This window comes from Muntiacus reevesi, chromosome 2 (genome assembly GCF_963930625.1).
Source record: "Muntiacus reevesi chromosome 2, mMunRee1.1, whole genome shotgun sequence".
Lineage (NCBI taxonomy): Eukaryota > Metazoa > Chordata > Mammalia > Artiodactyla > Cervidae > Muntiacus > Muntiacus reevesi.
In genome coordinates, this window is record NC_089250.1 from 205,643,339 (window position 1) to 205,713,880 (window position 70,542).

Here is a 70,542-nt window from a genome sequence, read left to right on the forward strand (position 1 = left end):
TTGATTAGGTCGTTTATTTTTCTGGAATTGAGTTGCAGGAGTTGCTTGTATATTTTTGAGATTAATTCTTTGTCTGTTGCACTCAGATTTCTATATAAACACCCAATATTCATTCCATCAGTCTTATGTATTTTCTTCCAGAACCAACACCTTTAACTTTTGCTTATCTGATTTTAAGGTAGCACTGTGATAGGGCATGTTTGGCTATGGAACAGAGTTATGTAAATAGGTTATTTTTCATAATTTTCTAGGCTATTTTTGTGTGTTTTCTCTTCGAGGTGAATTTTATTTATTTAAATTTGTATTTTAAAAAGGAATTTATTTATTTGGCTGCATTGGGTCTTAGTGTTGGCGCTCGGGATCTTTGTTGTGTCATGTGGATCTTTCATTGTGGCACATGGACTCTAGTTGTGGTGAGCAGGCTTAGTGCTTGTGGCTCATTGGCTTTGTTGCCTGGAGGCATGTGGGTCTGAGTTCCCCAACCAGTGATTGTACCGGAGTCTCCTACATTGCCAAGCATCTTCTGCATTGCCAAGCGAATCCTTAATCACTGGACCACCAGGGAAGTCCCTAGGTGAATTTTAGAATTAGCTCATTAAATCGATAATAATCCCGTTGGATGAGGTTACAGTGAATTGCTGAGTAATCTGATGGAGAACTGATGTCTTTATAATGTTAAGCCTTATCACCCAGGAATATGGCATCGCTCTCTATTCTTCTGTGTCCTTCAGAAAAGACTAACAGTTAAAAAAATACACATATAGTTTCACCTATTTTGCCTTAGATTTATGTTTAGGTGTTTTATAGCTTTTTGGTGTTTTTCCTATTACCTTTTCTAACTAGATAATTAATCAGTCTTAGATGAATAAGAAATAGATAAGACTGTTATATATTGATCTTGCTGGATGAGGTTAAGTTCAAGTTATCACTGAATGGTCCTGGGTTTTCATACTTCTTGCACATGATGACTTTTTTGCTCATTGACTCTTCTTCCTCTTAAGTAGGAAATAAGAGTTTTGACTGGATGTTCCTCCTGCCAATCATTTTTGCTCTTGGAGAGGCAAGAAGAGTTTTTTCTCTTTGAAATGGTTTCCACAGAGTTGGGCTGTGGGTTCTGCATACCTCAATTTACTCAGACTCACAGAGAAAATAGTTGCATAGGGTTGATATATAATACAGCAATCTTGCATTATATTCACTTGGATAGAAAATAGATGAGCAGTAAAAGAAAAATTTGCCAAATATAGGAAATGCAAATTTCCTTCTAAAAGCTTATTTTAAGCTCTTTTCAATAAGTGGAACTGGAAGGACATCTCTGGTGATCCAGTGGTTAGGAATCCACCTTCCAATACAAGAGATGCAAATTCGATGAATTGCTGGTTAGGGAACTAAGATTCCCCCATGCTGTAGGGCAGCTAAGCCTGCAGGCAGCAACTATTGAGGCATCAAGCCACAGTGAAGACCCAGCCAAAAAAGAAAAAAAAAAGGAACTGGAAAATTATTTGTTCATATGGACAAAAATGAAATTGGCTTTCCTATTTCACACTGTGTGCAAAAAATTCAGCTCTACACAAAGTAAGAAATTAAGTCACAGAAGTAAAAGAAGTATTTCAGAAGAATATATAAATGAAAAAAAGGGAACTGGGAAACTACTTGCTCATATGGACAAAAATGAAATTAGGTTTCCTATTTCACACCGCACACAAAAAATTCAGCTCTATATAAAGTAAAAGATTAAATGACAGAAGTAAAAGAAGTATTTGAGAAGAATATATAGATGAAAAAAAGGAAACAAAATTATTACCATGGACAAAACTGAAACTGGATTTCCTGTTTCACACCGCACACAAAAAATTCAACTCTACACAAAGTAAGAAATTAAATAGCAAAAGAAGTATGTGAGAAGAATATATAGATGAAAAAAGTTTTTCTAACTCTGGAGATTTCTTAAGCAAGTCACAGAAAAGGCTAATAATAAATTTGGTTGCATCAAACTAAGAATTTCTTCACAAGAGAAATGAGAATTATAATTAATAATAACATCTAACTCATAATTTGAATGTGAGTATCAGAAGAGATTATGTCTGTGAAAGTGACCTATGAATCACCAGGCAAATGGTTGTTTTTATTCTATCCCAACAAGGTGCCTTCTTTTCTGTTTGGATGGATTTGATGTTAGGAACATCCATTCACTCAAATTATTTCAAGTTTTGAAGCTTTTGTAATTAGAATTCCATGATAGGTGTCATCAGTGGACAGGTTCTTAACATTCACCTTGGTTCCTAATAGTTGTACGCAACCTGCTCCTGGGAAGCTTGCAAAGGGCCTGAAGGGTTGTTGGTGAAGGGTTGATGGCTCAGACAGTAAAGAATCTGCCTGCAATGAGGGAGACCCAGGTTTGATCCCTGGGTGGGAAAGAACCCCTGGAGAAGGGAATGGCAACCCGTTCCAGTATTCTTGTCTGGAAAACCCCATGGACAGAGGAGCCTGGTGGGCTACAGTCCATGGGTTCGCAAAGAGTTGGACACAACTGGTGCAACTACACTGTGGTACTTGCCACGGTGCTAAGAGCTGAAACACACTGAAGTGAAGCACAGGTCTTTGAATAGACTCTAGAGCTCCTAAGTAGTTACATCAGCAAGATTCTGCTGGCACAATTGCTATCTCAATGGGGAGGAAGGATTCTTGGTTCTTCCTACTCTGCCCTCTTCCCAGAATTCTCTCTCTGATCAAATCAATTTCCTAGGGGGAAGATCTCATATGAACAAGAGTGGTTAGCAAAACACACAAGAATCTCTGCTCTCTGGAGCTTTTACATTCTAGCTGGGGAGTCAGACAGTAGGTAAACTAAATGAATATATAATTTAATATAATGATGAATGTTAATGAAAAAACATCTGAGTATCTGTAGCAGATGCTGCAATTGTTCCATTCACATCCCATCAGCGCTTATCATTCTCATGCAAGCTGTCCAGGTTTCTAGCTGCCAGCATTTGTCTGCCTACAGACTCTCTATGACTCCTGGAACCTTCTCTGTCTTGGGGCAGGGCAGGTTGAATGCACTAGAGAATTAAGGCTTTCCCAGAGAACAGTCCTCCACTAATAGCTGATGTGGGTTGTGGATAAGAATATCCACATTTTTTTAAAATTGTTTTTTTGACTACATTCCAGGGCATGTGGGATCTTAGTTACCCAACCAGGCAGGGAGCCCTAACCCCCTGCATTGACAGTAAAAAGTCTTAACCTCTGGACCACCAGAAAAGTCCTGCAATCACCCCCTTCTCTCAAGTGGATAACTCTCAAGAGGCATGTTCTACTCTGGATTTCAGATTTCCTCAGTATATTAAACTCTGATTGTTCACAGAGGGAACTTGTTTCATCTCACTACTTTTATGAGTTCTTTCCCATCCCCATTTCTTCACCAGTGTTTCCTAGATAACCTCTCCGATAAATTACTTGCACTCGAATCCTTGTCTCAGGGTCTATTTACAGCGGAACCCAAGCTAAGATTTTGTGAAGAGTAGGACTAGGGGATGGGTGGAAGGGAATGGATAAAAGCCTATGTCACTAGATGCCCACCTGTGATCACCTTGTCATGTGCACGTCTAGATGGGTCATTAAGAAAGGCTCTGGGAGTTGGACAATCTTTCTGTGATTTTTCCATTGGCCTTTAAAGTGGTCCCTTGGCCACTGTTCTGAGAAAGGAGGGTCTGTGATGGCCAAGCAATCTCCTGTGGTAATCAGAGTATGAAAGCCTTTCACCAAAAATAAACCCAACTTATTTATTAAACTATGTCCCCACACCCTTGCTGGTATCTTCTCATCCTGAGCTGATGGCCATATTTGTTTTTCCTCAGCTCCTTTTCCTGCTAAAAAGTACAGGCATGGTGTCATTTAAGTTATTTATTGGTGTTTTTCTTTTCTTTCTGATTTTAAACATCATTCTTTTTTTGGTATGAAAGTTTTAAGTACAAAAATATATAGAGAAGAAAATGAAAATCACCTTGTGGCAGATTAAAGGTTGATCACAATTTCTTTAACATATTGAGAGATGAGATCTGTGCTCCCTCTCTTGGAGGTTGAGGTCTGTGACTGCCTGACCAATAGAATATGGTGGAAGTGACTCTGTGACAGTTTCCAGATTAACGCCTTAAGAGACTGGAAACTTTCCATTTTTATCTCTTGGAATATTTACCCTTGAAGTCTAACCACTCTGCTGTGAGTAGCCCGAGCCGCACAGAGAAGCCACAAGGAGGTCCTATAGCTGACAGCCCCAAGCCAGCTCCATGCCTACAGCCAGCACCAACTTCCAGCCATGGGAATGATCTATTTTGAAAGTCCAGCCCGGCTGAGCATTCAAGGACTCCAGCCCCAGTCACAATCTGACTGCAGCTATCTGAGTTTCCCTAGTGGGAAATGCTGGGGCTAGATAATCCACAGCATCATGATACAATGAGAGGATGCTGTTTCATACTTGTGGTTGCCAATGGGGAGGGAGTGGAGGGAAGGAAATGGACTGGGAGCTTTGGGATTAGCAGATGCAAGCTATTCTATGTATGTAAAACTGAGTCACTTTGCTGTCCACCAGAAGCAAATACAACATTGTAAATCAACTATGTTTCAATTAAACGAATTTTAAAAAGAGAAGTTGCTGTTTTAAGTTCCTAAAATTTGGAGTAGTTTGCTGTGTGGCAATAGAGAAGAACAGACTCATTGTCCTGTGATCAGGCAACAAATGTTGTTAATGTTTTGGTTTTCCTACACACATGTATCTAAAAATTTTTTTAAATAATTTAATTAATTAATTTTTGGCTGTGCTGGGTCTTTGTTGCTGTGTATGCGCTCTCTCTGGGCTTCCCTGGTAGCTCAGTTGGTAAAGAATCCGCCTTCTATGTGGGAGACCTGGGTTTGATCCCTGGGTTGGGAAGATCCCCTGGGGAAGGAAAAGGCTCCCCACTCCAGGATTCTGGCCTGGAGAATTCCATGGACTGTATAGTCCATGGGGTCACAAAAAGTTGGACACGACTGAGCAACTTTCACTTCAGGGGATTTCTCTAGTTGCAGCGCACAGGCTTCTCATTGCAGTGGCTTCTTTTGTTGCAGAGCACAGGTTCTAGGGCATGCAGGCTTCATTAGTTGCAACTTCTAGACTCTAGAGCCCAGGCTCAGTAGTCATGATGCACGGGCTTAGCTGCTCCATGTCATGTGGGATCTTCCTGCGTCAGTGATCGAACCCGTATCTCTTGCCTGGGCAGATGGGTTCTTTGCCGCTGAGCTACCAGGGAAGCTCCCACACTCGTATCTTTAAACAGGTAATTTGAAAACAAAATGTTCAGAATTTTAATGGAATTTTTTTCACAGAGTAGGCTTCTGTGATGGCTCAGATGGTAAAGAGTCTGCCTGCAATGCAGGAGACCCGGGTTCAATTCCTGGGTCAGGAAGACCTCCTGGAGAAGGGAATGGCCACTCATTCCAGTATTCTTGTCTGGAGAATTCCATGGACAGAGGAGCCTGGTGGGCTACAGTCCATGGGGTCGCAAAGAGTTGGACACAGCTGAGTGACTAACACACATTTCTTTGCTCTGGTTATTAAAGCAGAACTAGGGCAAGAGAGAATATATTTGAGAGAGATTGAAAAATGATTGGCTTGGGGGCCACATTAGCGGACAGACACAAGGTATGGTTTGGGGTTCTATATATTTCATGAAAATTATGCTCCTGTGTCCCTAAAAACAGTTTGTGCAGACATCTTTGACTGTACTTCTCAGCTATTTCTTAGGATAAACTTAAAAAAAATAAAACAAATTTATTTATTTGGCTGTGGTGGGTCTTACTTGCAGCACATGTTTCCTTAGTTGAAGCATGTGTGATTTAGTCCCCTGACCAGGGATCAAACCTGGGCCCTCTGCATCATTGGATGTGCTGAGTCTTAGCCCCTGGACCAGCATGAAAGTCCCAAGATAAATTCTTGGAAGTGAAAATTCCTGGGCAAAAGCGTTTGAGACTTTTTTTTTAAAGCAAAATAATATTCAAAAATCACCAGATGTCCCTGTACCTGAGTTGTCCTTATTGATGTGTCTTCTGGTCACACCAGAAGACAGCTCCTTGGGCGGGAGGGAGGGACATTTTGCAAACTGTGCTTCAGGGAGACACGTTCTGGGAGGCAGGTCCTCAGTCTATTCTTTGTTTTTCATAATGTGTTGGCCAACTCTAGAAGCAGGTGGGCAAACAAAGATAACTTTGGGATATTGACCTTGATGGTTTGGGCCAGGGAGCGGGGTAGGGAGGCAGCCCAAGCTGTGTGCACACAGCCTGGAGAGGAAGGTCAGGCAGGACTGTGTGCTCACTGAGCCTCCGCCCTCTTCCTTTGAGTCTGACGGACTTCTGCCTCCTACTTCTCTTTTTCTGTCCTTCTTGGCTTTGGTGGCTTCCTTGAAGTGGCTCAGCGGTGCCTGCAGCCTTACGGTTCCTGCTGCCTCCAGCTATGAGTCACAGGATCCTTCTATTAACAGGTATGCCTGGAGCTGGGGGTTCTCGGGGAAGGAGGAGGGCAGTTTTTGAGTTTGTGAGTGGAGAGAAAGGGTCCAGAATACTTAGGAGTGAGACTGGGGCGAGCCAAAGGGTATTGGAGGAAGGCAGAGGGATTCACGAAGTAGAGCTGGACTGAAATGGGATGATCACAGCAGCTTGGATAAATGACTCGGTTCATAGAGTATGCCCTGGATTTGGTTGGTCCTGTCTTCACGGATGAGGAAACTGAGGTGTAGAGAGGTGAAAAGACATATTGAAGGGTGCACAGTAGATCTTGGCTTCTCTTCTCAGAGTGATTTTTTCTTGGATTCCGCCTGTTTGTCTCCTCTTTTCCAAGGACCCAAGTGTAAATGTTTGTCAAATGACTGACTGACTGAAATGATTCAAGTTCGTTTCCTTTTTGTCTGTGTTTTGTGGCGTTTGAGTCAAAGAGGGGAAAGAAATGCTTGTGAGTTGCACAGCGAGGAACTTACCTAATGGGGTCTTTAGGAACTTACTGTTGGGCAAATCAGTGGAGTGGGAACCTAGGGTGGGGCTCAGAGAGGGGTTGAATGTACCTATTGATGGAAATAATCAATAAACAAGAAAAGAGGTTTTTTGTTCATTTGTTTTTTGAGTCAAACTGAGGACTATAGCCCAGGAGACAGCCTCCTGAGAACTTGGAGGAACTGCTCCAGAGAAGCAGGGTTTTGGGCATAGTTTTATATTTTGTCAGAAGAAAATACATCAAACAAGTCAGGGAGGCATTCTTTCGAGGTTTCAAGAGACATGAAAGCCAAACAGATCATCAGGTACACAGAAAATTGGTGTGGCCTTGGCATCTGGGAAGGAAGTCTTATCATCAAAGCAGGAACAGCATTGGCGCCCCAGGAAAGGAGGCATTTCATCTTTGTTTTTTTATTTTAAAATTTTTATTTAGTTTTGGCTGCGCCGGGTCTTCACTGCTGCATGCAGACTTTCTCTAGCTGTGGCAAGTCGGACACCACTGAAGTGACATAGCATGCACAGAAGCCAGAATGACTTCCCATAGCTCAATATATCAAAATTTCTTCCGTTATACCCGATATTGGTGTTCCAAGGCCAGGAGTCAGCAAACTGTACTCTGGGGGCATAATGTGAGGACTCCACCATGTGTTTTTGTACATGGGTCCCAGATGAATATTTGGAGCCATGAGATCCAGAAGAATATTTATAAATGATCCATGACAAGGAATACTAACTTTAAATCCCAATGAAGCAAAGTGTTAGTTCTCTTGCAAAATTCCATCTGTCTCATCAGCAAAATTGTATTAAAAGAACTTTTACTCAATTATTATATTTTTAATTTCCTTCATGAGAAATGTATTTTTTTCTTTTCTTGAAGGTGAAAGTGTAGTTGCTAAGTTGTGTCCAATTCTTTGTGATCCCATGGACTGTAACCCGCCAGGCTCCTCTGTCCAATGAGTTTTCCAAGCAAGAATACTGGAGTGGGTTGCCATTCCCTTCTCCAGGGGATCTTCCTGACCCAGGGATAGAACCTGGGTCTCCCACATTGTGGACAAATTCTTTACTGTCTGAACCACCAGGGAAGCCCTTTCTTTTCTTATATAAATACATACATAATTAGGTTCCATTTGCTTCTTGGTCCACAAAGCCTAAAATATTTACTATTGAACCCTTTATAGAAGGCTTCCCAAGTGGTGCTAGTGGTAAAGAACTTGCTTGCCAATACAAGAGATATGAGAGACATGGATTCGGTCCATGCTTCAGGAAGATCCCTTGAATAAGGGTATGGCAACCCATTCCAATATTCTTGCCTGGAGAATCCCATGGACAGAGGAGTCTGGTGAGCTATAGTCCATGGGGTTGCAAAGAAGTGGACACGACTGAAGGGACTTAGCATGTACCCCTCTATGGAAAGAGTGTGGTGACCTCTGCTCCAGGTCGGGACCTGGCGGGGACCCATCTCCATGTAGGGTTAGGGTGAATCCTGACAGGAATAGGCTTGGGGCAAGAGAGCAGGCTGCTTTCTTTCTTTTTTAAATCTTTCTTATTTTTAAATTTAATTTAATTTTTTGGCCAAGCTCTGTGGCATGTGGGATCTTAGTTCTTCAACTGGGGATGGAACCTGTGCCCCCTGTATTGGAAGCTCAGAGTCTTAGCCACTGGACCACTAGGAAAGTCCCAGGCTGCTTTCTTAACTGTTTCCATAACACTTCCTGACTTCCACCCCCTTGTTCTCCCTGCAGCCTTGGCCTTATGTCATGGGTTCAACCTGGACACAGAAAAAGCAGTCATCTTCCAAAACAACGCAAGGGGCTTCGGGCAGAGCGTGGTCCAGATTCAGGGATCCCGGTAAGGGCTGCAGGGGCACTCCCTGCCCACACTCTTCCCTTTCAAGATTTAACATACCTAGCTAGGACATGGAAGCAACCTAGATGTCCATCGACTGATGAATGGATAAAGAAGATGTGGTAAATGTATACAATGGAATATTACCTAGAGCCTATTATACAGAGTGAAGTGAGAGGAACAAATATCTTATATGAACACATACATATATGGAATCTAGAGAGACAGTTACTGATGAACCTATTTGCAGGGCAGCAAAGGAGAGGCAGACGTACAGAACAGACATGGACACAGCGAGGGAAGGATAGAGTGGGACAATTTAAGAGAGTAACGCTGAAACATATGCATTACCATATGTAAAATAGATAGTGGGAATTCGATGTATGACTCAGGGAACTCAAACCGGGGATCTGTGACAACCTAGAGTGATGGGATATGCTGGGACTCCGCAGGGAGGTTTAAGAGGGAGGGGACATATGTATACCCATGACTGATTCATGTTGATGTATGGCAGAAACCAACAAAATAATATAAAGTAATTACCCTCTAATTAAAAAAAAAAACAACATACCTGAAAAAATTAGAAATTTCCTTGATTTCTTATTTTTCTTAATTTATCAGTGTAATAAATTCAAAACATACAAAAGAGTGTGATAGAAAACCTCTTCCTCTCTCTCATCCCCCAGTTGCCTCCCCAGCAGGGTCCCTGGTAAGTGGTTTCTCGTGTGTTCTTTCAGAGGTGTTCTACACTGCATAGACCACATTTTTTCTAACACCCATCCTGCACACAATTTATAGCACATGTTGTACTCGAACCACAGCCTGCTGCCTATTTTTGTAAATACATTTTATTGACAATCGGTCACCCCACTCCCTACTTGCCATTTATTATTGTTACTATTATTGTGATTATTACTTTCTAATACTTGAATTTTTTATTGGAGTATAGCTGTTTTACAATGTTGTGCTGGTTTCAGATGTACAGCAAAGTGGTTGGTTATACCTGTACATATATTCATTATTTTTGAGATTCTTTCCCCATACAGGTTATTACAGAAAATTGAGTAGAGTTCATTGTACTATATACCATAGGTCCTTGTTTTGGTTATCTAATTTATATACAGCAGTGTATATATGTTAATAGTAAATTCCTAATTTATCTCTCCCATTTACATTTCCCCTTCGGTAACATAAGTTTGTTTTTGAAATCAGTGAGTCTGTGTCTGTTTTGTAAGTTCATTTTTATACCTTTTACTTTTTTTTTTTTTTTTTTTTACTGGATTCCACATATGAATGATATTGTATTTTTTTTTCTGAACTTACTTCACTTAGTAAGACAATCTCTAGTCATTTATTATTTATGGCAGCTCTGGAGCACAGTAGCAGAATAGGGAGGCTGGGACACAGACTCTATAGCCTGCAAAGCCTAAAATATTTACTTTTACAAAAATAATACTTATGGAAATAACGCCTTTTTTTGAGAAAAAGTTTGCCAACTTCTGCTCTAAACTGTCTTCTGCAATTTTTTAAAAATTAGCAGAGCTTGCTGATTTTACTAAATAAGTATATAAAGAGCTTCCTTGTTCTTTTCTATGCTGACATCATATTCTATTTTTATTATTATCTATTATTTGGAAATACTGTAATTTACTTTTTTGTTACATTTAAATCTCTTCTGAGCAGACATTGGATTGTTTCCCAACTTTTGCTTTATAAACAATGCTGACATTTTGTACATGAGCAAGTGTATTTTGAAGTAAATTCTTAAAACTAGGATCGCTGGATCCAAGGGTATATGTGCATATGTAATTTTAATAGATTTTTCCAGATTACCTTCTATGATGGTGGCAACACTTTGCACTCAAACCAGAAATTTGTGCAAACACTTACTTGCCCACCAATTAGCCAACCCAAAGTGTTAGCAAACTTAACGATCTTTGTAAATCAAATAGGGAAGAAATGGTATCTCAATTTAGTTTTAAATTGCATTTCTCTGATTCATGTCAATGTATGGCAGAAACCACTACAATATTGTAGAGTAATTAGCCTCCAACTAATAAAAATAAATGGAAAGAAAATAAATTTCATTTCTTCTTTTAAGAGAGATTTATTTCTTTTTCTGTGAGCACTTTTTTTCCTCCTTATCTGTGGCCCATCTTTCTCTCTTTTTTTTTTTTGCCTTCTTGATCTGTGGGAAATCTGACTACTGAGGAAATAGTCTGGGTGTTGATCTCCCTCCCCCAGTTTATCATTTATTTTTTGACTTTGTTTTTGGTAGTAGATCACATACAGAAATTTATTTTAAATGACTGTTGGGGGGACTTCCCTGGTAGTCCAGTGGTTAGGATTCTGTGCTTCTGTGGCAGAGGGCACAGGTTTGACCCCTGGTTGGCGACTAGGATCTCAAATGCCTTGTGGCATGATCAAAAAAAATAAAACTAAAAAACTTGTGGGGTTGACTGTGTTCATTTAAAAATGACTTCTGGATATATTATGTCCTCCTTAGAAGGACTCTTCTCACTCCAAGATTAAACATTTTCCTATTTTAAAAAATTAAAAAAAAAATTTGGCTGTGCCATATTGCAGGCATGATCTTAGTTCCCTGACCAGGAATTGAACCCATGCCTTCTACAGTGGAAGTGCAGAAGTCTTAATCACTGGACCACCAGGGAAGTTCCTTGACCAGGAATTGAACCCATGCCCTCTACAATGGAAGTGCAGAATTTTAACCACTGGACTGCCAGAGAAGTTCCCAGACATTTTCCTGTTTGGGAACTGTACGTGGACTAACTCGTTTAATCATGATAATAACTTTGAGGTAGGTACTACTGTTCTCTGTATTTGAGAGATGAGAACATTGAAGAATAATAAGGTAATTAATTCAGTCCTTCAAGGTCACACAGGAAGTAAGGGTGGGACTAAATTTTGATTTCAGACAGTAACACTCCAAGGCCTCTATTCCTTTCCACTCTGCAATATTGGATCCTTGCCTGACAGGAAGAGGGAAATGCTTTCAAGTTAGGAAAGTAGACTGTCTACCTTCACGATCTAGAAATTCTTGAACTTACTGAAGTGACCCTTGGGACCATAAATTCAAACGACTGGATTACAAGAATATTCACAATAAACAAACAATGGTTAAAAAATAAATTCCTCATTTTTTCTTTGCTGAGTCTTCTTCCTCTTGCGGGGAGGAGGGGAATCCCTGCGAGGGCGGCCCCCCCACTTTTCCTCTGAGTGGTCTCCTCCCCCGTTGTCATCGTGGTGACCTGTTTCCCCTTGCCCCCCAGGCTGGTGGTTGGAGCCCCCCAGGAGGTAAAGGCTGCTAATCAAACAGGCAACCTCTACCAGTGTGACTACAGCTTGGGCAGGTGTGAGGCCATTTCCCTGCAGGGTGAGTCATCGCGCCCCTGGCCGGGACCCAGGGCTAGGATTCCACCCCTGCACACAGCTGGACCTGTCAGGCTTTTGTCCTGGGGTCTGTGGTGGGGTGCTCGGGGGGCAGCTCCTCGGCCTCTGAACTGTATGCAATCACTCTCAGGCACCCCCCTCCTTGTCCCTTTCTATGACCTATGTGCCTCTTTGGATCTGTCAGACCTCCGAATCTCCCAGGTTGAGGTGACCCCGGCCCAGCTCTTGATGTTTAGTCGCTGAGTCATGTCCAACTCTTGGAGACCCCATGGACTGTAGCCCGCCAGGCTCCTCTGTCCATGGAATTTCCCATTCAGGCATACTGGAGCATGTTGCCATTTTGTCCTCCAGGCGATCTTCCTGACCCAGGAATCGAACCCCAGTCTCCTGCATTGGCAGGCAGACTCTTTACCGCTGGGCCGCCAGGGAAGCCCATCTAGCTCTTACAGAGTCCCTTTCTTCCCCCAAGGCTGACCATGTGTTTATCTGTCCTCTCAGTTCCCCCGGAGGCTGTGAACATGTCCCTGGGCTTGTCTCTTGCTTTTGCTGCCAACCCTTTCCGGCTGCTGGTGAGTTGCCTGGGGTCATGGGAGCATTCCGAGGGAAGGAGTTGGGGGCCCAAGGCAGCTGGGCCTGGGGTCTTGATGGGTGGAGGTGTTGGGTTGAAAGGACAGGGAACAGAGACAGCGCCTTCCACTGTTTCCCTGCCCCCTAGGCCTGTGGCCCCACAGTGCACCAAATTTGCAAGGAAAATGCCTATGCAAATGGCCTCTGCTTCTTGTTTGGATCCAATCTACGCCAGCAACCCAGGACGATCCCCGAGGCTCTCAGAGGTGGGTACAGAGGAGCAGGGTGAGACTGGAGGGCCCTGGGCAGGACTGGGCTGAGGGACTCGTAGTCTGGGGGGTTATTTACAGATCTTGGTGCAGAAGGGTGAGCAAACTGGGTTCCGGTGTCTTCAGTTTTCACTCTTAAACATTGCAGGCTTTTCTTCTTTCTTTTTTAAGAAAATTATTTATTTTTGGTTGGGCTGGGTCTTCATTGCTAGTCGGGGGATTTTTTCTAACTGAAGTGAGTGAGGGCTAGTCTCTAGTTGTGGGGCTCAGGCTTCTCATTCTAGGGGCTTCTCTTGTTTCGGAGTATGGGCTCTAGCACACGTGGGCTTAGTAGTTGTGGTGTATGGGCTCACTTGCCCCACGGCATGTGGATACTTCCTGCCCCAGGGATCGAACCCATGTCCCACTGGGAGGTCGGATTCTTAACCACTGGACCACCAGGGAAGTCTGCAAATTATTTCTTTTTCTTCTATGAGGTAGCTGTGATAACTCTACTTTCCCTGCCTTGAGCAGAATGAACTAATTTTAAGTTTCCCACACCACTTTGTCACATGTTTTTGTTTAGCTAGGCACATGGTTGTCGTCTTGTCTGCCTTTCATTCTCATTGCTCAGCAGACAGCTGATTTAAAAAAAAAAATGAGCCCGAGTCTCTTGTACTTAGCTTCTTTTCCTTTTCCCCCAGGGTGCCCTCAGCAAGACAGTGACATTGCCTTTTTGATTGATGGCTCTGGTAGCATCTCTGCAGCAGACTTTGATCGGATGAAGAAATTTGTCTCAACTGTGATGAGTCAATTCCAAAAATCCAAAACCTTGGTAAGTGCAAATGGGTAGGTTAGGAAACCGCCTGCCTAAGGCGGGTCGTGTCCTACTTCCTGTCCAGATGGTGCCAAATTGCCAGTTGATCAGCATTTTCTTTCATGATTTGCTGTCTTGCTCTGACTGGATGCAGCTTCAGCCTTCTTCCAGCCCTCTGTAAAGCAGGCACAATAATTGATAGAGGTTGGCGTGGGACATGAAACCCATTTGTCATCTCTGGCTAAGTTCTAGTCTGAGAAGTGGGAGCTGATGGCCAATCGGGGTCCTCCTGGTGAGGCAGAAGGGCTGGGATGGGGCAGAATTTGGAGGAATTTGGAGCCTGGACTATTTCAGGATTTATGGAGAGCTTTCTGGGAGATAGCTAAGTGGGAGGAGTGGTGCCTTCTCCAGTCTAATACCAGGTGCCTGTTCCCAGTTCTCTCTGATGCAGTACTCGAATGACTTCCGGACTCACTTCAGCTTCAGTGATTTCAAGAGAAGCTCTGACCCGGATTTGCTGGTGAGGCAAATAAGACAGCTGCAGGGGCGGACACACACAGCCACCGGGATCCGCAAAGTGGTGTAAGCTCTTCCCTCTTTGCTTAGGATGAAAGGAGGAATTTTTCTTTTTTTTTTTTGGCTGAGCTTTGCAGGATAAAGGGGTATTGTTCAGAAAGGGCTGGGGTAGAGGGTATTTCCAGTGGATGGGGCGGTTTGACTTAGGTGTGGAGGAGGGACTGTGCCTGGCATGTTCATGACATACAAATTGTGAGTAAAAGTGAGAGTAAGGGCTTCCCTGGCGGCTCAGCGGTAAAGAACCCGCCTGCAGTGCAGGAGACGTGGGTTCCATCCCTGGGTCGGGAGATCCTCTGGAGAAGGAAATGGCAACCCACTGCAATGTTCTTGCCTGGGAAATCCCTGGACAGAGGAACCTGGTGCGCTCTGGTCCATGGGGTTGCAAAGAGCTAAACATGACTGAACAACTACGCAACAACAAGGCAGGGATTAGGGGGAGAGAGGGCAAGGCTGGAGGGAGTGTAGAAAGACCAGATGAGGCCAGGTTAGCAAGGCAACTGAAAAGCCAATGGATCCATTAAAGTTTTCAGCAGTGGGGAGATGTGCCCATATCTTGTTTTAGAAAGTTCCCTCTGATCTGTGTGTGTGTGTGTGTGTGTGTGTGTGTGTGTTTAGAGGCAAGGGTAGAGGTTGAGACAAAAGTGCAGGAAGATGAACTGGAGAGTCATCAGGAGAGGTGTGATGAAGGCATAAATAAGCTATCAACTTTTTAATTTAGAAGGAATAGTACTCAATTTAAAAAATCAGCCTATGCCAAAGAATATAAAAGCAATGAAGGCTTCTTTTCCTTCCACTTTCCTGTTCTTCTGCTGCCCTTCCAGATCTTGGGGCACCTACAGCTCAGCGTTTGTCCCAGGGGAGCATAAGTGCCTTCTAGACAGAGTCCAGTTGCATCCGTAACTGCTGATGTTCCTTACCTGGTATTAAGTGCATCTCTGTCTGCTTGAATTTGACTTTTCTCTCCTTCACCCTGTATAGAAGAGAACTGTTTCACAGCAGCCGTGGAGCCCGGGATCATGCCCTTAAGATCATGGTTGTCATCACAGATGGGGAAAAATATCTCGATCCTTTGGAGTATAGGGATGTCATCCCTGAAGCTGATAGAAAAGGGATCATTCGCTATGTCATTGGGGTAGGAAATGTGGCTCTCTGACTTGATACTTGTGTAGGTTTCTACTCAAACACACCCTCCTTTGAACTTGCAAACATCAATGAAGTCAAAATGGGGCCAGGGTCATCTCTGCTAGCACAGATGCACCTGTCTAGCGAACTATTGTTGCAATGTGCTGTATAACAAATGATCCCAATATTCAGTGGCTTAAAACGGTAAGTGAGTCTGTGGGTCAGGCTGGGCAGTTTTTCTGGTCCCAGCTGGACTCACTCACCTGTCTGTAATCAGCTGCAGGCTGGTTGGTGGCTCTGCTGATCTTGACTGGGCTCTCTCCATGTCTGAGGGTTGCCATGTTTGTCTCCTGGGGCTGGGGTAGCTTGATGCTTGTGTTCCATGTGTCTCTTCCTCCAGTGGGCTAGCCTGGGCATGTTCTCACGGTGAAAGCAGAGGAACAAAAGAGCAAGTAGAAATGTTGCAAGCATTTTTTCAAGCCTCTGTTTGTATCACATGTAATAACATCCGAGAGCTAAAGCAATACATGTGGCAGAGCCCAGAGACAATGAATGGAGCAGAATACTCTACCAGGAGGAGGAGGGCACAGCAAAGCTTTGGGGAAAGGGCTTGGATACAGGAAGGGGTAAAGGGTTGGGAGCACCAGTGTCATCAAACTACTACAGTATCTTGTATGACATAGAAAGATGTATCATCTGGGGTCCCTGGCTTGGCAAGTGGGAAACAACTTCATGTGAAGGAGAAAGCTCCCTGTCTTCTAAAGAGAGGTCAGTTCCATGTCAGGAGGCATGGCACAGCAAATGGACCACAGGCTGAATTTCAGCCGCAATTTCCCCCTTGACAGAATGTAGAGTATACAACCCGCTCCACTGTACCTGGCAGCCCCGTCCCGGGGGCCTTCTGGTACATTCCTTCCTTGGACAGATATTTTCAGATTCTTTTCCTGTAGAATGTTCTTTGCTGGAGGAGAGTGCTACTTCCAGAAATTGTCTGATTTGACCTCTGTTTTTTGCTAACAGGTGGGAGATGCTTTTACGAATGAGAACTCTCAAACGGAGCTCCATACTATTGCATCTAAGCCATCTGCTGACCACGTGTTCCAGGTGAATAACTTCGAAGCTCTGAAGACCATTCAGAACCAGCTTCAGGAAAAGATCTTTGCAATTGAGGGTAAGCTAAGGTTTTGTAGTCCTGGAGCAGCTCCAAGGCAGCCCCTTACCCCCAAATATGTATTTCCCTCTAGAAACAAGGACCGCCTAGCCCTTGGCATTCTGACCCTCATAATCAACTCTCTTCTTCCTCCTGTTCTCAACAACTCCGGCCTCTTGCTCCATTTCTTTGAAATAGAAAGATCTAGTTTTGCAAGTCTTGGCTAAATTAGAGGTAGGGGAGACAAATCCCATATGGTATTTTCCCCAAATTTGGATGTGGTGCCAACATTTGTCTGTTTCGTTCACTGCTGTATCTTCAGTACTTAGAATAATGCCTGGTACATGAAGCATGTTCAGTAAATGTTTGTTGAAGGAAAGAATTTAAAAATTGGGGGAATGTTCATATACAGCCTGAATTTATGATTTCTCTTGAAAATTTGGAAGATTAGACACCTTGAGGACCATATACCCACTGGACAAAAAATAATTGGAACCAAATAGCCACCATCCCTTTAAAAGGGGCATATGCGGCCTTCCCTGGTGGTCTAGTGGTTAAGACTCCATGTTCCCAATCCTGGGAGCCAGGGTTTGATCCCTGGTCAGGGAACTGGATCCTGCACCCATATCTAAGACCCAGTGCAGCCGAATAAATAAAAATAAATATTAAAAAGGGGCCACATGCTGACAACGGTCCATATAGTCAAAGCTGTGGTTTTTCTAGTAGTCGTGTGAGAGTTGGATCATAAAGGAGGCTGAGCACCAAAGAATTGATGCTTTTGAATTGTGGTGCTGGAAAAGACTCTTGAGAGTCCCTTGGACAGCAAGGAGATCAAACCAATCAATCCTAAAGGGAATCAACTCTGAAAATTCATTGGAAGGACTGATACTGAAGCTGAAACTCTAATACTTTGACCACCTGATGTGAAGAGCTGACTCAGTGGAAAGACCCTGATGCTGGGGAAGATTGAGGGCAGGAGAAAGGAGTGACAGAGGATAAGATGGTTAGAGGGCATCACAGACTCAATGGGCATGAGTTTGAGCAAACTCCAGGAGATAGTGAAGGACAGGGAAACCTGGTGTGGTGCAATTTATGGGGGTGCAAAGAGTTGGACACAACTTAGTGACTGAACAACAGCAATAGGCTAGATAAGCAACAAAGATATAAATTATAGCCATTATCTTGTAATAACCTATAAAGGAGTATAATCTGCGAAAATACTGAATCACTATGCTCTTCACCCGAAACTGACATTAATATTGTAGATTAACTATAACTTAAATGAAAAACAAAAGAAAAGCATAACAGAGGAAATGTAAAAATAGGGGAATGGGTTGTATGGCTCTGAGGCTCCTTTTGTCTGGTTGCGATAGCATTTGAGTTTCCAGCTCCTGTTCTTGGTTCTTCTGCTTTCTTTAACGTAGAGTGCTCTTTTCACAGGTACACAGACAGGAAGTACCAGTTCCTTTGAATACGAGATGTCTCAGGAAGGTTTCAGCGCTGCCTTCACCTCCGTAAGTGGCCTTTTGTTTAATTGGAGTTGAGGGGTGAGACAAAGTGGGAGAAGAGGTGCAAGGGTTTGGGGTACCTGTTCTCTGTGCTGGGTACCTGTTGGGAGGTACATCTTTTTTTCTTTTTTTAAAATTGAAGTATGGTTAATTTACAGTGTTGTATTAATTTCTGGTGTACAGCAAAGTGATTCAGTTCTGTCTCTCTCTCTATATATATGTATATATATATTTATATTCTTTTTCATATTCTTTTCATTATAGGCTATAATAAGATATTGAATACAGTTTCCTGTGCTATACAGTAGGACCTTGTTTATCTGTTTTATATGTAGTGTGTATACCTATAAATCCCAGTTTCCTAATTTATCCCTTCTCCCACTTTCCTCTTTGGTAATCATAAATTTGTTTTCTATGTCTGTGAATCTGTTTCTGCTTTGGAAACAAGTTCAGTAGTATCATTTAGAAGCTGATTTATTTATGTTTGATTGTGCTGGGTCTTCAATGCTGCACACGGGCTTTCTCTAGCTGTGGCAAGTGGGGGCCACTCTAAGAGCAGGGGCTACTCTCTAGTTGCAGTGCACAGGCTTCTCATTGCAGTGGCTTCTCTTGTTGCAGATCATGGGCTCTACGTGCATGGGCGTCAGTACTTGAAGTGCATGGGCTTAGTTGCTCTATAGTATGTGGGACTTTCCCAGACCAGGGATTGAACTTGTGTCCCCTACATTGGCAGGAGGATTCTTAACCACTGAACCACCAGGGAAGTCCCAGATACCTTTTCAAGTTAGTATTTTCATTTCTTTTGGATATTTACCCAGAAGTATGATTGCTGGGATCATACTAATTTTAATTTAAAAATTTTGAAGAACCTCTTTATTCTTTTCCATAGTGGCTATACCAATTACTTTTCCACTAACTGTGTATAAGGTTTCCTTTTTCTTCACATCCTCAGCAACACTTATTTCTTCTGTTTATGATGACAGCCACCAACAGGTGTGAAGTGATAGCTCATTGTGATTTTGGTTTGCATTTCCTTGATGATTAGTGATGTTGAGCTTTTTTTTTCATGTATGTCTTGGCCATCTGTATGTCTTCTTTGGAAAAATGTCTTTTCAGATCTTCTGCCCATTTAAAATTCAGGTTTTAAAACAAACTTTTGAGTTGTATGAGTTCTTTATATATTTTGGGTACTAACCCAAATATGGATATATGATATATTATTTGAAAATATTTTCTCCTGCTCTATAAGTTACCTTTTAATTTTGTTGTTGGTTTCTTTTGCTATGCAGAAGTTTTTTAGTTAATGTAGTCTCACTGCTTATATTTTTGGTGTTAAATTCAAACAATCATCGCCAAGACTGATGTCAAGGAGATTACTACCTATGTTTTCTTCTTGGAGTTTTATGGTTTCTGACCTTATGTTCAAGTCTTTTATCCATTTTGAATTGATCTTTATGAATAGTGTAAAACAGTGGTCCAGTTTCATTCTTTTGCATGTGACTGTCTAATTTTCCCAAAACCATCTATTAAAGAGACTATCCTTTCCCCACTGTATATTATTCTGTCCTTTGTTGTAAATTCACTAAGTCGTGTCCAACTCTTTTGTGACCCCATGGACTTTAGCTTACCAGGCTTCTCTGTCCATGGGGTTTCCCAGATAAGAATACTGGAGTGGATTACCATTTCTTTCCCTAGAGGATCTTCCCAACTCAGGGATTGAACCCATGCCTCCTGCCTTGTAGGCAGACTCTTTACCATTGAGCTATCAGGGAAGCCCACAATACATAAGAAGAACATATGTATGGGTTTATATACATTCATATATAAACGGCTCTCTATTCTGTTCCATTGACTTATGCGTCTATTTTTATGACAATATCATCCTGTTTTGATTACTATAGCTTTGCAATATAGTTTGAATCCAGGAAGTGTGATGCCTCTAACTTGTTCTTTTTCTCAAAATGCTTTGGTTATTTGGGATCATTTGTGATCCCATACAAATTTTAGGATTGTTTGTTCTATTTCTGTGAAAAATGCCATTGGGATTTTGATGGCACTGAAGCTCTAGATTTCTTAATCTTATTCTACCTTTTTTCCCAGGATGGTCCCTTGCTAGGTGCTGTGGGGAGCTTTGATTGGGCTGGTGGAGCCTTTCTGCATACATCAAAGGATAAAATCACTTTCATCAATACAACCAGGATAGATTCAGACATGAATGATGCTTACTTGGGTAAGTAGAGAGGGCAGAGTTACTCTAAGAAGGGGTCAGGATGTGGCATTATTCAACCAGTGTAGATGTCCTTGGATCTTTCACAGGCTCTTGGGATATATTTAAAGACAGAAATATCACAACTTCATTTTAATTATGCTAATGAGGAGGAATGGGCTTCCCTGGTGACTCAGAGGTAAAGAATCTGTCTGCCAATGCAGGAGACTCAGATTCAATCCATGGGTTGGGAAGATCCCCTGGAGAAGGAAATGGCAACCCACTCCAGTATTCTTGCTTAGAGAATCCAATGGACAGAGGAGCCTGGTGGGCTACAGTTCATGGAGTCAAAAACAGTTGGATATGACTTAGTGACTAAACAATAACACCACTACCAACAACAACAAATGAAGAGGAATAGAGTGCCGGGTTCAATTACCCCAACCTCACAACCATGGGGCAGCCCCATTGCCCCTACTCATGGGACAGTCCTGTTGGTGGGGGCAGAGTCTCTGAGGGAAAGCACTTTCTCCTCTTAATTCATCATCTTCAGGTTATGCTGCCGAAGTCACCTTGCGGAACCGGGTGCAAAGCCTGTTTCTGGGAGCGCCTCGATATCAGCACACTGGCCTGGTGGTGATATTCAGACAGAATGCAGGTGTTTGGGAGAAAAACGCTGAAATCAAAGGAAGCCAGGTGAGTGGCGAGTGTGTAGGGCATGGATGTACCAACAGAAGTACCCTGGGAACTGAGGGCTTCCAGGATGGGCATCACCAGGTGCCAATGGGGCAGAGTTTTTTTTTTTTTATTAAACTTTTTTTTTTGTATTGGAGTGTAGCTGATTATCAATGTTGTGATAGTTTCAGGTGGACAGCAAAGGGACTCAGTCATATATATAAGGTGTGGCAGAGTTTTGTAAAGCAGATTTCAGAGGGCTTTAAGCTAGAGAGCAGTGGGACCAACTCTGGGACAAACTTGCATTTGAAAATATTGTGTCCTCACTTTTCTGGTAATAGTAAATACCAACACTTGACCTGTCCAAAGCTCTCTACAAGTCTATCTGTACACAAAACTGGCATTTGACCAGTCCATAACCAGGATGGCTATGACGGTAAAGAATCTGCCTGCAATGCAGGAGACCTGAGTTAGATCCTTGGAGTCACAAAGAGTGGGACATGACTGAGTGATTAGCACTTTCACTTTTTCTAACAAGTAAACTGTATTAGTTATTAAAATATTGAAATAATTCTACATCTGTCAATAAATAACTGCTTCGTTGAGACGTCCTCCCCCCCTCTCTCCCCACCCCCACCATGCACTCTGGTCCCTTCACCCAGTACTCTTTGAACTTTGCCATAATCTAGCAAATATGACGTCAGACACAACCTGACTCAGAAGACTTCTAGGACCCACTTCAGCTAAGCCTGTGGTTGCTGCCTGAGCAGTCCTAGGAGTTCAATATTTTGAATATCACCCCTGCAAAAACTGTTTTTAAGAAAGTGTAAGCAACTTGAATTCATCAATCTATAAAAAGAATAATACATCATGACCAAGTGTGGTTTATCCCAGGAACATAGGGCTTGTTCAACAATGTTGCAGAAATGGGCCAACTGATTCTAAAGTTCATATGAAAATGCAACAGACCCGCAGTAGCCAAAATAATCTTGAGAAAGAAGAGTTAAGTTGGAGGAGTCACAGTTTCCAATTTGGAGCTTACTTTAAAGTTACAGTAATCAAGACAGGATGCTACAGCTAAGGACAGACTTATAAATCAATGGAATAGAACTGAGAGTCCAGAAATAAGCCCATATAACTATGGCCAGTTGATTTTCAACAAAGGTATCAAGTTCATTCACTAAGGAAAAAAAGATTTTCATCAAAAATATTGGGTTAACTGGATATCCACATGCAAATGGATAAATTTGGATCCTTACCTCACAAAATACAAAAATTAATTTAAAATGGATCAAAAACCTAAATGTAAAAATAAAAACTATAAACCTCTTAGAGGGATTCTTAGGTGAGTTTCTGTAACCTTAGATTTGGCAATGAGTTTTTGAACATTCCACCATAAACACAAGCAAATATAAAATAGGTAAGTTGGACTTCATTAAATTTAAAACCATTGAGCCTCAAATTACACTATAAAGAAAATGAAAAGAATGGGAGAAACTATTGACAATTCATATATCTGATAAAGATCTGGTATTTAGAATATATAAAGAACGTTTACAATTCAACAATAAAAAGACAACCTCATTTAAAAATGGGCGAAGAATTCAGATAGATATTTCTTCAGATAAGATATACAAATGGCCAATAAGAACATGAAAAGATGTTTGACATTACTAGTCATTAGGGGAATGTAAGTCAAAACCACAATAGAGATAGCACTAGAAAGGCTATTTCAAAGAAAAAAAAAAAGAAAAATAACATATGTTGGTGAGAATGTCGAGAAATTGGAACCTTCATACTTTGCTGCTGGGAATGTAAAATAATACAGCTCTTACGGAACACAGTTTGGCAGTTTAAGTTAACTATAGATTTACTATTGTTGTTGTTTAGTTGTTTAGTTGCTCAGTCATACCTGACTCTTTTGTGACCCCCCATGGACTGTAGCCTGCCAGGTTCCTCTGTCCATGGTATTCTCCAGGCAAGAATACTGGAGTGGGTTGCCATTTACTTCTCCAGGGGATCTTCCCGACCCAGGGATTGAACCTGTGTCTCGTGAATCTCCTGCACTGGCAGGTGGGTTCTTTACTGTTAGCACCACCTGAGAAGCCCAGACCATGAAATACTTAAGTATAAATCTAATAAAATGTGTACAATATCTTTATACTTGAAATGTACAAAACACTAATGAGAGAAATCAAAAGCCTAAATAAATGGAAAGACATACTGTGTTCATGGATTGGAAGACTCAATATTGCTAAGATGTTACTTCTCAAGTTGATCTATAGATGCAACACAATGCCAATCAAAATTCTAATTTATTTGTAGAATTAATGAGCTGGTTCTAAGATTTATATGAAAAAACCAAAGAAAGTAAATATTCAAAACAGGTTTGAAAAAGATCTTAGGTGAATACTATTAGGTATTTAGTGGAAGATTCATAGACTACCTGAATTTTCAGACTTCCTATGGAAGTTGCAGTAAGCAGAACAGTGTGGCAGGAATATCAGAGAAACAGAACAGGCCTCAAGTAAACTGACACATGTATAGTCAATTGCTTGTCAATAAAGACACAAAGACAATTCAATGGAGAGTTCAATGGTGCTGAAACAATTGAACACCCATAGTACGAAAACAAAACAAAACATTCTACACATATCTTGTCAACTGATCCATGTTAAGATTAATTCAAAATAGATTATAGAGCTAAATGTAAAATCTAAAACTATTATACTTGTGAAAGAAAACTTTAGGAGAAAATTTTTGTGACCTTGCATTAGTCGAAGAATTCTTAGATAGAACACTGAAAACATGGCCCATAAAGAAAAAAAAAAGATAAGAAAAGTTTTGCTCTGTTTATTAAGAGAATGAACAGATAAGCTACAGATTGGAAGAAAATATTTGCAAATTTCCCTTCCTTTTTAAAAATGACATATTTGAAATAAAATAAAATTACATATCTGACAAAAGACTTATATCCAGAATACATAAAGGATTCTCAAAACTCAACAACAAGAAGTTAAATAATTCAATTCAAAAATAAGCAGAATATTTGAACAGACACTTAACCAAAGAAGATATGTGAATGGCAAATAGGCACTTGTAAGAATGTCAATATCATTAAATCATCACAGAAATGCAAATTAAAACCATAGTGAGGTACAATTGCACACCTATTAGTATGATTAACACACAAAAGAAATAAACTTGCAATATCAAGTACTGGCAAGGATGTGTGGCAACTAAAACACCCATACATTGCTGTCAGAATGGAAAAATGGCATTGGAAAAATGACTACTTTGGAAAAGTTCATCAGTATCTTATAAAGTTCAATGTGCAGTTGCCATAACACTCTTAGGTATTTATCCAGGAGAAATAAAAATAGACATTCACATGAAAACCTATGTATGAATGTTTCTAGTGGCTTTGTTCATAAAAGCCCCAAATTGGAATCAACCTGAATATCCCTCAACTGGGTAGTGGATAAGCAAACTGTGGTATGTCTGTACATTGGAATACTGGTCAGAAATAAATCAGAACAAATTAATGATACATGCAACAACATGGATGAATCCCAAATGCTGACTTAGTTGAAAGAAGCCAGATCTGAAAAGCTACCTACTGTATAATTCCCTTTATATAACATTCTGGAAAAGGCAAAACTATAGGGACAGAAAACAGATCAGTGGTTACCAGGGGCTGATGACTGAGGAAAGAGGTTGATTACAGCAAAAGGGAATATTTTGGGGGTGAGGAAACTGTCCTGAATGAATCTTGACCATCATGGTAATTACATGACTTTATGTGTTTGTCCAAACTCATAAAACTGTAGTAAAAAGGTTGAATTTTATTATGTGGAAATTATACCCAATAAACTTGACCTAAAAGCAAAAAAAAAAAAAAAAATCCTATTGACTTTATGATGAAGCTTAAATGCCTTTTTTGAACTATGGGGGAGGAGGCGGGGGCGGGGTGGGGTGGGGGACGTGGGGCTTCCCCAATGGCTCAGCAGGAAAGAAGCCTCCTGCAGTGCAAGAACCTCAGGAGACATGGGTTTGATCCCTGAGTGGACAAGATCGCTTGGAGTAGGGCATGGCAACCCACTCCAATCCAGGCAAGAATCTATTAAGATCTCCTGGGGAGTCCAGGCAAGTCTCCTCTGCATGGAGAGAGGAGCGTGGCAAGCTGCAATCCATAGGGTCGCAAAGAGTCTGGCACAATTGAAGCAACTTAGCATGCATATGCACAGACTTATCAGGAGGCTTCCCTCAGAGGCGTGTGGGGCAGAAATCAGACAGTGGTGAGTCACTGTCTTGGTGCCATCTGCACTTTTCCTTCCTAGAACTTGCCCCACAAATGAGAAATTTCCATATACATCTCCCTTTTATCTGGTACTGTTATCCCTTCCTGAATCGAAAGCCTTGAAGGCACCGTCCCTACTACCCAGCCTCACACTCAGCAAAGAGCAACCCTTTGTTTGTTGAATGAATGAATGAATGACTAAAGGGGTGATTTCTATGGATGGAGTTTACCCATTTACAGAGAACATATCTTGATATTTTTTGAATATATTTTAAAACTGTTTTAAAAGGTAAACATTATTTCTCAATATCATGCAAAAAAAATTCCTGTAGCAATAGTTATTTTTCATCCAAGCCAGATGATTCCTTATTAGCCAGACTGCCAACTTTGATATATCCCCTAAAGACTTTCAACATATTGAAAGGATATCCTGTATGGCCTTCTAGGCTTTTCTCTCCGTATTTTTTTTTAATTAAAAAAATATTTATTTTATTTTTGGCTGCTCCGGGGCTTAGTTGCAGTACGTGGGATATTTCATAGGAGCCAACTTGAGGACTCTTTGTCGCAGATGCAGGCTTCTCTCTAGCGGTGGTGTGTTGCCTCAGTAGTTATGGTACTCGGGCTTAGTTGTCCCACAACATGTGGAACCTTGGTTCCCCAACCGGGGATGGAACCTGCTTTCGCTGCATTGGAAGGTGGATTCTTAACCACTGGACTACCAGGGAAGCCCCTGTCTGTATTTTCAAATCCAACTTCTTTGCTACCTTAATCATCTCCCTGGAACATGACTTAGGGTGAATCCTCACCACCGCCCATCAACTCTATAACAGGCTCTTCAGCTGGCAGTACATTCAAACAAGGATTGATCACGAAACAGGGAGAGGATCTCATCCACTCCAAAGGGCTTGCCTCAGCAGGCGTGATTTTACGTCCCAGGGAGAAAACCCCCATGCCCTGTTTTAGGTGGGAAGAGGTATGTGATCTTGGCCTTATCTCTTTCAGATTGGCTCCTACTTTGGGGCCTCCCTCCGCTCCGTGGATGTCAACAGAGATGGCAGCTCTGACCTGGTCCTCATCGGGGCCCCCCATTTCTATGAACAGATGCGAGGGGGCCAGGTGTCTGTGTGTCCCTTTCCCCGGGGGGTGAGTAGTGATGAGACCCGGGCTGGGTGAGGTCTGGGGGTGGGATGGAGGGGTCGCCTGGGGTGGACCTGACACTATTTTTGTTCTGCAGAGAGCTAAGTGGCAGTGTGATGCTGTTCTGCGAGGGGAGCCCGGCCACCCCTGGAGCCGCTTTGGGGCAGCCCTGACAGCACTGGGGGATGTGAATGGGGACAGGCTGGCGGATGTGGCCATTGGGGCCCCAGGAGAGCAGGAGAACCAGGGTGCTGTCTACCTGTTCCACGGAACCTCAGAACTGGGCATCAGCCCCTCCCACAGCCAGGTGAGGCCGGGTCATCTATTCCTTTCTAAATTGACATTCCCGCAGCTGCCAGGCCAGTTCTCCCAGAAACCCTTTTCAGAACCTTCAAAAATAATACACATTTCACAGAAAAGATTCATTCTGACAAGTAGAGGAGGTACACAGGGCCAGCATCACTGCTGCCCCTTTCCAGGAGGGAAGATGAAGGCTCAGAGGTAATGAATGGTGAGCCGGAAGTGTTAGGATGTAGACGTTCCTCTGCTCTGAATCTCAGTCTTCATAGGATGACCAGTAGACCTGGTTTGCCCCACATCTATCCTGGTTTGGGGCTTCCCTGTTGGCTCAAATGGTAAAGAATCTGTCTGCAATGCAGGAGACCTGGGTTCGAGCCTTGACTTGGGAAGATCCCCTGGAGGAGGAAATGGCAACCCACTCCAGTATTCTTGCTTGGAGAATTCCATGGATGGAGGAGCCTGGTGGGCTGCAGTCCGTGGGGTTGCACAGAGTCAGACACGACTGAGCAGCTAGCAGTAACTAACTAGCCTCTTGATTTTAGCGGTGAGAGTCTCACAACACAGGAAGACCTGTGTAGTCACTCAGGGCGCCTCTCTCAAACGGGCGCTGTGCTTAGATTAGTGCTCTGCTGCGGTCATCTTGAAATTCTTAACAACTTTTGAATAAGGAGTCCTCCATTGTTTTCCCCCCATGGGGTCCTGCAAATTGTGCAGCTGATCCTGATGGCTGGTCACTTGAAAGGTTGATTGCCACAACTGGTTTCCTCCTGAAGAAGCGCCCTCTTTCCTGCCAGATGAAGCTCACCGTCTAGAGGGACCCCCACAGTCTGGCTTTCTCCCTTACAGCCCACTGAGTCCATCCAGTCTTCTGGTCTCTGACTTTTTTCCAGCATTTTTCCCCCCAAATTTTTCTTATGTCCTTTCTCTGTTTCTTCATCACTCCTGCCAAATCCCTCACAAGGTTCAACCCCACTAACATCACCTGAAGTTTTTAAAAAATGGGTGCCTGGGCCCTGCCAGTAGGGGTTCTGATTTAAATGGTCTGAGGTCAGGGCTCCAGGGGCTTCCCAGGTGGCGCCAGCAGTAAAGAACCCATCTGCCAATGCAGGAGACAAGGGTTTGATCCCTGGATCGGGAAGACCTCTTGCAGGAGGGCATGGCAACCCACTCCAGTATTCTTGCTTGGAGTATCCCATGGACAGAAGAGCCTGGTGGGGCAGCAAAAAGTCAGACATGACTGAAGCACATATGGACAGAGCCCCAGGCATCAGTAAAATTTTTCCATTTTATTAAGAAAAATTTTAATGTACAGTGAACATCCATGTATTTATAAGCTAGAATCTATTAATATTTTACTAGATTTACTTTTTCACATCTCCATCCTTATATTCATCCTTTTCTGCCTGTTCATCAGTTCATCACATTTTAAAATTCAAAGTAATTTGCAACACCAGTCCGACTTCACCCCTGAATACCTCACCATGTATATCTTTAACTAGAATTTAATACTTGCTTACCATTAATTTTAAGATAAAATGTATAGACAGAAAATGTACAGATCTTTGGCCAGTCAATGAATTTTGAAAAACATAACCCCAAATCCTGGGAATTCTCTGGTGGTCCAGTGCTTATGACTCAGTGCTTTCACTGCCATGGCCTGGGTTCAATCCGTGATCGGGGAACTAAGGCCCTGAAAGCTGTGTGGTGTGACCAGACAACCAAAAACCAAACAAACAACCCCCAATAATTCTACAAAGATACATACCTGTAAAATTCCATGGACAGAGGAGCCTGGCAGGCTACGGTCCATGGGGTTGCAGGGTCGGACCCAACTGAGCAATTTCACTTACTGTACTGAACATCATTATCACTTTAGAAAGTTCCCACCTGTCCCCTCCCAGTCAACTTCTGACCCCACTCCATCCTAGAGGAAGCTACTGTTCCAATTATTTTCCACCATAGGTCAGTTTTGCCCATTCTAGTGTGTGGACTATTATGCTATGTCAGCCCTAGTATTTTTCACACACTCCTTTAAAAAAAATAATTTTACTTATTTATTTATGGCTGCACTGAATCTCCGTTGCTTCTCCAGTTTTTCTCTAGTTGTGAATCCACAATTTTGTGAATATTATAGTTAAGCTTTTATCTCATTGGCATCTGTTGTTTCTTTGTGTAAATGAGATTTGAAGGCTCTGGTTTTACTTTATTTTTATTACAACACTTTACATGCTTGTATAAGTTAAAAGATCTAAAGTAAACAGCAAAAGCCCTAGCTCCTTCTGCCCTTTCATCTTTACCAGAACTTGCCCTGGAAAGGAAAACAAGGGTAAGGGGAGGGTCCACACATTCACCCACCCTCACTCACACCCCCGTGCACCCATCCCCACCCATACCCACACCCACTCACACCCACAATCACACCCACCCACACCTCCCCAGACACCCACATCCACTCACACCCATACACACACTCCCACTCCACTCACATTCTCCTCTCCCACACCACAGACTTTGGAATTAAAAATAAATACAAAAAGGGTCATGCAAGCTTGTTGTTCTACTGTTTGTAATTTTTAGTTGTTCTTTTTCCATGACTGGAACTGGGGATGGTCAGTATTTCAACAAGCAAATGTCTTGTGGATCTCCCAACTACCATATTATATAATTTCAAAACAAAGCTTCCTCCCAATAGGATAAAATAATTTTTTCTCAGAAAAATTTGCAGTGTAATGTATGTTCAGTAAACACACAAATCTTAAGTGTTGAATTTTCACATCTGTGAACCCGAGTAAGCACCACCCAGATGAAGATATAGCACATTTCCAGCGTCCTGCACTTCCTCATTCTTCTTTCCAGTTGACAAATTCACTTAAAAAATGGCAGTAAAATATACATGACCTAAAACTCACCACCTTAACCATTTTTAAGAGTACACACTTCAGCAGCATTAAGTACATGACAAAGTCACTTTTAAAATTTCTTAATATATTTGGCTGTTATCCTTTCAGTTAGACTTTATTTTTGGGGGGGCTCCAAAATCACAGCAGATGGTGGTTGCTGCCATGAAATTAAAAGATGCTTGCTCCTTGGAAGAAAAGCTATGACCAAGCTAGACAGCATATTAAAAAGCAGAGACATTACTTTGCCAACAAAGGTCTGTATAGTCAAAGCTATGATCTTTCCAGTAGTCATACATGGATGTGAGAGTTGGACTATAAAGAAGGCTGAGCACCGAAGAATTGATGCTTTTGAACTGTGGTGTTGGAGAAGACTCTTGAGAGTCCCTTGGACTGCAGGGAGATTCAACCAGTCCATCCTAAAGGAAATCAGTCTTGAATATTCATTGGAAGGACTGATGCTGAAGCTGAAACTCCAATACTTTGGCCACCTGATGTGAAGAACTGACTCATTGGAAAAGACCATGATGTTGGGAAGATTGAAGGCAGGAGGAGAAGGGGACGACAGAGGATGAGATGGTTGGATGGCATTACTAACGCTATGGACATGAGTTTGAATAAGCTCCAGGAGTTGGTGACGGATGGGAAAGCCTGTCGTGCTGCAGTCCATGGTTTTGCAAAGAGTCAGACACGACTGAGTGACTGAACTGAACTGATCCTTTCAGTGTTAATCTTCCACATAGATTGAAGAGTCAAAATTGTTCCTAACAGCTTATTATGAAAGGTAACAATTTTCATACCCACACTGTGATTTCCTCTTTGTTTTTCGTCCTCATGAGGAAACCATTTTCAGCTCTTTCAATGATTCTCCATACTTCCCAAGGACACAATTATATTGCTGCTGCTTGATTTTTGTTTTTGCGTTGACTTACTACTATGGAAGGTGAGGACTGAGCTCTCTTTGAGGCCTCTCTTTTCAGGTATTCACATGCTTTCCATTCCACTCCCCCACATTAAATTTATATGATAAGTTTGGTTAGGTCAATACAGAGTGTTTGCATTTTCTTGACCACGTAAGACAGATCCAACTGAGTCAAGAGATTCAGCTGAGTCAAATAGTATACTGTCTCTTCTTTCCTGTGAAGCTTCTTGTTTTCTCTGAAAAACCCAGCAATTATGGAATTTTTTGATATCATCTCAAGGTTGCAGTTTAAAGTTGAATAGTTACCCTAATTTTTAAAGAAATTGTGGGAGGTGTGACTTGAGTGGAGCCCAGACAATCTCTCCTTGGGTCACCCTGGGAGACTGAGTTACTCTCTTCTCTGTTCTTTCCCATCTCTTTCTCTCCTCCTCTTTTCTATCCTCAGCGGATCACAGGCTCACAGATCTCCCCCAAGCTTCAGTATTTTGGGCAGTCACTGAGCGGGGGCCAGGACCTCACAATGGATGGACTGGTAGACTTGGCTGTCGGGGCTCAGGGGCATGTGCTGCTGCTCAGGTGAGATCATACCGGGTATCTTCTTTTTAAGGAGTGAGTTTGCTGTACGATGGCTCCTGATGGCCCTCTGGTGTCCCCCCAGGTCACAGCCTGTGCTGAAAGTTGAGGCGACGATGGAGTTCACACCCAAGGAAGTGAAGAGGAATGTGTATGAGTGTCGTGACTTAGTGATAAAAGACCGGATTGCTGGGCAGGTCAAAGTCTGTCTCCAGGTTCGCAAGAGTACATGGGATCGGCTGGGAGAAGGTGAGGCTGGGTGGGTGAATTTCAAGAGGTTAAATGACTGGGACATTGATGGGCTCTGATAGCCTTCTTCAAGCTTGGATGGAGTAAGCAGATGGTTCCCCTGCTAGGGCTTGGGTGGGGAGGCCCAGAAAGCACCCCCAAAGAAGTAAGTCTCTGGCAATTTACAATTTCAGTTCTCTATAGAATGAAGGGCCCCACCCTGTGAACTAACCAGAAATATTCTTTTAACTGAGAGATGGGCAGAGGAGCTTGGCAATCTATAGTTCATGGGGTTGCAAAGAGTTGGACACAACTTAGCAACTAAACGGCAACAATAATTTGGTCAAAGGGGAGATTGAGTTGATGAAGCTAAACACAAACTCACAAAGCATTCAGACATGTATTTTATCACAACTAACTTGACTTTCTCCCTTGTCTCTATTCTGAGTGGCATTGTGCTTGGGGTGAGGAAGAGTAATGGTGGTTCTAGAGAGTAACAAGGGGAGAAGATAAAAATGGTTTTCTAGCAGTAATCTTACTGAACTGAGGAGATAGCAGTCAGGGTTTGGGGCAAACAACATGGCTAGAAATTGAGAGTGAAGTCTTGGAGAGTAGAGAATAACAGAGATTTACAGAGAATTACAGAGATTTCCCCAAAATCTACATGGAAATTCCATACAAGTCATTGGCTGACTTCTAAGTCATGCATGTCCAGGTCAATACTTCCAGAAACTCAGTGGAAGATAGCAACTGGAGAGCTAATGAGTTAAAAAGAAATCCAGCTGCTGAGGAAGCAGAGATTTGAGTGGGGCCTTGAGAAACCCCTCAATCCTTCTATTGGGAAAATGTCCATTGAGACCAGCAAGCAAGAGAAGCAACAGATAATAGATACAGGCCCACAGATGATTCAGAATTATCAAATCAGAATTTAAAATACAACTAAAATTAATATCTTCAAGAAAAAAGAAGAAAGGATGGAGAACTTCATAAAAAAAATCTGATTTCCTGAAAGAGTTAAATGGAAACACTAGCACTGAAAAACACACGGAATGGAATTGAGAATTCAATACATTTAATAGCAGATTAGAAGCAGAACAAACAGATATACATTACTGTATATAAAATAGGTAAACAAGGATTTACTGTATAGCACAGATAATCATATTCAATCAATATCTTGTTTAACCTGTAATGGAAAAGAAGCTGAAAAATATATATATGTATAACTGAATCACTTTGCTGTATACTTGAAACTAAAACAACACTATTAATCAGCTATACTTCAATATAAAACAGAATTTAAAAAAGAAATGGTGGTAAAGACTTCTAAAACTGGTGAAAGACATCAAGATTCTCTACCAAGTCAGAGCAAGATAAATATAAAAGGAACCATAAATTGGTACATTACACCAATGCCCACAACACTAGACACTGTATCATCCCAAGGTACAAACTGCTGAAGAACAAAGACAAAGAGAAAAAGTGAAAAGCAATATACTTAAAAAATATACTTAATTTTCTAGCTTTAACAGAATAGCTATTATTTACTGAGCACTTATTATGTGGCAGGCACTATGCTCAAGGCTTCATAGGCACAATTTTATTTTCACTGTTGGGAAGTTACAATTATTATCTTTATTTAAAAATAAGGAGGAACTTCCCTGGTGGTCCAGTGGCTAGGGCACTGTGCCTCCAATGCAGGGGCCAGGGTTCATCCCTGGTCAGGGAATTAGATCCCACGTGCTGCCACTGAAGACCCCATGTTGTTCAGTCACTAAGTCATATCCGACTCTTTGTGACCTTAGTTTTTAAAATAAGGAGCTGAGAGACACAGAGGGGTCAGCTAATGTGGCCCAAGTTGGACAGTTGGGGAGCAGAGGAAAGGGGCCTCCACCTCTTGCCAGTCTGACTCCAAAGTCAGGCTCCTTACCACCATTCTTCTCTGCCCCTTCAGGAGATACCCAGAGCACTATCACCTATGAACTGGCTCTGGACCCAGGTCGCCCCCATTCTCAGGCCGTCTTTGATGAGACAAAGAACAACACACGCAGACGTGTAGAGACGCTGAGGCTGCGTCAGAAATGCGAGACCCTGACGATCCGGTTACTGGTGAGCAGGGGGTGACCACCCTCCTGGGTCCCCCAAGCAGGGGTGGCCTTGTGAAGCTGAGAAGGCTGGATCACCAACCCCCCACTGTCTCTCAGGACTGTGTGGAGGACTCAGTGACCCCCATTGCTCTGCGCCTCAACTTCTCTCTGGTGGGGGAGCCCGCGCACAATTATGGGGGCCTCAGGCCAGTGCTGGCCGTGGACGCGCTGAGACTCTTCACAGCCTCGGTGAGTCGGGAAGATCCCCTGGAGCAGGAAAGGGCAACCCACTCCAGTGTTCTTGCCTGGAGAATCCCACAGGCAAGAAGAGCCTGGCGGGCTGCAGTCCACGGGGTCCCAAAGAGTCAGACACGACTGAGCAACTAACACTTTCACTTTATTTCAAGATTTCACTTTACTGTTTCGTTTCACATCCTGTCCTGATTTCCTTTCGTTTTTCTCATATTCTGTGTTTGGCAGCTTCCCTTTGAGAAGAACTGTGGCAATGACACCGTCTGCCAGGATGACCTCAGCATCACCTTCAGTTTTCTGGAGTGAGTTCCCTGTCCTCGTTTTTACCCCCAAAGCTGCACCGTAAGCGGGCGCTCTGTTCTCCTCCTGGCCCCCAAGGGAGCCCGGCGCAGAGCAGCTGCTGCCGCCTCATCCACTACCTTCTCTCTCCCAGTGTCTGCGCCTCCTTCCCTCCAGAGCACATTCGCGGCAGGGAAGCCCCCAGCCTCTCATGGCCTGGCTTCTTCCTTCCACAGCCTGGACACCCTGGTGGTGGGTGGTCCCCGGGACCTGAACGTGACGCTGACTGTGAGAAACCAGGGCGAGGACTCCTACAGAACCCAGGTCACCTTCTCCTACCCATCTGGCTTGTCCTACCGGAGGGTGTCAGGCGGCCAGGTAGCCAAACCCTTCTCAGGCTCCGTCTGACTTTGCTTGCCCTGCCCGCCCTGGCTCCCAGCTGACTTCACCAGCTCTGCCTCCCTGGCCTTCCAGAACCAGCGCTCCCATCGATCCTGGCGCCTGGCCTGTGAGTCTGATGTCTCCACCGAAGGGTCTGGAACCTCGAAGAGCACCACCTGCAGCATAAACCACCCCATTTTCCCAGACAACTCAGAGGTCAGACTGCTGGCTCCTCCTCCCTTTTGCTCCTTTGTTTTCTTCTGAATTCTTCCCTTGTTCTTCCCCTTCTCCTTCTTCCCACACTGCATGGCCTGTGGGATTTTAGTTCCCAGACCAGGTATTGAACTCAGGCCCTTGGCAATGAAAACGTGAAATCTTAACCAATGATCGTCAGGGAATTCCCTTCTCCTTCTTCTTTTTAAAAGTAGATCTTTCTTTCTTTCTTTTTTTTTTTTTTTTTTTTAAGTTTTGTTGAGATAAAATCCATCTACCATTACAATACACCCACTGGGCTTCCCTGGCAGCTCAGACAGTAAAGAATCTGCTTGCAATGCAGGAGACCTGGGTTTAATTCCTGGGTTGGGAAGATTCCCTGGAGAAGGGAATGGCAACCCACTCCAGTATTCTTGCCTGAAGAATTCCATGGACAGAGGAGCCTAACAGGCTATATAGTCCATGGGGTCACAAAGAGTCAGACACGACTGAATGACTAACACAAACATTTAAAGTATATGGTCCAGGGACTTCTCTGATGGTTAAGTGGTTGAGAATCTGACTTGCAATGTAGGGGACCCGGGTTTGATCCTGGGTTAGGGAATTAAGATCCTATGCCACATGCCACTGGGCAATCTAAGCCCAAGTGCTACAGCTAGAGAGCCCACACACCCCGAGACCTGATGCACTCAAAAATGAATAAATAAACAAACTGAGAAAAGTATACAATCCAATGGCTTTTGAAATGTTCACAGAGTTGTGCATTCATCAGCGTGATCAATTTTAGAGTATTATATTTTTAATTTAATGTTTAAAATATTACTTGTATGGTTGCATTGAGTCTTAGCTGTAGCATGTGGGGTCTTCACTGCATCATGCAGGATCTTTCACTGCAGCTCTTGAAATCTCTAGTTGTGGTCCACAGGCTCAGTAGTTGTAGCACTTGGGCTTAGTTGCTACAAGGCATGTGGGATCTTAGTTCCCCGACCAGGTATTGAATTCAAGTCCCCTGCATTGCAAGGCAGATTCTTAACCCCTGGACAACCCGGGAAGTCCTAGAGTATTTTATAACCCTCCCTCAAAACACCTTGCTCCCCTTGGCCATCAGCCTATGTCTTCCCATCTGTCCCAGTTCTAGGCAACCACTAATCTATTTTCTGTCTTGATATTTCATATAAATGGAATCATACAATATGATGGCTTCTTTGAGCATCACGCTTTCAAGGGTTACCCATGTTGCAAGATGTAGTAATACTCTGATTCTTTTTATTGCTGAATAACACTCTGTTGTATGGATGTACCACATTTTATTTACCCATTCTTCAGCTGATGAACATCTTGGATGTTTCTTCTCTCTTACTCTTGTCACTGTCTCTCCTTTCTCCAACTCCAGATCACCTTTAATGTCACATTTGACGTGAACCCTGATACTTACTTTGGAAACAAGCTACTTCTCAAGGCCAGTGTTACCAGGTGAGCTATGCCTGGCTGCCCACCACATCATCAGTTTTGAGGTCCCAGCCGCATGCTGATGGTGGACCATTACCCTCTCCCCACTGGTTCTCCCTTCAGCTCATTCATTCACTCAAGAAATGCCAACTGAGCACCCATCACATGCCAGGCATGTTGCCCAGGGCTGATGGGATAGCAGCAGACAAGATGGCTGAGGTTCCTGCCTCATGGAGGTTATAATTTAGTGGCAAGGATGGACAGGAAAGTTGATGATTACCATACAGTATGAAATGAATGATGTCCAGTGTTCTTGGGAGTTTGGTGTTCAGAGAGGAAGACTCATTTGGGCTGTGGGTTAGCCAAAAAAATTGAAAGGAAGTGTTAGTCGTTCAGTCATGTCCGACTGTTTGTGACCCCATGGACTATAGCCCACCAGGCTCCTCTGTCCATGGAATTCTCCAACCAAGAATACTGGAGCAGGTAGCCATTCCCTTCTCCAAGGGATCTTCCTGACCCAGGGTCTCCTGCATTGCAGGCAGATTCTTTGCCATCTGAGCCACCAGGGAAGCCCAGCAAAGGCACAAATTGAGGGTGGGCATCAATAGAGAGAGAAGGAAGTGTGGACCAAGCCATGCCTGGATACTGCAAACGTCAGGCTAAGTTTGAACACAGGAGGCAGAGTTGGATTTGGTTAGATATGGCCCATTTCATGTAGTGACTGGCAGGTCCTATTATGGAGTCTGCAGTTGAACTTGGGAGGGACAGAACATGATCAACTTTGCATGCTAGAAAGATCTCTCTCCAGGAGGGCAGGGGATTAGGGTGGGAGTGGTTTTGAGTTCAGGGGACCGGTGAGAAAAAGACGATGCTCCAGGCATCCATCCAGGTGAGTTGGGATGGGCCTGAACTCCACGGGGCAGCCCTGGTCTTTCCTACAATCTCTATTTCCTCTGTTGGATTTAAATGACAATGTTTAAGACGCTGAGAGGACAGGACTCAGTGGTTGGTTGGTGCTAGAGGGTGAGGGAGAGAAAGGAGAAGGAAAGGCTGATTCTCAATTCTCAAGAGCTGGTCAGAGCTCTCTGTTTCCCTTCAGTGAGAACAACATGCCCAGGAACAACAAAACTCAATTCCAGCTGGAGCTGCCTGTGAAATATGCCGTGTACATGGTGGTCACCAGGTACTGGCTTCCGGGGCTTTTCTCTCTGCCTTCGCCCCTGGGCTGGACGTGGCGCATCGAGCATCTGCGTGCGAGTCTGTGCGCATGTGCCTGTGTGTGTCTGCAGTTATGTGTGCACACGTGTGCATTTGTGTGTGTGTGTGGAGGCCAAACTGGCACACGATGTGGGCCCCCCGACACGGTCCTTGCACACCATCTTGCATTTCCCATGTGCCTGTTCACCCCTTAACACCCTTAGCCGGAGACCCCCTCCCAGGACTCCCCTGATGTTCTGTCACCTCCTGCCCCTTCTTCTTTCTCCCGTCAGCCTCGAGGCCTCCACCAAATATCTCAACTTCACAGCCTCAGAGAAGACCAGACACGTTATGGAGCATCAGTATCAGGTGGGGAGTGGAGAAGGAACCTGGGGAGGGAAACCAGGATGATAGGAAAGAACAACGGGAGGGACTTCCCTGGGGTCCAGTGGTTAAGACTCCACGCTTAGACTGCATGGGACACAGGTTTGATCCCTAGTCGGGAAAACTAAGACCCCACATGCCTCAGGACAAAAAACCCAAACATGAATCAGAAGCAGTATTGTAACAGATTCAATAAAGACTTTTTTAAATGGTCCACATCAACAAATCTTTTTAAAGAGTTCCACTCTTCCACTGCAAGGCACAAGGGTTCAGTCCCTGTCAGGGAACAAAGATCTCACATGTTATTTTGTAAAAAAAAAAAAAAAAGAAAGATGGGAAACACGCATGAGGTGCCTGCTTTGGGCCAGACTCTGTTCTAAGCTTGCTCTGACTCCACACACACACAAGCACATGCATCACACATGTACACACACACATATGTGTATACATGGGACTTCCTTGGTGGCTCAGCAGTAGAGAATCTGCCTGCAGTGGAGGAGACCAGATTCAATACCGGGGTCGGGAAGATCCTCTGGAGGAGGGCAAGGCAACCTGCTTGCCTGGAGAATCCCCATGGACAGAGGAGCCTGGCAGGCTACAGTCCATGGGGTTGCAAAGAGTCGAACACAAATGAAGTGACTGAGCACACGTGTATACACACATGTATGTAATTACCTCTTTTTTCTTCATTTTCATAATGACTCTGTGATGGAGGCACTGTCATCTCCCCCAGCTTATAGATGAAGAGACTGGGGCTCAGAAAAGTTAACAGAACACCCCCCCCCCCAGTGTCACCCCTAGTAAGTGGAAGAGCCGCTGCTTACAACAGCCTGTTTGGCTCAGGCGTGGGTATTTAACCACCACACTCTCCTACCTCTCAGAAAGCATCAGAAGGCAGGGTGCTTGGATCTGGGAGGCCTTATTCAGTCCTGGGCCCTCTCCCAGGACTCCCCTGATATTCGGGAGTGGGGAACCTGATTCTAGTTGCTGGTGGGGGTGGAAAGGCCAGAGCCCTGATACCCACCCTTCCCCATCACGCAGTTCAACAACCTGGGCTGGAAGAAACTGCCCATCAGCGTGGTCTTCTGGATCCCCATCCAGCTGAACAAGGTGGCCGTGTGGTCCCAGCCCCAGGTCACCTTCTCCCAGGTAAGCCCAGCCGGCTCTGAGGAGTGGGCCCAACTCCTCCCTCCACAGCCCCCTGATCTTTCCTAAAATTGTTTCTGCTTCTTCTGTTGGGTTATGGAGCCATTTCCGACCCTCTCCTGACCTGGAGGGTGGACCCAGGAGCCTCATTTCAATCCCTTCCTCACCGTGTGCCTCTTCCTCAGAACGTATCCAGTGGATGTAACATCACGGCGGTTGCCCCTCGTCACTCTGACTTCCTGGCAGAGCTTAAGAAGAGCCCAGTGCTGGTGAGACTAAGTCCCAGCCTCGGGGCTGCATGCAGACTCTGTGCCACCCCCGCACCATGCCCAGGACCACCTCTCAACTGAGCAGCCTGGGCTCAGAGGGCATGTCCCGCATCCAGCTTTCCTGCTCACCTGTCTCTTCTCCTCCCTTCCCCAGAGCTGCTCCGTGGCTGTCTGCCAGAGAATCCAGTGTGCGATCCCATCCTTTGGCATCCAGGAGGAGTTCAAGGTCACCCTCAAGAGCAACCTCTCATTTGACTGGTACATCCAGGTCTGTGGGGGCCTGAGGCTCGGCTGGGCACAAGTCATGATCCTTCAGGGCCCAGGGGTCCAGCTCCCACCCTGTCTCTCTCCCACAGACTTCACACAACCACCTTCAAGTTGTGAGCAAAGCGGAGATCTTATTTGATGAGTCAGAGTTCACTCTGCTTCCAGGGCAGGACGGCTTTGTGATGGCCCAGGTATGTGTCTGGGACACAGAGCGATCACTGGAGGCAGGAGAGGAGTCTGGGCTTGTGGGGGGCAGAGAATGATGGGCAGGAGGAGTGAGCACTGGGCCTGGAGGAGACAGGGGACAGGAAGGGGTTAATCATGGGGTTCAGGGAGCACCCAAGTCTGATGGGGGACCCCCCAGAAACCCGGAGTCTTTCTCCTTGATGTACCCCCTCCCCCTTCCCTGCTCCAGACAGAGACCAAGGTGGAGTCCTACGAAGTACATAACCCTGTCCCGCTGATCGTGGGCAGCTCGGTAGGGGGGCTTGTGCTCCTGGCCCTCATCTCTGCCGGTCTGTACAAGGTAACTCCCCCGGGACCCTCTTCCTGCCTGCTCCCCTTCCCCCTGCCACTGCGTCTCACTCAGCACTGCCTTCCTGGGCTCAACTCCCACTTCTGCCGCCAGTTGGGTGACTTGTGGGGGGCGGTCACAGAACCTCAGTTTCTTCAACTGTACAATGAGACTAAGTGTAAGTGAAAGTCGCTCGGTCTTGTCCGACTCTTTGCCACCCCATGGATTGTAGCCCACTAGGCTCCTCTGGCCATGGGATTCTCCAGGCAAGAATACTGGAGTGGGTGGCCATTCCCTTCTCCTTCCCAACCCAGGGATTGAACCTGGGTCTCCTGTATTGCAGGCAGATTCTTTACCTTCTGAGTCACTAGGGAAATACCCATTTTGTGGAGGTCACTGGGTTCATAACTCTAGAGAACTGAGATTGGTCTCTGGTACAATCGCTATATAAGGAGTGGTCCTTCTTATGTTCTCTATTTCTTTCCTTCTTTTCTTTCCCAGTAGCAATGCCCTTCCTGGGGCTTCTTCTACACCCCACCATGCTTTTTCTTTGCATCTCTCGGTCCCACAGTCTCCCTGCCTGTCCTGCATGACTTTCACCCACCCCCTTCCCCCAGCCTGGGTGCCCTCACTCACTTGCTTCTGCCTCCACAGCTCGGCTTCTTCAAACGACAGTACAAGGACATGATGACTGAAGCTGGTCCTGATGCGGCCGCGCCCCAGTAACAGCTCCTCCCCCCAAGTGGCCTCCTCTGCAGCAGTCAGGACATGATGGGACCAAAGAGCGGGTGCCCAGGTTGCCGGATGGACACCTCTGTTAGGAAATCGGGGCTGTGACATTTCACTCAGGAGCAACCTGCTTGGGTTTCCATTATCATCTGTGTGCACAGGCGCGCGTGTGTGTGTGCATGAGTGTGAGTTGTGTGTGTGCCTCAGATCTCTCTTGAACCAAGATAAGTGCCTTCAGCACAAGGTCTGGGGCCAAAGGGAGTTGCTTGGGCTTCCTTGTGTGTGGGTGAAGATGCCACTGGTGCTTCCTTGGGGGCAGAGGTGATGGCAGCTCTGTGGGTGAACACAAAGGCAAGGCCAACAAATCCTCCCCTGCTCTCCCCAGAACGAAGTAGGACCTACTTTGGTGGGTGAGCCTGCAGGCTGGCAGGAGCCCGAGCAGCTGGGGCTGAGCACCAGCAGGAACCTGTTCGACCCACACTAGAGCTAATGTGTTCAGTGCACAATGGCGCACCTTTCTTCGTGTATTCACTTATTTATTATTTTAATGGTACTTTTATTTTTTGAAACAATGAACCTGTCTCTAGTATCAAAATCAAAAAATGTGCAAAGGTATATGATGAAAAGTCTCTCCTTTCCATTCTGGTCTCCCAGCCATTCAGACCTCTTGTAAAGGATAGTCCAGGTTATGTATTTGGAGGTCTCCTTTGCTAGGATTCTTTTTTTTTCTCTTTTTATACAATGATTCTAGGGATATGCAAACACACACACAATTTTTTTACACAAATGGCAGCATGCATTATTTATACTGTTCTGCATCTTGCTTATTTCATGAATATGACTCAGACATTGTTTTTTTATCATGACATAAAGTACTTTCTCATTCTTTTATATAGTGGCTCTGTATTCCACTGTGTGGGTGGATCCTAAGCCCGTCTCCTTCTGGTATATTGTTTCCAACCTCACAGTGACAAAAATGGTGAATTAATAAATTGAGTGTATGCGGTTTTTGTGTATGTGTAAGCTAATTTATAGGATACATTCCCAGAAGTTTGAGTTCTCTGAGAGGCAATCCCAAGAGAAGAATTTGAGTGAAAGATGCTTATTTAAGAGAGACCCCAGGGAATATCAATAGGGGAGGAACATGAGCTGGGAGGGAAAGGCAGACGGTAAAGGGTGTATTATCAACAGAGGTACTACTATGAGCTTGTCGAGTGTAACTTGGCTGGGGAAGTCTGGGAGATAAAGAAGAACACCCACCTCGTCACTTCCCACCTGTGCAGAGAAGGTACACAGATAGATATACCATGTTGTTATTCAGTTGCTAAGTTGCATCTGATTCTTTTCAACCCCATGGACTGCAGCACAGCAGGTTTTTCTGTCCTTCACTGTCTCCAGAGTTTGCTCAAACTCATGTCCATTGAGTCAGTGATGCCGTCCAACCGTCTTGTCCTCTGCCATCCCCTTCTCTTCCTGCCTTCGATCTTTCCCGGCATCAGGGTCTTTTTCAATGGATACACCATGCCCCATAGTTATTGGCTGAGAGTTGCTCTTAGTGGAGAAGGAAGTGTTAATCCTCTGACACTTCCAGCCAGCCCTGAATGTAGGCAGAGCGGGCTCTGGTGGCCAGCGAAAGGGCTGCAGATGCTGCCTGTTCAAAGTCTGCCAGGGGAGCATAGCTGTGCCCTGGCACGGCCTGCAGGGGTCGGGGCAGGGCACCAATAGCATTTGCTTTACCGAGTGTGTACAGGTGAAGTTTTGTTACCTGTTTCTAGGTAGCCTTCCCTCCTCTGGGGAGTTCTCCCACTGCCCTTCTCCCAACTGCCCTTCTCCCAACCTTCGCCAATGCAGCACCTACCACTCTGCTCTTAGCACCCACTCTACTTGTCACATCAGTCCTGCTAAGTGGTCATATCTTGGTATTTACTCTGGATTTCACTTTCAAGGAAGCTGAGGCTTTGCAAGATTATCCTAATTGCTTGAGGTCATACACTAAGTGGGGCTACCCTGGTGGCTCAGATGTTAAAGAATCTGCCTACCATGCAGAAGACCCAGGTTTGATCCCTGGGTCGGGAAGGTCCCCTGGAGAAGAGAATGGCTACCCACTCCAGCATTCCAGCCTGGAGAATCCCATGGACAGAGGAGCCTGGCAGGTTATAGTCCATGGGGTCACAAAGGGTCGGATGGGACTGAGAAACTAACACTTTCACTTTTCATACAGATAAGGAAGGGATGGAGGTGGGATTCAAACCTGGCTCAGTCTGGTTCCATAGCTTTTCTCTTTTGCTGTCCTGACGGCCTCAGAGGAATGGCCTGCAGCAGGCGTGAGGGAGGTTGATAAAAATGGCAAGTACATGCAGTTCATTTAGAGACAAGGAAGTTATGGCTTAGATGGACATCTGCTCCAGATGTGATAGGACGGAGGGCAGGTGAGGGAAGATTCCTGGGGGAGGCGACCCCTGACTCAAGTACGGGCAGGAGCCTTTCAGTCAGGGGGCAGCAGGCTCGGGGCTGGAAGACTGGGCGGGAGCCTGGGCTTATGTGCTTTGTGAGCCAGAGTGAGGAGTTTCAGTTTTATTCAAAATGCAACAAGATGTCATGGAAGGGTGACCCATAAGAAAATGGCCCTTTGTATCTTTGTTGCTATTCAGTCGTTAAATCATGTCTGACTCTTCGCAACCCCATGGACTATAGCTCTCCAGGCTCCTTTGTCCATAAGATTTCCCAGGCAAAAATACTGGAATGGGTTGCCATTTTCTTCTTCAGGGAATCTTCCTGACCCAGGGATTGAACCCATGTCTCCTGCATTGGCAGGCAAATTCTTCACCACTGAGCTACCGGGGAAGTCCACCTTGAAATGGTTCTACACAATTTCTTTTTCTGACTTCAGAACCCTTGAAATGACTTTCTCCCTCCTTAAATTGAAAGAAAAAAGATCTCAAGATCTCCAGAGTCCTTAACTGACCCAGGAAAGAAGAGGGCCTCTATACCTCGAGGCAGCAGTCCTTGGACAAGCAATCAAGGCTCAAAGTTCACATAGCCTCTTTGCGCTGGAAGCTTGTGTTGAATTCAGCCAGCTAAGAGCTTAATGATGGGTTAAAAAGTAAATTATTTCTAGTGACAAATTACCCTAGCACGACCCCAAAGTTACTAATAAACAGGGCCATAAATCTCTGGTGAAGAAGCAGATAAACCTGGGAAAGTCTGTCCTTGGTTTTACTTTTGGAGATCCCTTGGTTCAGAATAAATCTCTGCAACCTCCACCCTTCTTTTCTTACTTAGCTGTCATTTAGTTGCTAAGTCTGACTTTTTGTGACCCCTGCAGTATGCCAGGCTCCTCTGTCCTCCACTATCTCCCGGAGTTTGCTCAAATTCATGTCCATTGAGTCTGTGATGGTATCTAACTATCTTATCCTTTGTCGCCCCCCTCTCCTCCTGCTGTCAGTCTTTCCCAACATCAGGGTCTTTTCGAATGAGTTGGCTCTCCCCATCAGGTGGCCACAATATAGGAGCTTCAGCTTTGGCATCAGTCCTTTCAAGGAAGGAATATGCAGGGTTGATTTCCTTGAGGATTGACTGGTTTGATCTCCTTGCAGTCCAAGGGACGCACTCCAGCACCACACTTCGAAAGCATCAATTCCTTGTTGCTTAGCCTTCTTTATAGTCCAACTCTCACATCCATATATGACTACTGGAAGAACCATAGCTTTGACTATATGGACCTTTGTCAGCAGAGTGATGTCTCTGCCTTTTAACATGCCGTCTAGGTTTGTCATAGCTTTCCTTCCAAGGAGCAAGTGTCTTTTAATTTCATGGCTGTAGTCACTGTCCACAGTGATTTTGCAGCCTAAGAAAATAAAATCTGTCTCTGCTTCTACATTTTCCCCATCCATTTGCCATGAAGTGATGGGACCAGATACCATGATCTTAGTTTTCTGAGTGCTGAGTTTCAAGCCAGGTTTTTTACTCTCCTCTTTCATCCTTATCACGAGGGTGTTCATCTTTAGTTCCTCTTCCCTTCCTGCCATTAGAGTAGTATCACCTGCATATCTGAGGTTCTAGATATTTCTCCTGGCAACCTTGATTCTAGCTTGTGATATTAATACTTACAGTTTAGAAAAGAGATTTCCAACTGACAATCCTTGGGCCAAATCCAGCCTTCAGGTTTTATTTAGCACTCACAGTTTTGTTTACTTGTTTTTGATTAGTTCCTGACCTTTTAAAAGGGTGGGGTTTCTCAGGAAAATCCAGATTTATGGTTTCTCTTGAAAAATGGGAAATGTCTGACAAAACAAGGTGACATCTGGCGGTCACCCTGTAAGCAGGACAGCTCAGTCCATGTAACACTTGTGCCTCTGAGGCTGAGCCTGTTAAATTTAAGGGGACCTCTGAGGCCCTGTGTGCACTGGTGTCTGCTTACCTCTATAGCTCACCTGCTCCTGCCCTCCCCTCTCAACCTCGTAGTTCTCAAAGGCACCATATTTAGGCTGACCAACTAGGACCCTTTTAAAAATGAAGTGTGTTAGTTGCTCAATCGTGTCTGACTCTTTGCAACCCCATGGATTGTAGTCCAACAGGCTCCTCTGACCATGGAATTTTCCAAGCAAGAATACTGGAGTGGGTTGCCTTTCTCTTCTCCGGGGGATCTTCCCAAACCAGGGATCAAACCCAGGTCTCCTGCATTGCAGGCAGATTCTTTACCATCTGAGTCACCAGGGAAGACTTGAAAATGAAAGGGAATGTGATTAGTAATTATGTTGGGATTGAGGCCTCAACATGGTCCACTGGGACAGATCAGCATACACCTGTGTTTCCCCATACTCTCTCTCACATCCCAGCCTTAGCCCACACGGCACGCTCTGACCAGACTCACTTCCTCTCCTCCTTCACCTGACTCTTGTCTTAGCTTGAGTGCCACTTCCTCCAGGTCCTTCCAACTCCCTGGCTGAGAAAATCTGCACTTCTCACATGCTGTCACAGTAGCCTGTGTTTCTTCCTCTGGACACCGTACCTTCCTGGAGGGCAGGAATCCTTAGGACAAGATCTGAAACCTGGAACAAACAATTGCTAAATATATGTGTTAAGTAAATGAATGAATAGGCTTGGATTACCCAGCTTCCTGTTCTCAAGCTCTCTACTAGAAGACAGAGCTCTCAAAAAATCCGTTCCCCAGACTTGGCTGGTGGTCCAGTGGTTAAGTGGCCTGTCAATGCAGGTGACACGGGTTCCACCCCTGTTGCAGGAAGATTCCACATGCTGCAGGGCAACTCAGCCTGTGTGCTACAACTGCTGAAGCCTGTGTGCCCCAGAGCTTGTGCTCTGCAACAGAAGAAGCCACAGAAATGAGAAGAGCACCACAGCTAGAGAGTAGTTCTGGCTCACCGCAACTAGAGGAAGCCTGTATGCAGCAAGACCCAAAGCAGCCAAAAATAAATTAAACCTATTTTTCTGCATTCTAATACATTTCTTCAGGCTCATATAGTATCTGACTATATGCCCGTGCATGCATGCTTAGTCGCTCAGTCATATCCGACTCTTTGCAACCCCATGGACTATAGCCCACCAGGCTCCCCTGTCCATGGGAATCTCCAGGCAAGAAAACTGGAGTGGGTTGCCATTCCCTTCTCCAGGGGATCTTCCCCAGCAACGATCGAACTCGGGTGTCCTGCACTGATTCTTGACCAGTGCAGGCGGATTCTTGACCATCTGAGCCACCAGGGAAACCCTACTATATGTGACCTCTTCACATTTCCTAGACACTGAGAGACTGAATTCACAAAGAGACAGTGGATGGACACAGACTCTGCCCCCACAATCTGTAGCAACCAGCTCAAAAAACTCATCCATCATCTAGAGGAACCAGTTCAGGAAGCCAGCCTGCTACCTGTACGTCAGACTAGACAGGCATGCCGTCTCATCTCTGTGGGTTGCAACCATGGCTGGGAACTGAGGGCTAACCGTGGAGCCTCTAGATGAGAATTGAAATGGTCTCTTGAGAAATCCAGGCGATAAGGCTTATCGCCAACACTTCAGACCAAACCCCTCTTACTCAGACCACCTCATTTCTGCTCTTTCTTGTTTCCCAATGACAGGTTTTCATTTCCCTTTTTCTTTTCACAGAATTTAGCTATAAATGAAATATGAAGATTTTGTTTTTATTCCAGCGAAATCTCTCGTCAGCTGTGAAAGTTTGAGCAAAGACAATCCTTTTGCTCTCTCTGGGTTTTTTTTTTTTTTTGCCAATGCACAAGTGCCCAGCTTCTTCCTCTTTCTTCACTCATCTTTATCTTCCTGGCACTTTCTTCCTCCACCAGGTGCATGTTTGCTGTGTCCCCTAACATCCTTCTATTCCTCCACTTAATTGCTGCAGCCTTAACTCAGCCTAAACATATCCCCGTTTCATCCCAAGTTTGCCCCCAAATTCAAGTCAGTCTGCTTCCTGGAAAGGCTGCTTCTGGCTTGTTCAGAGGCAGCTTTCTGACTTTTTCAATTACTGGACAGGCCTCAGGGGGATCCGGGCTGAGCACTCGGTCCATGAACTTCAAATCTGTGCAGATGCCCCTGGCGTGCACACACAGACCCACCCACCCACCCAGCCATCCATAGGCAAATTACCCGCCCTTCCATTACCTATCCATCCACACACCCAACAGTAGGACCTCCTCCAATTCTGATGCCCATCCTTGGTGAGACATGGAGAAAGAGCATCTTCTCTCAATTCCCAGCCAGAGGGCATCACCTTTGAGTCTCCACAAAGGAAGACAGACTGGGAACCCTCCCCTCCCCATCAGTTGATAGCAACTGCAGCGTCAGAGGAAGGAAGTGCTATTTTCCTCTGATATAACTGAGCTGCAGCAGTGACCAGGATGAGAGTGAGTGAGTGAGCGAAAGTTGCTCAGTCGTGTCTGACTCTTTGCGACACTTTTGGAATTCTCCAGGCCAGAATACTGGAGTGGGTAGCCTTTCCCTTCTCCAGGGGATCGTCCCAACCCAGGGACTGACCTCAGGTCTCCTGCATTGCAGGTGGATTCTTTACCAGCTAAACCACAAGGGAAGCCCAGAATGGAAACGACTACAAATTCTTTTCAAGGGAACTCATTCTCTTTTCCCTTGCCCAGAATCACTGCTGCTGTTTCTTCTTTTTAATGATTTTTTGATGTGGACCATTTTTTTAAAAAGTCTTTATTGAATTTGTTACAATATTGCTTCTGTTTTGGTTTTTTGGCTACCAAGCATGCGGGATCTTGGTTCCCTGGCCAGTGATCGGACCCGCACCCTCTGCACTGGAAGGTGAGGTCTTAACCACTGGAATGCTGGGCAAGGCCAAGCACTGCCTTTCTTTAACATCGTGCATGCATCAGATATTGATGGGGTACTTCCTGGAAGAGCACAATCCCTACATTGAAGAGGTCTAAAGTCCCTATTTCAGTCCCTGGCCCATCAAATTATTCCTTTTTTTTTTTTTCTTTTTGGTCTAAGCTTCACCTTCTGAGACTCACCAAAGCAGAACTAACCACTTTCTCTAGGTCACTCTGCTGTCTAGCAAAACTTCTATTTGAATGCTTCAGACTATTGTCTCCCCTGTAGGGTATGATCTCCTTGAAGACTGGCTCCCTTTCCTGTGTGTTTTGCTTCCCCAGCAGCCGGCCTGCAGCCTGAAGCACATGAGAAGCTCCGATGTATGGGATGAATAGTTCAGTGAAACAATGCTACCCAGGCTGGAGGTGGGGGTGAGAGAGGGGAAGTGAGATTATAGCAACATGGGAAAACCTTCAGTATCTTGAAACCTGTCTTTACCTTGTGCTAGCTGGGCAAATAGAAGCAAATGACTCAACTTCTCTCTGCCTCACTTCTGCATCTGTGAAATGGAATAAAGCAGCCCCATTCCCCTAGAACTGTTATGAGGATTCAATGAACTAATAGATGGAAAGTGCTCAGTGGTATAAATAACCCAGTTGAAAACTTCACAGAAGACCTAAATAGACATTTTCCCAAAGAAGATATATAAATGGAATACTGGCATATGGAAAGATAGTCAACATCATTAATAATCAGAAAACGCAAATCAAACCCACAGTGAGATTTCACTTTCCACTTGTCAGAATGGCTATTACTAAAAAGACAACAATTAAGTGGTGAGGAGGATGTGGAGAAAAGGGAAGCTTCACGCACTGTTTTTGCTATTATTGTGGGTGGTGGGAATGTAAAATGATATATGGAAAACAGTATGGAGGTTCCTCAGAAAATTAAAAACCAAACTACTAGGTGATCCAGAAATTCCACTTTTGGGTATTTATCTCAAGAAAACAAAAACACTAATTGAAAAAAATATATGCATCCCCATGTTCATTGAAGAATTATCTATAATAGCCAAGATATGGAAACAATCTGTCCACCAACAGGTATATGGATAAAGAAGTGGCATATATATATAAGACCAATGGAATACTTAGCCATAAAAATAATGAAATACTGTCATTTGTGACAACACCAATGGACCTAGAAGGTATTATGTTAAGTGAAGGAAGTCAAAAACAAATACTTTGTGATTTCACTTGTATGTGGGATCTAAAAAACTAATGAACAAATGTAACTAAACAGAAACAGAGTCCTAAATACAGAGGACAAACAAATGGTTGGCAGAGGGGAAGGAAATGGGAGAGAGAGAAAAATAGGTGAGAAAGATTAAGAGGTATGAGCTTCCAGTTGCAAACTAAATGAGTCTTGGGTATAAAATGTACAGTGTGAGCAATATAATCAATAACCTTGTAATACTTTCTTATGGTGACAGATGACAACTAGACTTATCATGGTGATTATTTTGATATATAGAAATATCAAATCATTATGTTGTGTACCAGGCAGGATAGTATTATAGGTCAATTACACTTCCAAAAACAAACAAATAAACTCAGAAAAAGAGATCAGATTTTTGGCTACTATAGGCAGGGAATAGGGGCTGGGGAATCAGATGAAGGTAGTCAAAAGGTACAAACTTTCACATAAGTATTATGGGATTTTGCTTTTTGATCCTGCAGCAGGGCATGTGAAATCTTAGTTCCCCAACCAGGCATTGAACCCGTGACCCCTGCATTGGAACTGTGGAGTCTTAACCACTGGACCCAGTCTTAGGGATGTAATGTACAATGTGATGAATATAATCAACACTGCTGTATGTTATAAATGAAAATTGTTGAGAGTAAATCCTAAGAGTTCTCATCACAAGGAAAAAATTTTTTTCTACATCTTTAATGATGTATGTACATGAGATGATAGATGTTCACTAAGCCTCTTATGGTCATCATTTCATGATGTACATTAGTCAAATCATTACACTGTATGTCTTAAACCCACACAGTGCTATAGGTCAATTATATCTCAATAAAACTGAAAAAAAAAGTTCACACTGATAGAAATGTTAGGTTTATCACAGTTCCTTTGTTCTACCATCAAGATGTCATTACCCAGGACTTCCCTGGTGGTTAAGAATCCACCTGCCAGTGCAGGGGGCATGCGTTCTATCCCTGGTCCAGGAAGATTCTACCTGCCGTGGAGCAACTAAGCTTATGTACCACAACTACTGAGTCCACACTCTAGGGCCTGAGCTCCACAACAAGAGAAGCCACACAATGAGAAGCCTGTGCACCACAAGGACGAGTAGACCCTATTCACCGCAACTAGAGAAAGCCCAAGCACAGCAACGAAGACCCAGCGCAACCAAACAAGCAAACAAAAAAAGTTACTACCCTATGTCTGCTTCTCTCTTCCATGTCCCATGCTTTGCAGGCATTGGCTAAAATCCTCCATTGATCCCAAATCATCCATCACACCAGAACTCCATGCCCAGGGATCCAGGAGTAGGGAGAACCAGAGGCTTTTGAAGAGAAGCATCTTCCTGAGGGGGCTTCCCAGTTGGCGCTAGTGGTGAATCCACCTGCCAATGCAGGAGACGTGGGTTCTATCCCTGGGTTGGGAAGTCCCCTGGAGTAGGAAGTAGCAACCCACTCCAGTATTCTTGCCTGGAAAATTCCATGGACAGAGGAGCCTGGTGGGCTTATAGTCTGTGGGGTCACAAAGAGCTGGACACGGCTGAGCAACGGAGCACATGCGCACACAAACACACCTTCCCGAGTACCTACGTGCCCATGTGTGTTTCTACACTACAGAGTTCAGATAAGTTCTGTTCTTGAGAAAACTCACGGGTGAGGTAGACAGGTGTTCCTTTGAAGACAGAGAAGTGAGATAGATTGTTCGCAGCAAGAGGAAGGGCTGAAATTATGGAAAATCCGGTCAAGCCCTGTGGGCGAGCATGGGGTAGAAACGCACGAGAAATCTAAGGGTTTCTGCCCACTACATTTCTGTTCTCTTTATTTCCATGGGAAATAAAAACAACCTCACGAAACAGACTGCAGATTATTCAGTTCCACTTAGCTTGGGCAAACCAAGACCTGAATTAAAACAGCTTTTGTCCTGGTTTCTCTAACCTACTCCCCACAACCACCTCCATCCCCTGCCCATACATGGTAGATCAGATGCAGCCTCTCCTACCCTGCCGTCCTTCTGTAATCTTCTTCAGCACTTCTGAGCTCAGAGACAGAGCAGAAATTTATGGAGTCAGAAATGTCAGCAGTGGGAAGGCTGGCTGTTCTTCAAACCTCCCCAGACCATCCCTCTGCCCTTGACTGCTTGCCCCAAGTTTGGCCAGGACTCTGAACACCCTAGGGGTCCCAGGTGGACAAAGCTGAATGTGACTGACTGCACTGAGGAGATGAGCAACTGGGATGTCCACCCCTTCCCTGCTTATATCATCCCCTTTACTGTCATCCTTTTTTCTGGAAATGTCAAAGTCATGAATCACTGAAATGGGGCTTTGAGTTTTAGACACCCTAAGGTCTTGGCTGGAGCCTGATTGCCCTCATCTGTAAAATGGGTGGGTTGAATTAAGGACGCATTCTGTTCTACAGTTTTATGATCCAAGTCTTTCATGCCAGAGGCAAGGTACCTTATCTTGACTTTTCTCTGAAGCATAATAGAAGTATGTGAGCAGAGTGAGAGAGGGGATGGAGTCTTACTGGTCCAGGATTCTTATCTTGTCTATCCTCACCCATCCAGGGTGGAATCCACGTCTAAGGAAAGAGAGTGATAGTAAGGCCAGGTTCAAGGTTCTTTGAAGGCTGGTGGCCTCTGTGCATAACACGAGCCCCGAGTCTCCCAGACTCTGGTCTGAGTCATTTCTGATTGTCTTTTATCATCTTCAGGATCTGGGCCACTTCTCTTTTCTCTTTGTTGGGTTTTTCTGCCACCATTTCCTTCCTGGAATTGAACCCCCGCACCCTTGCTCACTTGCTCTCAAATTTCGTTCATGGCAAAAAATTCCAGGGGGCTTCCCTGGTGGCTCAGTGGTAAAGAATCCATGTACCAATGCAGGAGACTCAGGTTCAGTCCCTAGGTAGGGAAGACCCCTTGGAGAAGGAAATGGCTACCCTCTCCAGTATTCTTGCCTGGGAAATCCTATGGAGAGAGGAGCCTGTTGGACTACAGTCCATGGGGTCGCAAGAGTCGGACACGACTGAGTGAATAAATGACATAACCCTCACTCACTCTCAAATTTTCTTCATCATCAAGAATTCCAGGGCCCTTCTCCAGCCATATTTTGTCTGAGGTCTCCTCAGGGCTGCTCCTCTCTCTGGGTGACGTTGCTGCCCTGGGATCACCCACTCCCGGGTCACCAACGGCCTCCGTAGCCAGATTCAGAGACTTCTCATTTCTTACCTCACTTGACAGCAGCTTGTGATGTTCACACTCCTTCTCTCCAGGCTGCCTTTTCACTGTGTCCTTCTCTCTATTTTTTCTTTCTGAAGATTTTGTTAACGTGGACCATTTAAAAAGTCTTCACTGAAGTTGTCACACTATTATTTCTGCTTTATTTTGTAAGATTTGTTTATTTTTTGGCTGTACTTGGTCTTCGCTGCTGAGCGGGCTTTTCTCAGATGCGGTGCACGCGCTTCTAGCGGCGGTGGCTTCTCTTGTGGTGGCTCACGGGCTCTGGAGCATGCGCACTCAGAAGCTCAGTAGTTGCACATGCGCTTCAGTAGCTGTGACCCAAGGGGCTTAGGTGCCCTGTGGCATGTGGGATCTTCCCGGACCAGGGATCGAACCTGTGTCCCCTGCATTGGCAGGAGGATTCTTAGACACTGGACCACCAGGAAAGTCCTGCTTCTGTTGTTCACATTCTGATCTTTTGGCCGCAAGGCATGTGGAATCTTAGCTCCCTGACCGGGGATTGAATCTGCACACCCTCCATTAAACACTGGATTTCCAGGGAAGTCCCTCTTATCCTTTTGGACACTTTCCTTCCCAACCTTCTTGAGCCCCTTGTGGCCATCATGGGTGTTTTCCTGGGACCCATGCCAGGCCCATTTTTCTCCTTCATTTTCATACTCCCGTCAGGATCTCACCCAACACTTCTGCCGATGGTTCCAGAACTCTTTTCCAGACCAGACTTTTCTCCCAGATCCAGCCCCACACACCCTTCATGATGAGGCGGCTTCTCTACTTGGGAAGTCCGCTTACCTAACACAGTAATCCTCATAGCATAGTAAGCTAAGGCTTCCCTGGGGGCGCTAGTGGTAAAGAACCCGGCTGTCAATGCAGGAGACATAAGTCTCGCAGGTTTGATCCCTGGGTTGGGAAGATGCCCTGGAGGAGGGCATGGCAACCCACTCCAGTATTCTCACCTGGAGACTCCCCATGGACAGAGGAGCCTGGCAGGCTACAGTCCATTGGGTTGCAAAGAGTTGAACACGACTGAAGTGACTTATATCACTCATGCAACAGTAAGTTCAGTCAGTTCAGTCTCTCAGTCCCCAGCAGTACATTAACCATCAATAATAAAAGTTCACAAGTACTCTTCTGAGCATTTTCACACACTAACTCAACTGCCCCAACAACAATAGGAAGTGTGTCTTTTTATTATCACCTCCTTTAGCAGAGGAGGAAATGGTTAGAGAGTGGTCAGAGAGCCTAAACTTTTTTTAACTTTAAAAAATTTTATTTTTTTTAGTTTGTATTTTTATCAAAGTTATTCACAGGCACAGTCAAATTGTTTCACAAGCTTTGCTATGAAAAAGAGCTGTCCTTGATCTTTCCCCTCCACACCTTCCTCTCTGGGAGCAGTCATTTTCAATGAAAGAGGTCAAACTCTTACTTTTAAATTTTAATTTGTTTTTATTATTTTCAAAAATTTATTGGCATATAGTCGATTTACAATGCTGTGTTAGTTTCTGTTTTACAGCAAAGTGAATCAGTTATACATATATCTACTCTTTTAAAAATTCTTTTCCCATATAGGTCATTACAGAGTATTGAGAAGAGTTCCCTGTGCTAAACAGTAGCCCCTTATTAGTTATCTATTTTCTACATGGTAGTGTGTATGTGTCCATCCCAGACTCCCAGTTCATCCCTCCCTACCCCTCCCTTTGCCCTTGGTAACCCCAAGTTTGCTTTCTACATCTGTGTAGAAGTTGTCCAAGTTGAAGCAGAAAGAGGACACCGGGGCTGGGAAGGAAGGTGAGGACACAAGCTTTGAGGAAGGGTCTCCCACCTTCTCCATCTTCCTGGCCCCCAGGCTACATCCCCCCGCTATCCCCTCCAGGCATAATGCCCCAGCATCTCCTGGGCTTCTGAGCCTCCAGACTCAGGCCTCTCTCAGCCCTGTTTGCCTCCTTCAGATGGTCCAGAGATAGCTGTTCCTCCGCAGAACAGAACAAGTCAACTGGGACACCTTTCAATTTGGTAACCCAAACTTGCCCTTGCCCAAGTTTGCTTTCTACATCTGAGACTCTATTTCTGTTTTGCAATTAAGTTCCTTTGTACCGTTTTTTTTTTAGATTCCACATAAGACTGATAGCACATGACGCTTGTTTTTCTCTGTTTGACTTATTTCATTCAGTCTGACAATCTCTAGGTCCATTCATGTTGCTGCAAGTGACATTATTTCATTCTTTTTTATAAACCCGAACTCTGAGAATACCATATTTTGTTCCCTTGACACGGAAGTTGGCTGCACCCAGCACCCCTCCCCACTCCTATCCTGCAGCTCAGGGACTGTCATCAGTGTCCAAGCCTTAGGGACTGGTCTGCCTTCAGGTTGTCCCCATGGCCACCAGCTCACCCAGAAGCCCCCCACCACCTCTCTCCTGACCAGCCCATCTTCAACCAGCTCCCAAGGAACCCATGTGCCACACAGCCCCTTTTTCTAGTTTTCTAAAGCTCAGATTTGAAGATCTCAGTCTTTGTAATTTGCTTCTATGCCTCCCTCTGTCCTCAAGATAAAACTGACAGGCCTTAAGGGGGGTTTCCAGGCCTCAGCCCTGCTTTCACTTCCCCCCACTCCCCAACTGACCACATCTTTTGCCACTTCCCACCTCCCACTCTCTGGTTTCTACCACTGACATCCTAAGAAGCCCTCTTAGCTCGTGTCTCTTCTACATTTGGCCACTGCTCCTGAAACATGCTCCCCTCGGGTCAGTTGCTTGCAAGACTCAGATCAAATGTCACCTCTTCCAGGAAGTTTTCCTGAAACTTCACACCCTTCCAATCTGAGTATGATACCCTGTGACCAATGCGTATCTTCTCTGCTCATAGCAATGTCCTGCTGTTTACATGTTTGCCTTCTCCACGGACACCAAAGCTGGAGCCTTGTGGTTTGTGTTTTCCAAATCTGCTGAGAGATGGCTTGCACAATCAGCCTCAAGTTAGATCTGTTGAGTAAGTGATAAACAAATGATGAACAAACACCCACTCTGCCTTCCTCCTAGGATCCAGAGGCTTGACTCCTGGGCCCAGAGGTTTTCAGGTCCAAAGTGGAGGATGCTTTCCAGAGCCTCTCTTAGGGGTCTGAAGACACCCTGGCATCTACCTTTTCCCATCCCCTGGTTCACTGACATTTCAAGGTCAAGGGGAAACTTTCTTCTGTACAATAAGGGAACATGGGAGAGGTGGTGTGGGGCAAGAGATTTGCACCCACTCCAGCCTAGACTGCAGAGACAAGAGAAGTGAATCACATCATCTCTGCTTAGAAAGACTCCTGGTCACAGTGTGTGTGGGCTGCCTGCCCCTTTCTCTGCTTATTTCAGTTGTATTCTCCACCCCCCACCTCTGAGTCATGCTGACGACTTCCCTCCCTGCGTCTGGCCTCCTGAGCCTCTCTCTGCTCACTGGCTTCCTTGGCATCTTGGTCCAACTCTTCTCTTTGGGGCTCAAGTGCTCTGATGCCCACGTCTGACCTTCTTGTCATGACCGGGACCCAGGTTTTTCTCTTCCTGTTGATGGGTAGGTAAGCCAAGGGTCACGATGGGCAGGAGAGGATGGGGGTAGAGCTAGGGAGAGAGCCAAGAATGCACTTTTCTTTTTTTTTTTTTTTTTTAATAATGCACTTTTCGAACTCAGACTTTAGGGGAGGGATCTGGAGTGATAGCAGGTTGAGGATCTGGGGTTTGTGGAGGTCGAGAGGATACTGAATCAATTTTAGGGGTGTTTAAGAGAAAATGCTGGAAGAGAGGCCAGTGGCCTGGACAATGCAGAGGTGTCTCAAGTAGGCAGAACAAGTCAATCATGTAATCTGTCCGATGCATCTGTTTGGCCCCAAGTCTTCCTGAATTCTCCTTCGTGGGGAGCCCTGAGGGAGGTATGGGAAAAGAGTTCTGTTTGGGCATTGCTCTGTGGAAATGGAGAACTAAAACTTGCTAGCAGACTAGCGGAGGAACAGCTATCTCTGGATCATCTGAAGGAGGCAAACAGGGCTGAGAGAGGCCTGAGTCTGGAGGTTCAGAAGCCCAGGAGATGCTGGGGCATTATGCCTGGAGGGGATAGTGGGGGGATGTAGCCTGGGGGCCAGGAAGATGGAGAAAGTGGGAGACCCTTCCTCAAAGCTTGTGTCCTCACCTTCCTTCCCAGCCCTGGTGTCCTCTTTCTGCTTCAACTTGGACACGGAGCAGCCGACAACCTTCCGTGTGGACAGCCCTGGGTTTGGACACAGTGTGGTCCAGTATGCCAAATGGTGAGGACAGTGTGGTGTCTTTGGCTTTCATCAACTCCTTCCCTGCACAGGGTTGGTCTCTCCCCACATCCCTCCCTTTATTCACAAACTCTCCTCTGTCTACCATGGCAATTCCACCTCAGGCTATGAAGAACTGGACTGAAGAAGGGCCATCTTGCATGTCAACGACCACAGCTAACTTCATTTTTTTATTGAGTGATCACTAAGTGTCAGGCACCTTTGGACGGGCACTGACTTCATCCTCACAGCAACCATATGATGTAGGAAGCCACCACTCAGCAAATGTTTACTGGGCATCTATTACTATATGTCTCGGGAGCCAGACATACACTGAAGAATGAAAGAAACAAAAATCTGTCTCCGGTGGAATTTGAATTGTTATTAATCTCCACTTTAAAGATGAGGAAACGGAGGCTTAGAGAGGGAAAGCAAACTGGCCAAATGGCAGTCTGGCTCCAGCATCCACGATCTTAGCTGCTGTCTTCTCTTCTCCCCCCAGGCTGGTGGTTGGAGCCCCGCGGGAGGTAAAGGCTGCCAATCAAACAGGCAGCCTCTACCGGTGCGACTACACCATGCGCAGGTGTGAGGCCGTCCCCCTGCAGGGTGAGTGGCTGCCCACGGCTGACACCCAGGTTCAGGCTCCCATGCTCTGTGGGTCTGTGGGGAACACAGGAGACTCACTCCCTGGTTTCAGCTCTGTCTGCAGACCCTGAGCCTCAGACAGGCCTCCTGACCCTCCCATAGTCTCCCCTCCCATCCCACCCCTGCGCCCCCATAGCTCCATCAAGACCTGAAAGCTCCCTTCACCTGTCAGACCGCCCCATCTCCCAGAGTTGAGGTGCCCCCGCCTCCTCTGACCTGAAGGTAACCGTGCACACATCTGCGCTCTCAGTGCCCCCAGAGGCTGTGAACATGTCCCTGGGCCTGTCCATGGCGGCCAACACCAACCCCTTTCAGCTGCTGGTGAGTTGCCCTGGGTCACGGGAGCGTCCTGAGAGAACGCGTGGAGACCTGGGGCTCTGGTGCTGGGGGTCTCGTGGAGGGTGGAGGTGCTGGGACGGGAGGGTGTGATGGTAGCAGGGACAACCCTTCCCACCAAGCCCCCTGTCCCCAGGCCTGTGGCCCCACCGTGCACCACGCATGCCAGGAGAACATGCACTTGACTGGGATCTGCTTTCTGCTGGCCTCCCCATTCCAGCAGGTCCAGAGGATCCCGGCTGCCCTGCAGGGTGAGTGTTTGGGGTCACTGAGTCCTTTGAGGAAGCTACATACATCTGAAAGGGGCTTGCCGTGGGGCCAGGAACACTTTTACCAGAGTGGATAAACCAGAGGGATCCAGAAAAAAAAATTTCACTGGAGGGCACAGTGATTCCAAACATGCCTGGAGAGGTCACCACCTGCTTTTACACCTGCCTCATCACTGTCCCAGCGTAGGGTCTTTCTAGGACCTTTCTCTCTCTGAGCTTTGATGCCCTTGTCTGTTTGATGGGAATAATAGCACACCCGACACTGTGAATAACATAGATGGTCCACGGCCAGGGTTTAGCACAGCGCCTCAGTGGCAAGGCCTCAGTTTATGCTAGCTGCTACAATCTTTAGAGTGAAGGACATTTATTTTCACCCATTGTACCCTGTGGTATATAACCAATTGATTTGTGCAGCAGGCTGGGAAAAGGTGATGAGGATACAGGCAATCTGAGCAGTGTGCATGTATGTGTGTGTGTGTTTGTATGAGTATATGTGTGTGTACAGGTATGTGTATGAGAGTGATGTATATATATTTATGTATGTTTGTGTGTATTGTGCATATGTATGTGTTTGTATGTGTGTGTGTGTAATGTATGTATGTATGTATGTATTGTGTGTGTTGTGTGCATGTTTATTTGTCTGTGTGTGTGTACACATGTGATGTTTACATGTATTTGTGTGTATGTTTGTGTGTGTTTGTATGTGTGTATATATGTATATGAGTGTGATGCATGTGTATATGTACTTGGGCATGTTGTATGTATGTTTGCATGTGTGTTTGTTGTGTGTATGAGTGTGATGTATGTATATATGTATTTGTGCACGTTGTGTATGTTTGTCGGAGAAGGCAATGGCACCCCACTCTAGTACTCTTGCCTGGAAAATCCCATGGAAGGAGGAGCCTGGTAGGCTGCAGCCCATGGGGTCGCTAAGAGTCGGACACCGCTGAGTGACTTCACTTTCACTTTTCACTTTCATGCACTGGAGAAGGAAATGGCAACCCACTTCAGTATTCTTGCCTGGAGAATCCCGGGGACGGGGGAACTTGGTGGGCTGCCATCTATGGGGTCGTTCAGAGTCGGACACGACTGAAGCGACTTAGCAGCAGCAGCAGCAGTGTATGTTTGTGTGTGTTGATATGTATGTGCATGAGTGTGCATGTGTATATATATGTGTATGTTGTATGTATGTGTGTGTATGTTTGTGTGTGTGTGGTAAACGTGTTATGTGTACATGTGTGTGTGAGTACAGGTTGAGGACCTGGCTTCCCCTGTGCTGATGGGGATGGGGGATGAGGAGGTGAAACAGTAAGCTTCTCAGACCCCACCTGGGGCAGACCAAGGCCCCTTCCTGGTTTCACATTCACACCCAGGCCCTTGGGGAGACTGACATCCGGGGCCTTGCCTGGGGTGCCCCTCCCAGCACCTCCTAGGCCCCTGGGCTTCCACCAGGACACCCCTCTTTCTGCTGGGAAGCCTCAGGGGCAGATAGGGGAAGCTAGGGGCTAGACAGGTTTCTCCATCAGAGAGCCCAGTCAAGCAGGACTTCCCCTTCTTTTTTTAAAAAAATTATTGATTTAGTATTTATGTTATTTTTGTCTGTCCTGGGTCTTCATTGCTGCTCAAGAACTTTCTCTAGTTGTGGCGGGTGGGGGCGTGGCGGGGTGGGGCGGAGAGTTGTGCTACTCTTCCTAGTGTATAGGCTTCTCAGTTTCAGGGGCTTCTCTTGTTGGGGATCACGGGCTCTCAGATGCACCGGCTTCAGTAACTGCGGTGTGCAGGCTTAGTTGCCCCACAGCATGTGGAATCTTCCAGGACCAGGAATCTAACCGTGTCTCTTGTATTGGCAGGCAGATTCTTAACCACTGGTCCACCAGGGAAGTCCCCGAGCTGTCTCTTCTGAGGATGGATTTTGTTTAAATATTTAACGAAAGTAGTTTGGTGCTGACCCCGAGCCAGGGGCTGGAGCCGTGTCCTTTTATTGCTGGACAGTGGGGACGGTGGGAGAGAAGGCGGAGAAAGGCCAGGGGGCGGGGCACGAACTCTCGCGGTAGAAGGAGGAACCCCAGCTTCTCACCATATGGGCGGGACGAATTGTCACTTTTTAAACAGCCAGGTGTGAGCAGCTGAATCACAGATGTCTTTAGGGACTTTGGGAGAGCGAGGGACCCTGTTCTAGGCAGGAGTCAGGGCAGCTCCTGGGAGGGCAGCTCCTCGTCTTGTGGCCAGGAGACCCGCGCTCTGTGAGTGTGCCTCTGGGGACTGGTGCCCTCTCCTTCCCCAGAGTGCCCAAAGCAGGATCAGGACATCGTCTTTCTGATCGACGGCTCAGGCAGCATCTCCTTCAGCGATTTTAACAAAATGTTGAACTTCGTGAAGGCCGTGATGAGCCAGTTCCAGCGTCCCAGCTCCCAGGTGGGCTCCCAAGGGAGCGAAGCCCGGGGTGTAGCCCCGCCCCGCCCGCCCCGGGGGTGGCTTGGGGGAGGAGCCTGGAGGTGGGGTTGCCTCGGCCTGACCCCCAACGCTGCTTGGTTCTCCCAGTTCTCCCTGGTGCAGTTCTCCACCAAGACCACGCAACACTTCACTTTCAAAGACTTCGCTACCAGCTCAGACCCACTAAGCCTCCTGAATTCCGTCTGGCAGATGGGAGGGTGGACGTCCACGGCCTCAGCCATCCGATTTGTCACGTGAGTCCTGACTCTTCCCAGGTCCTCCCCCCAAAGCATCTGAATCTTCCTTCAGGGCCCCGTCTGTCTCGGTGAGGAAGGGAGAGGTGGGCACTGAGATTCAGTCAGTGGTGTCCTGACCAAGCCAGGGGCCTCCAGAGGATCCCCTCGTTCTCACAAAGGCATCAGGGGCCAAGCAGCGGCTCTGTTCACTGGCCTCTGAACCCTCATCTTCTCTGACAGAGATCTACTGTTCAGTACCGCATACGGGGCCCGAAAAGATGCCTCCAAAATCCTCATTGTCATCACCGATGGGAAGAAAACAGAAAACCTGGGTTACAAGGATGTCATTCCCCGAGCTGAGGCCGCTGGCATCATCCGATATGCAATTGGGGTAGGATGGGGGGAGCCCTTACTCTACCTCCTCCCCTCAAGTCCTCTTAAGGCACCTTCCCTTTCAAGGACAGAATCCCCCAGCTCTCTTAGCTTCTTCTACCTTCAGGATGAAAACTTTGTCCCAGCCTGGGGGACCCTCATCCTTTTCCTCAAACTCCTCCATGCTGTCTGAGCCTCATTTTTCTTGCCTGTTCGCTGGCTATAATTATATTAACCTTGCAGGGTTACTGGAGGAGCCCAGCATCCAGCAGGCATGTTATAGTTCGGATTATTTTCACTGAGTTGGTCTTTGCTGGGGACAGGTGGGATCGGCATTTCGACACAAAAATACCTTGCAAGAATTAATCGACATTGCCTCCACACCCTCTAAAGAGCATGTATTTCAAGTGGAGAACTTCGATGCTTTGCGAGACATTCAGAAACAACTGAAAGAGAAGATTTTTGCCATTGAGGGTAAGTCACAGATGGAACTACTCGCTTCAGAAGCCCTCACCTGTAAATCCTTTTTCTTCTAAAACCTGGACTCCTTTGTCGTGGGCCAGTTTTTGCCTTTGGGTATTTAGTCTCCAACATGAGATCCTCTTGGGCTTCCTCAGTGGCTCAGTGGTAAAGAATCCGCCTGCAATGCAGAAGCCACAGAAGACGCAGGTTTGATCCCTGGGTCAAGAAGATCCCCTGGAGGAGGGCATGGCAACCCACTCCACTATTCTTGTCTGGAGAATCCCATGCACAGAGGAGCCTGGCAGGCTATAGTCCATGGGGTCACATAGCGTCAGACGTGACTGAAGCAATCTAGCACATAGCACACACATGAGATCCTCTTAAAGCTGAGATTCTCCTTGAAGCTGGCAAAGCTTGTCTTTCCCCCATAGAACCTAGGTGTCATACCTTTCCCCAGGTACGCAGACAGTAAGCAGTAGTTCCTTCGAATTGGAGATGTCTCAGGAGGGCTTCAGTGCTGTGTTCATGCCTGTGAGTGGGGCCCCTTTCAGCCCATTGATGTAGGGTTAGGCAGAGACGGAGGAGGAAAGGCAAGAGTGGGTATCTGATGAGTGGGCGGAGTCAGCAGCAGGCATTTCTTCCGAATAGGCTGCTGCTTACCCTGGAATCCTTTCCTTCCAGGATGGGCCAGTTCTGGGGGCTGTGGGGAGCTTCAGCTGGTCTGGAGGTGCCTTCTTGTACCCCCAAAATAAGAACCCCACCTTCATCAACATGTCCCAGGAGCACGTGGACATGAGGGACTCCTACCTGGGTGAGACAAGGCTGCGGCTGTGGGCTGGGCAGGAGACGGGCTGCCTGGGAAGGACACGGGCCCGGGGGTGGGGGATGAGGGGACAGGGCTGGGAAGCCTCGGTGCTGAGCCCTGGCCCCTTCAGGTTACTCCACAGAGCTGGCCCTTTGGAAGGGGCAACAGAGCCTGATCCTGGGGGCCCCCCGCCATCAGCACACCGGGAAGGTGGTCCTCTTCACCCAGGTGTCCAGGCAATGGAAGCCGAAGGCTGAAGTCACAGGGAGCCAGGTTGAGTGTGGAGGGGGTCTCCAGGGGCAGAGGAGGAGGAGAGGAAGGGGGTGCAGTGACTATGGGGGAGGTGTTGGTGTCTGGGGAGAGGTGGGACTTGACCCAGGGTTCGTGCCCCTGGCAGAGGGCAGACAGGCTGACTCCAGACTCTGCCCTCCAGATCGGCTCCTACTTCGGGGCCTCCCTCTGCTCCGTGGACGTGAATGGAGATAGTAGCTCTGATCTGGTCCTCATCGGGGCCCCCCATTTCTACGAGCAGACCCAGGGGGGCCAGGTGTCTGTGTGCCCCTTTCCCCAGGGGGTGAGTAATGATGAGAGCCGGGCTGGGTGGGGTCTGGCTGTGGGATGGAGGGGTCGCCTGGGGTGGGACCTGACACTATTTTTGTTCTGCAGAGAGCTAAGTGGCAGTGTGATGCTGTCCTGAGAGGGGAGCCCGGCCACCCCTGGAGCCGCTTTGGGGCAGCCCTGACAGCGCTGGGGGATGTGAATGGGGACAGGCTGGCGGATGTGGCCATTGGGGCCCCAGGAGAGCAGGAGAACCAGGGTGCTGTCTACCTGTTCCACGGAACCTCAGAACTGGGCATCAGCCCCTCCCACAGCCAGGTGAGGCTTGATCACAGTCCCTGTTGCCACAAAACCTCCTCCTGGCACCTTCCTGCCTTTGACACTGCCACCTGGAAGATTCTTCTTTTCCTCATCTTGCCTCTTTTGCCTAGAACTGGGTACCTAGTAGGCATCAAGCAAAATCTGTGGAGCTTCGGAAATGGAAACATTGGTAATTCTTTAATTTGTATAGGCGGATTCTTGGTGGCTCAGATAGTAAAGAATCTTCCTGCAATGCAAGAGACCTGGATTTGATCCCTGGGTCGGGAAGATCCCTTGGAGAAGGGAAAGGCAACCCACTCCAGTACTCTTGCCTGGAGAATTCCACAGACAGAGGAGCCTGGTGGACTACAGTCCACTGGGTCACAAAGAGTTGGACATGACTGAGTGACTAACATTACTTTGTATGGTGACTTGATACTTTCTCCACCCAAGTCTTTTCATCCCCTGGCAGTTTTACCCCGTACATTGGCCAGGCATTAGCAAAGACATTTTAAAGATGAAATCTGGGGCTTGGAGAAGAGAAGTGCCTTGACCTGTCCAAGGTTTATAGTGGATCAAGAGTCGTGGTGAAGGAGGTTCCAACCTCTTGTCTCTGACCGGATGCTCCACCTTTATCTGGCTCTCTCTGCCAATCGGTTTAGTTCTGGGAGCCTCAGTCTGCCTGTCCACCTACCCCTTCATCTCCCTGGATGTCATGACTTTATTGTCTCCTGCCATCAGTAATCCTGCCAGATACCCATAGGCAGGAGCCCTTCACTGGGTGGGGTAGGCTGAGAAGGGAGGGAAAAAGTTAAGGAAGTCTCAATTAAAAAAATAAGCAAAAGATCTGAAAAGATTTTTCTTCAAAGGCGATATACAAAGGACCAATTCGCATGTAAGATGTTGAGCATCATTAGTTATCAGTCATCAGGAAGTCAAAACCACAATGAGACATTACTTCTCACCAGGATGGCTGGAATCAGAAAGACAGATGATAACAAGTGTTGATGAGGATGTGAAAGTTTGTGGCATACTCAACCACTATAAGTGGGAATGTAGAATGATGCAGCTACTTTGGAAAACAGCTCTTCAAAAGGTTAAACTAGAGTTACTGGGTGACCTGGAAGTTCCACCCAAGAGAATTAGAAATATGTCCATACACAGAAAAGTTACACATGATTGTTTATATTAGTGTTATATGTAACAACCAAAAGGGGGAAATAATCAAAATGCCCATCCACTGATGAACAAATAAAGAAAATGTGGTATACCCACACAGTGGCATATTATTCAGCCATGAAAAGAATGAAAACCTGCCATGTGCTATAATATGGGTGAACCCTGAAAACATACTGCTTAGTGAAAGAAGCTAGATCCATCCAAGTACCACATAGTGTGTGATTCCGTTTACATGGTATGTCCAGAATAGGTAAATCCACAAAGTCAGAAAGTGGATTATTGATTGTCAGGGGCAAGGGGTAGAGGAGAATGAGGGACGTGGGGGTGACTGCTAAGGGACCCTTCTAGCCCTGATACTCATCATGGTAAGTTACTGAGTAGTGACCGTATGCCAGGTATTGTTCTAAGAACTCCATGGATTACCTCATTTAGTGCTCTGAGGTGTTATCATCCCAGATGAGGAATGAGGAAATTGAGGTAGAGAAAGACTGACTCCTGGCTTAAGATCTCATGGTTCATAAGTGAAGGAGCCAGAATAGGAACCTGAGATGAACTAGCCAAGTGAATGAATTAAAGTCAGGTCACCAAGCCAGTCTTTCTAGCTCCACTTCTTCATTTATATCCTAGAAATCTTTTGTCTCTAGTCACTATTTCTCTACTCCCACTTCCTCTTTTTAGGTACTTCTTGGAGTTGCCTTTTTTTTTTACAGCTCACCCCTTCATTCTGTCTCCCTCATCCCCTCTTCCCTGTTCCTCTTGTTGCGTCTGTTCAACTTATTTTTCTCACCCTCAACCTGACTTGGGTTTCCCTGGTGGCTCAGTGGTGAAGAACTCAGCTGCTAATTCAGGAGAGGCGGGCTGGATCCCTGGATCAGGAAGATCCCCTGGAGAAGGAAATGGCAACCCATTCCACTCTTCTTGCCTGGGAAATTCCATGGACAGAGGAGCCCGGTGGGCTGTAGCCCATGGGGTCGCAAAAGAGTCAGACACGACTGAGTGACTAAACAATAACAACAACCTGATTTGCCGCTCCCTCTCCGGCCAGCGGATCACAGGCGCCCAGCTCTCCCCCAGCCTCCAGTATTTCGGGCAGTCGCTAAGCGGGGGCCAGGACCTCACCCAGGATGGACTGGCAGACTTGGCCGTGGGGGCCCAGGGGCACGCGTTGCTGCTCAGGTGAGAACACGTACCCCTTGGGTAGTCCCAGGCCTGCGAGGACACCAGCCTCCCTGGTTGTCCTCCCGAACCAGGGGCTTGTCCTCAGCTCAGTGTTCTGCCCACAGGACCAGACCTGTGCTCAGGATGGGGGTGAACATTCACATCACACCCGCAGAGATCACCAGGTCTGTGTATGAGTGTCAGCAGCTGGGGACCTTTCCCCATGATCTGGGCGAGGCCACTGTCTGCCTCCATGTTTCCCAAAGTCCCAAGAACCAGCTGGGTGAGTCGTTTGCCCCCTGACCCAGGATGCCTTGACCCTGGGGAGGCCCAGGGCTCCTGTCTCCTCCCTTGCCCACCTGGGGAGTTCCTCCTGCTCTCAACCTTTTCCATCCCCCACTTTCCCCTACAGTTAACCTCCAAAGCACTGTGACCTTTGACCTAACCCTTGACCCTGGCCGCCTGAGTCCTCGTGCCATCTTCCAAGAGACGGAGTCTCGGAATCTGACCCGTGTTCGAGAGCTGGGGCTGAAGCAGCACTGCGAGGCTGTGAGGTTGCTCCTTCCGGTGAGGGGGGTGGCCTCAGGGTCCTGGGGAGGGAGGCGACTCTGAGGCTGGTAGCGGGTGGTGGCTGGGCAGGGACTCAGGGATGTGTTCTGGTCCTCACCTTGGCTCCGTCCCCAAACGCCAGGTGGAAAGCAGGAGGGGCTTAACACAGGTTAGCTGAATGACTGAGGGAGTAAAGGATTAATGAGGTTGGCTGCATCAGCCAGAGGCTACTCGGCTGGATTTCAGGTAGAAGCCTATGGCTGCTTCGGAGAGCCATGGGGCACTGGGCTGGGATTCTTTTATCCAGCCACTCCTCTGAGATAGGTCCTGTCCTCGACACCAGGGAGCCAGCAGTGGACAAAATGATCGTGACCAGGGGGAGCTATGGGGAAAGATCAGAAGCAAATCAAATTCCTAGATAATAGATGTCAATAATATTTGTAGATAATAGATAATAGTGATGAAAGAGAGATAAAGCTGGAGAGAGAACAGAGCGGGTTCCAGTAGGCTATGGGGAACAGTCTGGGAAGACCCTGAGTAGAGTGAGGGAGCCCGAGGGAGGCTGGGGGAAGGATGCTCAAGATGAAGGACAACCACAGCAGCGATTCCACATACAGATCCCAGCAATGAGCATTTACGAGGGGCTGTGGGTTGGTACCATTGTTACTCCATTTTACGAATGAGGAGATGGGACCCAGCTGGTGGCTGCAAGGGTGCATTTCTTGCTTCCTCCTGTATCCATCCCCCAGGCCTGTGTGGAGGACTCGGTGACCCCCATCGTCTTGCGTCTCAACTTCTCCCTGGTGGGCAAGCCCATATCTAGCCTAAGAAACCTCCAGCCTATGCTGGCAGTGGATGCCCAGAGATACTTCACGACCTCTGTGAGTCCTGGGGTTGGCCTTTTCCAGAGGGGTTGGAGGGGGTGGACTGTAGATCTTGAGGGAAAACCCTGCTTTGCCTTCCCTCTCAGCTCCCCTTTGAGAAGAATTGTGGTGCGGATCATGTCTGCCAGGATGACCTCAGCATCTCCTTTGGGGTCTCAGAGTGAGCGTCCAGCCCTTTAGATCTACCCTGGTTCCCTGGGCCCCCTCCTGGAACCCAGGGCTCCTACGTCTCTACCCAGGGCTCTGGACCCAGACACACTGTCCCTGTCTCTCCCCCCACTTCCCCACTCTGCATTTCATCCTGACCCCATTTTCAGCCTCGGTCATAGAATCATCTTCTCTCCTTTGCCCCAATGCTAGCTTGAAGACCCTAATCGTGGGGAGTAACCTGGAGCTGAACTTGAAAGTGAGAGTGTGGAATGATGGCGAGGACTCCTATGGAACCACAGTCACCTTCTTCTACCCTCCAGGGCTGTCTTACCAACGTGTGACTGGGGGCCAGGTACTGTCCCCTCTGGGGAAGGAAAGGCTGATGGCAGGGGCCAGCAGAGACTCCTGTGTTGGGTTCAATGCTCAGGCAGGTCTTCCACTCTTTAGCATTCTTGAAAGCCAAGAGGCTGGACTGATCATGGTTAGATGGATGTTGTTGTGTTTGCTGCAGTGTGCCTCAACTCATTTTGTGTTCAGCTCTGAGCTTGGCATTTTGAAAATGATAGTCAGGAATGAGTTCCCAGAAGGATGCTAGTGTGAGAAGTGCAGGGACACTGCCTTCTATTTCTTTGTATTCCACATTGTATCACTGTTTCTCTTTTGAAGGAGAACATATCTCAGCCTTCAAATATTTTAAAACACTGTTTCAGGGAATTCCCTGGTGAATCTAGGGTGAAAACCCTAAAAAGCAGGGTTTTCACTGCAATGGTCCAAGTTGGACCATTTCCCAATCCCTGGTTGGGAAATGGAACTAAGATCTCAAAAGCCTTCTGACTCAGAAAATAAAATAGAAAAGAAAAAATTAAATAAAATACTGTCCTGTGGAAGAATGAGTTGGATTTATTGGTTACTCTAGATCAAAGGTTGGCATGCTTTATCCATAAAGGGGTAGAGAGTAGATATTTCAGTTTTGTGGACCACACATTGTCTCCATATTTGCTGATGTAAAGTGAAAGCAGTCATTGACAATATGTGTATGAATGAGCATGGCTGTGTTTCGATGAAACTTTATTTATACAAATTGGTGCTGGGCTGCTATATGGCAATCCGTGTTCTAGAAGACAGAACCAGGACCACAGGGAGTCAAAGAGAGATTTTTAACAAACATTTTATTATGAAAAATTGTGTTAAACATTTACAAAAGAAGAGTGGTTCAACAAACCTCCTCTAATTATCGCCTAGATTCAACAGTAATCAGCATTTTGCTACATGGTTTCATCTGCTGTTACCCTCTCTTGGTTTAAATATTTTAAAACTAATCCCAAGCACCCTGTCATCATATATCTTCCTGTTTCACTGCTCCGGATAGTAGAACTGTCTTACATGACCCCATAGCCATGATCACACCCAATGAAATAAATGATTTCTTGGTATTTAGACCATAATCAATTTCCTTAATTGTCTCAAATATATCCTTTTAAGTGGTTTATTTGAACCAGCATTTAAACTAGGTCCACATTTTATGTTTGGTTGTTCTCCCATATGTCTCTTAAGCCAGTCTTCCCAAAGGAAGCTTATTTTGATCAATGAAGATCAAATACATGATGAATGTATTTCTAGGAATGTTTGTCTATGAGTTTGTCTAGGAATGACAAGCTCCAGCTTTCTTGTGAGGGTGAACACCCTATCACTGGAGGTACTTCTAGACACACCAACTAGATGCCATGTGTGGACCTTTTATGGATACGGCTTTTATTTACTTTTTGAAAAGATTTATTTATTTGGCTACACTGGGTCTTATTTTTGGCATGTGGGAACTCTTAGTTGACGCATGGGAAGTCTCAGTAGTGGCATATGGGATCTACTTCCTTGACCAGGGATTGAATCCAGGCCCTCTGTGTTGGGAATGTAGAGTCACAATCACTGGACCATCAGGGAAGTACCAGATATTGCTTCTAAAAATCAGCCATAACATTCACATTTTTGGATACAATTTAGAACGACTTAACATGACTTGGATATCAGCTGATCTTAAGGAATTATTGTTAATTTTGTTAAGTCTTGTGCTTATGTTAAAAAATACCCTTATCTGTTGTTTGTATACACTGAAGTCTTCCCAGATCGAAAGTATGTGATATTAGGAATGTGCTTTAAATAATTCAGGGGAGAAAAAGCGGAAAACAGGTGAACAAAACTAGAGTAGAAAAATGTTGGTAATTTAATCTGAGTGATGGGGCTATGGGATGGGTTTACCTTGTCTTTCCACTTTTGAGTAGATTTGAAATTTTCATAATACAAATCTTTCAAAAAGAACTGTGAATTTAAAAAAGGAGAAATGCTATTACTAATAAATCTGGGATTTCTACCTTAAGAGGAAGTTTGACCAGATAGTGTTTAAGGATTTAAAAAAATTTTTAAGTCACACCAATTTCTTTATTTATTTTTGACTGTGCTGAGTCTTTGTTGCTGTGGGAGGGCTTTTCTCTTGTTGTGGTGATCGGGGGCTGCTCTCTAGTTGAGGTGCTTGGGCTTCTCATTGCAGTGGCGTCTCTTGTTGTGGAGCATGGGATCTAGGGCCCCAGGGCCTCAGTAGTTGTGGCTCCTGGGCTCAGGAGCACAGACTCAGTATTACATGGACTTAGTTACCCCGAGGCATATGGAATCTTCCAGGACCAGGGATCAAACCCGTGTCCCCTGCATTGCAAGGCAGATTCTCAACCACTGGACCACCAGGGAAGCCCCAAAATTTAAAACAAAACAAAACCTAACCTTAAGGTAAATTGCAGGTAACTGTCACTTCTGTATAGAGTTTTGTTGGGACACTAACAAGTTCTCACCTGCCTGGGTTCATCCGTCCTTCCCCAGAACCATCTGCAGTTGCGTTCCCTGCGTCTGACCTGTGACAGCGCCCCCGCTGGGACCCAGGGCACCCGAAGCACCCGCTGCAGCATCAACCACTTCATCTTCCGGGAGGGCGCCCAGGTCCGCCTCGCTTCTGCCCGCACCTCCTCCCCGGCCCCCACGCGGTCGCCTCCTCGGTGACCTCCTCCCATTTCTGCCTCCTCCCCAGATCACCTTCACGGTCACCTTTCACGTCGCCCCCACGGCCGCCCTGGGAGACAAGCTGCTTCTTGCCGCCAATGTGAGCAGGTGAGCTGGGCCAGGCGCAGGGCAGCGCCCCCTCCCCCTCAGTCTCCTCCCCTGGGGAACTTGCCAGCTGGGATCCTCCTGTTTTTCCAGTGAGAATAACAGCCCCAAGACAAGCAAGACCGCCTTCCAGCTGGAGCTGCCCGTGAAGTATGCCGTCTACACCGTGATCAGCAGGTGCCACACCACGACCTCCAAGGGGTCCTTGCCCATCACGCTGTGGGGCGGGAGGAATTCTCTCTTTCTATAGGAGCTGAACCTCTGCCAAGTTTAAGTTTGTTTGTTTGGGGTTTTTTTTGTTTTGTTTTGTTTTGACCATGCTGGATCTTCATTGCG

The 70,542-nt window shown here is 45.8% G+C and overlaps 2 protein-coding genes across 2 annotated transcripts in view; both read left to right on the top strand.

The window, feature by feature from the left end:
• The first annotated feature begins 6,409 nt into the window (after positions 1-6,409).
• ITGAM (integrin subunit alpha M) lies at positions 6,410-41,672 on the top strand. Its single transcript, XM_065924722.1, has 30 exons — positions 6,410-6,512; positions 8,760-8,865; positions 12,153-12,256; positions 12,772-12,842; positions 12,989-13,106; positions 13,793-13,923; positions 14,342-14,487; positions 15,460-15,613; positions 16,624-16,774; positions 18,194-18,267; positions 20,362-20,491; positions 21,021-21,163; positions 26,445-26,585; positions 26,677-26,886; positions 31,144-31,274; positions 31,357-31,520; positions 33,454-33,608; positions 33,704-33,835; positions 34,067-34,140; positions 34,354-34,495; positions 34,592-34,714; positions 36,105-36,184; positions 37,260-37,343; positions 37,651-37,726; positions 38,783-38,890; positions 39,073-39,156; positions 39,311-39,424; positions 39,513-39,614; positions 39,839-39,949; positions 40,592-41,672. Exons 1-30 carry the CDS (start codon positions 6,485-6,487, stop codon positions 40,661-40,663), a joined length of 3,459 nt encoding a protein of 1,152 aa, XP_065780794.1. The 5' UTR covers positions 6,410-6,484; the 3' UTR covers positions 40,664-41,672.
• A 14,233-nt stretch (positions 41,673-55,905) lies between these two features.
• The window catches only part of ITGAX (integrin subunit alpha X), a 19,642-nt gene continuing 5,005 nt past the window's right edge, over positions 55,906-70,542 (top strand). The window contains exons 1-23 of the mRNA XM_065920367.1: positions 55,906-55,999; positions 56,624-56,726; positions 57,226-57,329; positions 57,619-57,689; positions 57,841-57,955; positions 60,258-60,388; positions 60,515-60,660; positions 60,883-61,033; positions 61,338-61,488; positions 61,934-62,007; positions 62,158-62,287; positions 62,412-62,554; positions 62,715-62,855; positions 62,948-63,157; positions 65,364-65,494; positions 65,602-65,759; positions 65,889-66,043; positions 66,775-66,906; positions 66,996-67,069; positions 67,270-67,411; positions 69,925-70,041; positions 70,130-70,209; positions 70,300-70,383. Of these exons, the coding sequence (XP_065776439.1) occupies positions 55,939-55,999; positions 56,624-56,726; positions 57,226-57,329; positions 57,619-57,689; positions 57,841-57,955; positions 60,258-60,388; positions 60,515-60,660; positions 60,883-61,033; positions 61,338-61,488; positions 61,934-62,007; positions 62,158-62,287; positions 62,412-62,554; positions 62,715-62,855; positions 62,948-63,157; positions 65,364-65,494; positions 65,602-65,759; positions 65,889-66,043; positions 66,775-66,906; positions 66,996-67,069; positions 67,270-67,411; positions 69,925-70,041; positions 70,130-70,209; positions 70,300-70,383 (2,804 nt within the window). The 5' untranslated portion in view covers positions 55,906-55,938. The remainder of the gene's footprint in view (positions 56,000-56,623; positions 56,727-57,225; positions 57,330-57,618; positions 57,690-57,840; positions 57,956-60,257; positions 60,389-60,514; positions 60,661-60,882; positions 61,034-61,337; positions 61,489-61,933; positions 62,008-62,157; positions 62,288-62,411; positions 62,555-62,714; positions 62,856-62,947; positions 63,158-65,363; positions 65,495-65,601; positions 65,760-65,888; positions 66,044-66,774; positions 66,907-66,995; positions 67,070-67,269; positions 67,412-69,924; positions 70,042-70,129; positions 70,210-70,299; positions 70,384-70,542) is intronic.

Excerpts from the sequence above, each read along its gene's own strand:
- ITGAM (XM_065924722.1), top strand. The coding sequence starts at position 6,485 with ATGAGTCACAGGATCCTTCTATTAACAG. Across the intron at positions 34,496-34,591 it reads GGAGGGTGTCAGGCGGCCAG|AACCAGCGCTCCCATCGATC; the intron begins GTAGCCAAACCC and ends CTGGCCTTCCAG. Across the intron at positions 39,950-40,591 it reads TCTCTGCCGGTCTGTACAAG|CTCGGCTTCTTCAAACGACA; the intron begins GTAACTCCCCCG and ends CTGCCTCCACAG.